Raw genomic sequence first — 72089 nt, 5'->3', positions numbered from 1 at the left:
TATATCATGCATAGTGTCCCGTGTCTTAACTTGCATATCGTCAACTCTGATCTACCATTCTCATTGACAGATTTGTAATCCTTCCCTTTAGTCCTGTGTGAACATACCAAAGTTCCTACGCCCTTTGATTTATGCCAGGTGAGTTTTCTGGTTGGTGGGAACAGCGCTGAAATACGTAGGTCCTGGTCCTACATTTTTAGCGCTATTTCCACCAAACAAGTGTGCTCCTCCATCTAGCCCAGCCAGCTACATGCCTTGTTGAGTTTTCTGGGTCACAAATATTTTTAATGAAGAAAGTAGCAACATATTGAATTTAAAATTAGAGTATTAAGCATGCGCGTATAGTGCATTTTGAGTTCGAAACGAATAGTTGTTTTTACCGAATATGTTCACTCCAAGCCTTTCACTACCGTGCACCATGGTTAAACGAAAATCTAGCTTCACTTTTGAAGGTTTCCTAACCTTCCACTTGTCCACTTATAAGGTATTTTTAGCATACTAGGTAACTATGTTTATGACCTGTGGCATCAAATAGCTGAAACATCAAATTTGTTGCAGCTATCCCAATCAAGGGGATTCATAAATCTGCTCGCTATATGAAAATGTTGTCCCAGTTTCAAATTTTACAAAGAGAAAACGATAATTACGAATGCGGGTTGTCAACACATCGCTGCTTAACATGTTTGCGGCGAGAAGTTGGGGTATCACCGCCTGGTGGAATTTTTCACGACCCAGAATGAGGACACTTCAACGTCCTCTGCTGATGCAAGCGCGTGCATTGCCAAGCTTCTACGCACTATGAAAATTAAAACATAACTGAGTGGGTCGCTCGCACGTGCCCTGTCTATAGTGAGGAGAACAGAATCACCCTTAGCGAACTTCTTACCCCGAATGCGTTTGCATAATCGCCGTCGGTTATCCCCGTTGAGTGCACTTCCCACCAAGCACCTGTACACTGCGGGGAAGCAATGCCGGCGGATTTCGCAAGCTCCGCGGGTACTGCTTTCCCCAATTGCACAGGTGCTCGTTGAAAAGCGCGCTCTGAGAACCTCACACGCTGCGATCGACACTTCGAAAAGTACGAATATCGCAGTTCACCTCGAAGCGAATATTGAATATAATTCTGAACCACTAATATTTGAAAAGAATATTCGCACGATACTATTGAATATATTTATTTATTATTTATTTTAAAATACTGCAGGCCTTTCTCAGGCCTTGGCAGGTTACAGGCAACAATACACAATAGTACCATATACAACGCAAAAAGGTAATACATAAATACATATCGACGGAGAACATAGTACAATGAAAATTCCATCAAGCAATGGCACAAAAATTAAACACTTACAAATTTCATAGATATACATGCTTCATCAGATTACATTCAACGAAGGCTGATACAAAAAAGATGAATTTTTAGGATATCCTACATGTTAAAATCAATGACATTTTGGCTATAAGATTTCCTAAAAGTGCTTAGTCAAGCCATTTACAAATATAAATATAACTGAATTAATATAAATATTAATTCAGTTAATTTTATTTTCTTTAATTATTGCTCTGAGTTAAATGTTTGTATTTGAGTTGTTCATCTAGGCTTATTTAGTATTCAATCATTTATATTTTCTTATTTATTTTCCGGCCCTCAAGACTGACAGATGTGTAATCCGACCCTTTGGCCAAAACGTTTGGAGCCCCGTGCTTTATAGCAATAAGTAACTTCCCCATACATATGTGGTGAGTCGCAATGCATCTTCCGTTCTCGTCAAATTAGATGAGATTGAATATTCCGCTTACCAGCTTCACTCCAACAAGTTCGCCTGACAGCTTTCTGCAGCGGTTACAGGCCAGTTAAACTAACACCCTCTAGAAGTACGGAGCTGCTTTATGTGTGACACTGTATTTCCATGTCGGGCAAGTAAAACATTCAATTAAATGAATCAGTACAAAGACGGCCTGCATTTTCTGGCGATTACTGGGTGTGCGTTTCTCCATGAAGCACGTTAACTCATCGTGGTCTACTGTAGTTACTCGCGGCCAGTCTTGAGGCACTCGTAACGTTGCGGTGCCGTCGTGCTAGAACCTACCCTCTTCCGATTTAGCACGCACGCTGCACGCAAGCTACAACCATGCAATTCCAGTTCACGCGCGGTAAAGCAGTCACGAGAGGGGCGCACGCGTGCCAAAGATGGAGCAACTACAGTACCCCATCTGAGAACGTGCTTCATGCAAGTACGCGTCGTCCCAGACGTTATACACCGGAGGCATTTTGATTGTCACTCTCCACCTTGCTTTAGATGAAACACGCGTGTGTTGTGAAATGTCTGAGGCGCAGTGTCTGTCATGACTCCGCCATTTCGAGCTGTTTTGTGCAGGTATGAGTCTTTCCTCATTTCGTTGGAGATTATAGAAAAAATTCCCTCTGGGACGCAATGCCTGTTGTAAGGTCCGGTTCAACGTAAAACAGCCCGGGACAACGTACGTTATCGATCGCGGCAGACCTCAACGCCTAGATTAGATGTGAACTGATAAATAACGAAATAATAAAACATTAGTCATTGATTTTGAAATAGCAGTCTTTTAGCCGAAAAATTAGAGTCAGGGTTTTGTAGCCTGTCGTTAACGAAAAGATCTCCATCCCTTTCACCGCCGCCTCGGTGGCTCCGAGGCGAGAGCGCTGGCCTACGGATCCCCATGTGGCGGGTTCAAATCCTGGCCGAGGTGCCCGCAATCTGACGGAGGCTTATTGCTGAGGAGGCGCCGTGTAACCGAGCTTTCGGTTGCACGTCAAAAGATCCCCAGGTGGTCCAAATTAATCCTCAGTCCTCCGCTGGGGCGTGCCAGACGCCCGTCGTTGGTTTGGCACGTGAAACCCCCAAATCTGACTTTTGATCCCTTTCACCTTCTACACCTTGATCCGGCGTTCTGCCCTATGGTCCAGGGCTGGCCTGTAATACCTACCTCGCGCTGCTTTATTTACAACCTCGTTTGGACTTAGCCGGAATGGGCACAATAAAGACGTATCTCTCTCTTTCTCTCTCTCTCTCGCTTGGACTCAGAGTTTCATGCACAAGGCTGCAGCTTTAAAAGTCAAACTCGGTATCCTAACTCCGTTTTCAAATCACGTTCACCCCTTCATACCTGGTGTAGCTTTACAATGCACTATTCTTAAAAAAGTAAAAAATAAATAAAGCGGTTCTGTAATTGAAGAAAAAAAAAAAAGCCGTTTACAACTGCCTCCTGTGAACTGAAGTTATGGCGGCGTCACGCATGCGCCCAACGCTTAGTGAGATCGGTCTATTGAAACCCCCGGGTATAACTAACGTCCCTATATTACGCTATGCGAGGTAACGACAAGTCCTCCTCCCCCGCCCTCCTCTCCCTCGCTCCTGTCGTCTGCTAGCGCGCCCCGTCCGCCATTTTCCTCCTAACTCGCCCGAGCACATATGCGCCGTGTTCGGCGGCAGCCTCTCGCGCCTCGCTTTTGCCGTATTCTTGAGCGCTGATGGGATGATCATCGTACCGGCGTGCGGTCGTGTACCACTACTGCGTAGTGCACGTTAAAGATTCCAGGCTAGCGGTCGCACCGCACTGGCTAAATTGCTCATCTACGGCTGAGACAACAGACGCCCACTGAGGCCGACTAACTTCCGGCTGTATAAACATACATACAACAATTTTGCTTGAGCGCTGATGTTTCGTTTATAACCTTATTTAATTTAAATCAAGCGTGCAAGTCGCACAGTGACAAGAATTGTCAATGCTCTTGGCATTAGGTGCTGTTTCAGGTGTTCTGGACGAACTGGTTACCATGCTCCGCGGGCTTCCAAATATCCGAAGCTGATCTTTTACTATTTGTGTATGGGGTTCAATAAACCCATCCTGGGCGCGATTCTCTCCTCGAAACATTACAAATAAAGTGAACGCCTATCCAGCACATTTTTTTAAAAATTATTATTGGTGCGTGCGCCTGTAGAACTTAGACACAGACGAGGGGATGCACAGGGTATCATTTTAACCGCATACTAATCGGAACGCTTTATTTTTTCCTTGATCCCTTCTTACGTAGCAATAATAAACCGATTCTAAGTGAGGTGATATTGTTGGCTAGCATTGTGCTGAAAATAGGTGTAGGCTAAAACGTTGACATTTTAAGTATGGCAGCCCGCCTTATTTTCATTTTCATTTAAGTGCACAAGCCAGTGAAACAGCTAACGACAGGCGTTTTCTTTTTCTTTTTTATAATGGTCCTTAGAGGAGTGGCAGCGTCAGTTTTTATACAGCACGAGTGTGAACTCACCGGCGCTTTTAGCGCTTCTCCCCAGCTCGCGCGCTCGAGCAAAGCCTGAACGCGCGGAGCTTTCGTGCTCGCGCTTCCAGCTTTGCCTTCGCTCGCACGTGGGGTGAAAGGAAGTACAGTTTTATTTATTTTATTTATTTATACATACTGCAGCCCCGCTGGGGCTATGGCAGGAGTGGGAGATAAACACAGACGGTCCGGACATCACTGTGGACCACTGTCAACGGCACACAGAAATTCATCTGGTTGTAGTGATCGGATGTTTCCTGGTAATAAACTCCAGCGTTCAGTTAGGTCGATATAAGTACTCTCATTATTTATTTTGTGCTTGCTGGTGCGCGCTACGGGGTTCTGTCGTGTACAGCATTGTTTGAACATATGTCACAGTTCGTCTTAACGGCCCTAATCATTTTATTTTATTTTTTTTTATTTTTGCCCGCGAAACGTGTTTAGTAATTATTTTGCTAACGCTGCCCTCGTCATCCCCGGACCCCTTCATCACCATATTTTCCCTTCCCTTTCCCCGCATTCACCCTCATCAACCTACAATAGCCCAGGCCCGTGAAACGTGTCCACCGTGAGTGAGGCAAATGTCATGTCTGGCAAACAACACGACCAACCAACCATCAAGTGAATGTGACATGGCCTTTAGAAGGGACCGCATAAAACGCGCTTTTCGTGCTAAAAATTACTACAAAGGGGTCCTGGGTTGTTTATTCATTATTGGAGGTGCAAAACTATGAACTCCCATGAGTCCAAAGGAAAAAAAAAAAGATGCTTTGTACCATGGAAAAAACTTCTTTTGCGTCTTTTTAATTACAACTGCATTTCGGTTGCCCTTGCCAGTTATGTATTTCCCACGTTCACTGAGGCATTACTTGCGTTTATGAAGTCTCATACCAATGAATTCTTCAAGCTTGAGCTATTTATTCATGATACAATCAATAATTATGACAGCGGGTTTGTCGCTACCGAGTTTGAAGCCTAACTGATGTGCTTCTGCACCGCAGCTGTTATCAGTGATTAGCACTATGTCACCAGTATACATCAGTCCTCGTCAAGATTTCGGCCTCCCTTCCGTTATAATGCAATTAAATGCAAAGGTGCAAGCGAGCTGGACAAGAATGACAAAACTAATCCATGGAGAAAAGGAACAAGGTGGGCAAAGGAAAAACAAATCTTTAAACACAGCAGGGTGACTGGGGCGCGACGGAAAAAATCCACCTGGTCCGGGTATCGAACCCGGGACCTCTCCATTTTCAGCTCGCTTGCACCTTTGCATTTAATTGCATTATAATCATAACCTTAGAATGTAAAATTTTCACACTTGTGGGTGTTAGACTGGTTGCAGCTGATAAAACCGGTTTGCTCTACTAACGTCTAACCTTGGGTTAGCTCAGTTGGTAGTGCACCCCACTGGAAACGTAGAGGTCCCTGGTTCGATACCCGGACCAAGCAGATTTTTTCAGTCGCGCACCAGTCACCTAGCTGTGTTTGGAGATTTGTGTTTGTTCTTTGTCCCTATTGATCCCCTTTTCCATAGATTATTTTCGTCGTTTTTCCACCTTCGAGTATGAAAGTTTTAACCCAAAATCATTGTAACTTTTCCCGTATTCCTTGTAGGTAAAACATTAACAAAGTGAAGGTGGATCTTTGTCTAAGACCATGTTTATTTTTGTAAGCTCGGTTGCACTTCCCTTGCATGTTTTAAAGGGATTAGGACTCGCCAAAAATAAAAGGAGATAACAATACTGCTAGGACCCGTTGTATGCTAAATTTGTTTTGAAAATGGCACGATAGTTTCGTGCTTGGCACGTTTTGCGCTAAGCGCGTGCTGACGGTGGTATTCGCTAGGGTGCCTCAATGTCCTTCTGTTTAGGGTGATGCCACCCTTTGTAGTACCCGATGCCGACAGCACGCGCTCGCAGGGAAAATAGAAAGAAATCGCAGGAAACAAAATGTCGCCGTAGCACAGTCAGCGCCACGAGCGCGTGCAGGGACACGCCCTTTCACGAGCTTAAGAACAAAAAATAAAAACAAACGTTAGAAACAAAATGGCCAGATGTCATCACCCCAAGCAAAGCGCACATGAAGCCACCCTAGTATTCGCCAGATTTGTATCTCACCGTCAAAACTGTTGCTTGTGACAGACGATAAGTAGAGCTAAAGACACGTGAACAGCCCCGTATCAGAGCTCCGCTGCATATTGGAACCGGCCTTGAGAGTGTTCGATCGTACCGTGGCGAAGTGAGCTTGGGCGAGCATGGAACGCTTCGATTGAGAAAGCGCTCAACTAAATATGATGCTCACGTGGCTTATGGGCACCATGGTGTGACTAACTTGGGCAGCTTTGCCAGGTCGCCAGACGAAAGTTTTTGACATCCGTAAATTGGTTATTTCAATTACTAGAGCTCTAAAGATCCCGAAACTTGGTGCATTTACTGGGTAACCTATGAGCATTCTGTTTCAAAAATAATCTGTCTAATTTTCGTGTCCTAACCTCATTAACGGGACACTGACAGGGTATTTACGCTCGTCGAGGTTTTTTTACCAATGCGAAAGCACTAACTGTCCCACGGAGCAAAGCCGGTGGTGTTTGTAGCCGTTATCTGTAGCGGTGAAAAACGGCACCTAAATTATCATTGGCTGAGCGAAACGGCATTCCCTTGTCTGCGACGCGTCATATCAGATGCTTCGTCACAGAAGCCAGCGAGGCAGCTCGAGGTCAAAGCGGACGCGCCTCAGAAATAAAACACAAAGAAAAACGCAGCAACGCAGATGCATCGTCACGGAAACCGTGGAGCCGGCGGGGTTCGCCGCGCCTGCGCATTCGGGAAGCGTGATATTTTTATAGTTCCGATCATGCAGTTTAGGGTTAGTGTTTAAAACTGAAACCGATAGCGGATGTTGCCATTATTTAATATTGCGATATTTTTTCAGTGGTTTACTCGCGCTTTATCACAGATACACAGTACTTTAATGCGGTGAGTGAACGCCTTTCCTCTCCAACTTTTTTTTTGTTTGGCCTAAATAACATGACTCAATGTTATTAGTCTGTCCTTCGGTAATTTTTATGTTTATAAAATATGCGTCCGCCTGAAGTGGGTTTTACAAAGCACAAAGGAAAATGTATATCAAAATTTCCTTCCTTTTGAGCACATCTTCTGGACAGAGTGTCAGTGTCACGGACTTCCAAGACGATCTCATAATTGCGATCACTTTCCAGCGACGCGAGGTGTCTCTGTAATGATGATCGCTTATCTTATAAATGCGATAAAAGAAAATACGATAAAAGGATTTTCACCGTATTCTGACACGAAGAGGTCTTTGTACAAAGGTAAGCAGATGCTTTTTAAAATGTTTATTCATGCTTCATTTTATGATGTAAAATGAATGCGCGGATTAAGGGTTGAATGCGGTTCCGAATATCGCGGATGCGGTTCGGATGCGGATGCGGTTCGGATGTGGATGATCAAACTTATCTGCGCAGAGCTCTACTGAGATGACTGTTGCGATTACTTTTTGAAGGATGTAATCAAATGATTACAAAATGACTCCAAAAAGTAACCAATTAAAAGTAATTTGATTGCTTGTAATTGGTACTTGTAATGATTACTAGTGGAGAGAGAAAAAGAGATTGTTTTAGGATAAAAAAAAGAAAAGACACGAAAGCAGTGGATTTTAGTTGCAAAGTAGCTGAATCTATCAGCGGCTCACGTGAGATTTCTTAGGCTGCATTTTCATTAATCCGACCGTAGCGCATCGAATCGAGATTTGACTATTTTGACTTTATGCGACTTTTGACCTTCATGCGACTGTTTTGGGCCCATTCCCGATGTGACAAAGAGATTTAAAATAACGACGCGCCGCTAACATACTTGCACTTTTCAATAGAACAAGAGAGCAAGAACAATGTCGTTGCTACGTCGCTCAATTCTCTCGAAATTAAACTTGTTCAACAAATGTAAAAAAAAAAAAAAAAACTTTTATTCAACAGTTTTAGCTTGCCCGCATTTGCAAGAGGTTACAAGTGTGGCTAGCAGTTTCGAGAAGCGTCACCATTATGAGACCTATATTGTGCAACAATGGAATTTCTTTTACTGCTAGAAACGTCAGTTAATACGTTTATATTTGGAAGTTGCTCCTGTTGAGCAAATGTTCGTGCAACCGGGGTGCACCCTAAAGAGCTTTTGCTGTTAGCGTAGTAGTAGGATTGTCGTGCAGGTAAGTAACACGAGAAAAACCTGAGAAGCAAATGTTAAAATGAAACCATACTACTGAGTTTTCAAACAAAACGGAACAGAGAAAATAGGTGAGCACGCTATAAGAGCAGAGCTACGTTTCGAGTGTATATGAACCAACGACATGCGACCATTATTTTTGACATATAATAATAATAATAATAATAAAAAGTACTTTATTAGTACTTTTTTTTTTTTTTTGGGGGGGGGGGGGGGGTTGATTTATGCGCTACGATCGCATTCATGTAAGCGTAGCCTTAGAAAGAGTCCTCGTGTTCTTAGTTGCTTTTGTAAACTCGTCGTTTTAGCGGCGACATATTTAGCTTTGATTTCTTTATGCGACTGTCTTGGGCCCATTACAGCCCCTTGGTACTTAGGGGACTGCGTCCCAGCGAATAGCGGTGGGGCCGACTCGCGCGTCGCATATGCGACCGCGGGGCCGCATACTTGGTTTGCTTCTACGTGGGAGTTCCACAATCGACGTTGGCGATGACTGTCACTGCAGTGCCATCTCTCGATAGGCGCAGCGAGCAGGCGGCGCGTTCTTTCGTCTGCTTGCTGCGCTTATCGGCAGATGGCGCCACGAGTCGCATGGCTACCGTAGCAATAATGGGGGTTTAATGGGAACAATATTCAAATTCCTCCAAGTGAGCACTCATAGGAGATATCAATGCTCACTTGGGTGAATTTTATAGTGACAGGAAGAATGTTACTAGAGTTACGAGAGACCTTAGATCTGGTTCTGGTAAATGCACAAATCAAATGTAAGGGAAAAGTAACATGCGAGAGGAACAACTCTCATTTTTCAATAAACTACTGTATTATATCCCACAAATTGTACAACAGAATGGGTTGCATAGTCAAATCAAAACACAAAAACTTTTTTTTTTTTTTTTTAGATAGAATTGAGCGACAAGGCAACGACAGTGTTCAGGCTCTCGTATTCTATTGAAAAATGCAAGCAAGTTAGCTTCGCGGTATCATTTTAAGTCTCCTTGTCAGGTCAGGAACGAGATACACGATATATAAAGTCGAGATACAAAAAGTGCCGAACGGCACTTTTTATGGCACTTTTTGTATCTCGACTTCGACCGAATACGTCGGCTGCCGATGTTCAGGCGTTTGTCGAGCCGGTCCAGACGGGAATTCGATTGTCTGTTCCAAAATGGTAACTCGATTTCCCTCGTATTCTTCCTTTCATTTGTCTCGTGACCATGCCGTGTTTGACGCCCTTAACAAACCGGGAGTTTGGCCGGAGGGCACCATTTTCCACCAGTTCTTTGGCCAGCTTGACCATACTCGTACTTATCCCCTCGAAACGACATTAGGTGCAAATGGCGCTAGAGCTTAGCATTTTTTATCAAAATGTTGAACGACTGCGTACAAAGGCTGACTAGCTTACGTCCAATCTTATTACTGCTGAATTTGACGCTATTTGTTTATCGGAAACATGGCTCTGCGATGGCATTCCGAATTAGAATTACTTTCCACTACCCTACAATATCTACCGCCGAGACAGAGACTATATTAGCACGGGGGCAAAAACTGGTAACGGAAAGAATAGAACAAACTCAAGACGAGGGACAACGAACATTTCTTTCGAATAAAAGAAATGTTCGTCGTCCCTTGTCCAGAGTTTGTTTCATTCTCTTTTTTAACCAGCCAATGTTACCAACACGCTCTTCAGTTAATAAGGCAAAAACTAGGTGGTGGCTCATTAATTGCGCTTTACTCTTCGCTTGTGTTAAATCGAAGGTTTGACCTTGAACCGGATTCAGAAGGCTTATGGGTAGAAATCAAGACGGCCGATGGCTTTAATCACCTTATTGGAAACTACTATTTTCTACCTCTATGAAATCATCCAATTTTTACTAAACATCTTGAAACTCTGGAAAAACAAGTAAGCTTCGATAGGTACATAGTTCAAATATACGGGGATTTTGAATAGATTGGTCATTGGACGTTGTAAACGGTGGTGATTTAATCACGTCAAGTAAGGCAGTTGCGTTGTTACTTTTTATACATTTTTGTGGGCTGAATCAGGTTAACAGTTCGGAAACTCCGCGAGTAATATTCTGGACCTAGTGTTATCAAATATTCCAATCGGGTCAATTAGTATTGTTTCGATCGCTCTAGTACAAATGGACCAATATCGTCCTCCCCTCAAAGTTCAAATATGAAAGGCTTCCAAGAAAGTTGCACGTATCGAACAGACTCTCTGCTTACTATAACCCCAAATGAGAATATTTGGGAATGAATGGATACCTTCATAACTATAACTGGATCGATGTTCTTGCATAAGAGGACACCAACCTCTCAACAGAAACGTTTACTTCAGCTATGCAAGACGCGATTAGCATTTTTATTCCACAACGCATTTCTCAACTTTCCATTTACCCGAACTAGTTTTCCAATGATTTAAAAATGAACCTAAGAAAAAATTAAATTTCCCTAGACATAAAAAAAAAAACTCAGGCTCTAGCTTCTGGTAACTTAAATTCAATACATATCGTGCTCTCACAAAAAAAAAAAAAAAAAAAAAAAAAAATATTTGGGCGATAAACAATTACATCTTGATGATGTCGAGCTCAGTCTGAGCCGCTGCCCCAAAGTTTTGTGGAAGTTTATAAAAGCAGCATATTCGTAACAATGAACATGAAATTTCACTGCGGGATTGTTCTATTGGAAACACTAAGTATTTTTCGTCCACACCAGAGGTGGTAGGTTGTTTCACGGACTATTTTAGTCGATGCTACACAAATGGTCAACCAAATATTCAGCCTATTGAAATAAAAATAACTTCCAGGATGTTTCATCGGGCTCTAGAGTTGGCACGGATGCGAGTTTTATAATCAGGTGACTTGTTTGCACTGATTTTGAAACAGATTTTCAACCTGCCACTTCGCTCTGGTCTGTTCCCATCGTTATGGAAGAAAGCAGTTGTCGTGCCAATATTGAAGGGAGGAGATTCATCAGTTGTCAGTAATTATCCGCCTATTTCTTTACTGCGCGGTTTGTCCAAGGTGTTTGAGAAAGTTATTCATAAACGCATACCTTATTACTTTCATAAAAAATTAACGGCTTCGCAGCATGGGTTTATTACGGGACGGTCAGTTGAAACCAACTTGTGCTCCTTTTTTACACCTCGCTGCATTCATTTTTACGAACAGGGGACATGTGGATGTTTTTTTTAAATTTTATTTTGATATGCCCAAAGCGTTCAATAATGTTGATCATGAGCTATTTCTCCACAAATGATCGTTATACGGTTGTTGTTCTTAACTCCTTGTCCAGTTTCAAAGCTTTTTGCCATGTCGTACGAATCATGTTCTAATTTCTAGTGTTCATTCTAAACTAGTTGGCTCAATTTCAAGTGTCCCCCAGGGGTCTATTCTCGGGCCCCTTCTGTTTCTGGCATTTGATAACGATAGCCTCGTATGTCAAAAAAGCCGAGCTCTTACTATTTGCGGACGATATTAAGATTTGTATGCGCGTTGCTACTCCTCTTGATTGCAATGCGAGACAGTATTCTGCGAAATTTCGAGCACATGCAAGCCGATGTCCAAATGTAGTTTTTATTAGAAATATATTTTCTGTCTTTCGCGCTATTTGTGTGTAATTAGGAATATCATTGTATGCATTATCTATGCATTTCTTTTTGCAGTATCGTTGGGTATGGAATTATTTAAAATACCATTTAATTTTGTGTCTTTCTGCACATTTCGTGTATTTGCCTTCAGATCTATTATGCGAGCACACAGTCCTTTTGGGCATACCTCGCGACCCGGTGTTTCACACTGCCAGGCAGCGAACAAAGAAGCAGGTTTCCGCAGACTCAACAGATGGCGTATTTTCGAGTATCGTCCTCCCGTGTCGGTCTCAAACGGTTATGCCTGTCTGTCAAATTGTCAAATTTATTGGTGATAATAAAAGCATATTTAATTACTGCTTGAAAAATTTACAGCATCAATAAAGAGCCGATCATTTTAAAGATATTCGAGTTTATTTTGTTTGGCAACAAACTCAGTGGCGCCATCTATTGGGTAGCTCCGGCACACTCCCGGTTCACGTATATTTTTAAATTTTTTACTCATCATACTTTTATCGTAACATTGAGCGAAGTCTGACAGTGCTATAAGCGGTCATTTCTAGAAGATAGCGTGTATATTTGATTTCGAAAATACTGCGAAACCTGCGGTCTAGTTCAGAACCGGAAGTGGTTGGGGTATATTTGCACACTGGCGCCACCCTGTTTCAACTCACGCGAGAAAGAGCAAATCGTTTGCAGCATTTTTATCTTCGATAACCACATATATGAGTAATTTGGGAGAGCTTTAAACGATTTTTTAAGCTGATTGAAATAATTATGTGTTCCTGACACATATTTAACTTCTCAAACATACAGAAGTCAGTTGTTTCCTCTTTTATGTGATGAACAGCAGTTGTATGTGTCTGTGGACTGGACAAAGGCAAAGTTCGGAGGAAGGCGTGGCGGAACTATGATGATAGCGTACGCAGGCAATCGGAAAGTGACCAATTAAGTAGCTGCAATGTCGAGTAGAGTACGAAATACTACTTTGCTTCATTTAACAAAAAATCACCAATCAACAAGGATGATGCTTATTTGCATATTTAATTGTCAAGAACAAACTTCAAATGCCAATCTACATCGAAAAAGTTCACTTGGGTACGCTTCATTTTAGGTCAGACTCTATCTGAGTACGAATACGCGTATAGATTAGAGTAAACAATTTTGATTACTCTTTTCTGCATGATTATTCGCCTGCATCACGGTGCCGAGTGTAAACGATGTTGACCAGAAAAACAAGCGTTGTGATTGCCGCTAAGTGTTTCTATAAAAGGTAGACTGAAAGGACTTGTCCTTAAATTTTAATGTTATTTTGAAAATATTATTGCTTTTAGTTCAGTTCCGTCGTCATGGTATATATTGTGAAACGTATTTCGTCAACTAGATTCCCGATATATATGGCGAGAACGTGCCCAGTTGTTGTGTACGAGGCGCGGTGGTACGAGGTGACCGGCGCATCGGCACGAGCAGTGAGCGCGCACCAGCCACGAGCGGAGCGTCCGGACATTGCCATCTTGGACACATCCCAGTGAACCCGTTGCCGCACAGGCTCTGTTTTTGGAGATTTTAAATGAATTATGTAACAACTGGCGACAAGTAAAACAACGGACCCTCAGTAGACATGACTACTCACGGCTCCATGGAGGAGTTCTCCGGGAAGGCCTGGTCGTCATGGGCAGAGCGGCTACAATATTACTTCTAAGCCAACAGCACCGGGGACGATGCCAGGAAACGGGCTGTTTTGCTGACGCTATGTGTCCTGACCACGTTCGAAACAGTGAAAGCAGTGGCAGCACCGAAAACGCCAAGTGAGTTTTCTTTCGGCGAAATCGTCGCCATGCTCCAAGCCCATTTCGATCCGCGCACCTCTGAACTCTTCAGCCGGTGCAGATTTCGACGCAGAGATCAGCTACCGGACAAGACTGCCACCGCATACCTCGCAGCTCTCAAGGAGCTTGCGGCGGACTGCAATTTTGGAACGATTAAGCCTGTCGCGACCACCACCGCTGCGACTGGCACGTCCAGCGACTCCGGTTCGGATGGATCAGTTGGAACGTCCAGTGGTTCCGCTTCGGGTGGATCAGTTGGAACCTTTGGCAGCGGTGCAACACCACGTATAGTCAACATGACTATGCTGCCAATGGACATCATGCTCCGAGACCGTTTCGTCTGCGGACTTCAAGACGACCACCTGCAGCAGCGTGTTTTCGCCGAAAGGGACCTGACGTTTTCTAAGGCTTTCGACATAGCCGTGCGAGCGAAAAACGCCAAGGACCATCAGCGTGTCAAATCAAAGAAGACTTGTAAGAAGTGAACAAAGCAGAAATGTCTCGTCTGCCAAATCGACGGCGTGAAGAGACCCCGGTGACAACAGTAACGCCTTGTTACCGTTGCGAGGAGCCGCACAGTCCAAACTCAATCTAAAATTAAAGGTTCGTCGTGCAGATACTGCAAGAGGGTGGGACATATAGCAAAAGCCTGCTTGAAGAAAAAAAAGTCCGCTGGCAGCAGCACGGTTCACGATGTCAATCCAAATCAAACGAGCGATTCGACTGCTCATGAACCAAGTCATGCAAGCTCACTTCATGACCTCAACTCCTTGAACAATTGACGGCAGCCGACAGAAAAACTCATGGTGAACCTACAAGTTGAGGATGCTCCTTTTCGTTTCGAGATGGACTCGGTGGCAGCGTTTTCACTTATCAGTGAAGAAGCGTTTCGATTGGCGTGGCCCACACAACCTCCCCAGTTCACGCAAGAGGACATTGCCCTGCGCACCTGGTCAGGTGAAATCTAGAATCATTGGGCACGATCCAGGTTACGGTGCAGTTCAAGAGCTTCAGAGCGCAGTTACCACTCCTTGTGATGAAGCGTCCCGGCTGAAATCTACTCGGACGGAACTGGTTTGGAACTCTTGGTACTGGATTAAGCGGCGTTCATCAGATTGGGCTCGACAAAAGCTTGCTGGTTGTCATCGGCAAACACGCTCCACTCTTCGAAGGGGACCTGAACCAGTTCAAAGGCGCGGCAGTCAGTCTGAAGCTTCAAGAGAATGTTGCACCAAAGTTCCTGAGAGCACGAACGATGCCATATGCGCTGAAACCAGCAGTTAAAACCGAGTCGCAGCATCTCACGGACCAGGGCATTCTAGAGCAGACACAACACTCGAAGTGGGCCACACCCGTCGTTTTAGTACGGATAAAAGACGGTGGAATATGACATTGCGGAGACATACCGCAGCACCGTCAACGCTGTCACACGCAAGGCGGCGTATCCTCTACTTACCGTTGTAGAGGTGCTGGCCAGCTTCGTGGAGCAAAAGTATTTTCAACGCTGGATCTTGCGCAGGCATATCAGCAATTGAAGGTATCTGAGAGAACAGCTGATATACTCACGATCAATACTATCAAATGGTTCTATCGGGTTAAGCGCCTACCCTTTGGAGTGTCAGCAGCACCAGCCATTTTTCAGCGGTGCATTGAAACGACGTTGGCGGGACTACCCGGAGCCAGTGCCTACCTAGACGATATCATCTTCACGGGCGCCACACCGAAAGAACACGCGCTACGTCTAGACGCCGTCCTGACACGGCTCCAAGAGGTTGGCCTACGTGTTCAGAAGACCAAGTGTCGTTTTGGCGTTGCAGAGGTGACCTACTCGGGACACAGAGTCAACGCAGCAGGGGTTCATGCCACAGACGACAAGCTAGAGGCAATCAAGGATTTGCCAGAGCCAACCTCCAAGGCCACTCTGCAGTCATTCCTTGGAATGCTGACTTCCTACGATCGGTTCATGGAGAACAGGGCAACAGTGGCTTGTAACCTATACAAGCGGCTAGAGAAAAACGTACCAGAGAGATGGGAGAAAGAGCACTCCGATGCCTTTAACAGACTTAAGAAGTTTTTGCTACGCGAGACAACTCTTGCCCACTACGATGAAACGAAGCCGCTTCTTTTGTCATGCGACGCTTCGCCATATGGGGTTGGAGTTGTGCTCGCCGAAGTGGACCCAAACGGCACAGAAGCTCCCATCGCGTTCGCGTCGAGAACACTAGGTGAAGCTGAGAGCAACTACTGCCAGTTGGACCGAGAAGGGCTGGCAGTGGTATTTGGAGCGGTCCATTTCCACCAATACATCGCTGGACGCAAAGTGGTCATCGCCACTGACCACCAACCTTTACTTGGGATCCTAGGTTCTCAGAAACCGGTACCCCAGGTCAGCGGCGTACGCAGGATTTCATTTCGCGGGGGCCGGACCAACGAGAGTAAAGGGGGACAAGATAAAAAGAAAAGAAAGTCCAAGAGAAAATAAAAACATGTTAATTTCTTTCTAATAACTATGCATTCTTATATTAAGTAATTAAAATAAAGTTGTCATATTGGTACTTTGGGATGATTATGATACATAAAAATGATGCCCCGGAAATTCCCCACCAGGAAGGCATTTGCATTTTACTTTTTTTATTTACAAGTCACGTCAAAAGAAGGCACCAGAGTAAGCAGAAAACAAGAATCATAAAAACTAATATTTTATGAAGCACGACTCCAATGCACAAAGCCTCCAGTCATCGGGGCTGATAAAACAATGATGCATAAGTAGAAACGCGGAACATCTTGATGGATAGACGATAAGCACTGGAAAGCTGCTCCAGCATGAAGTACTCCCTATCTTAACCTGATCTAACCAACAAAAATCTCACGGGATTTGTTCGTTGGTGTCGATTTCTAAGGTTTCCGAAGTCCTCTCACAAAAGAAAGTCAAGGAAGTCACACGACGCAACAAAGGAACGATGTAAAATGGTTTACACACTCACATATTGCACTTGGCTCTCGTCCTGAGGCAGCAGGTCGCACACTCGCGCCCCTATCTCGCGCGGTTCTCAAACTGCCGATGACAACTTCCGTACTCGAACCTTGAACTGCAAATCCCAGTCAGAGTTTTGAAAGCAAAGAAATCAAAGGAAGTCTCGCGCCTTTAGGCGCCTGTATTCACTTTTCTAAGGCTAAGGTGGGCTGAAGCGCACACCCAGCTCGACGCGCGTGGAGCGAAAGCTCGCGCTGCAGAACCAAGGGATCCTGGGTTCGAGGTTCGAGCCCCACCCCTGCCCGTTTCGATCTGGATGAGCATCGTACCGGCGTGCGGTCGTGTATCACTACTGCGTGGTGCACGTTAAAGACCCCAGGCTAGCGGTTGTACTGCACTGGCTAAATTGCTCATCTACAGTGTAAACCAGTGTCGCCCCTACTGGCAGACCAACCTTACGCTGTATAAATCACTCAAACGTCCAATTTGATCTGACTTTGAGGAGCCAATCAGATATCGCTCTTTTTAGACCAATGGGAGCCACGCGGTACAAAACAAACACATACAATGCAAAATCCAATTAAGAAAGGACACGTGCATAGACCCCCGAAAACTCCTAAAAACCTTCGCCGTAACTGTCGATCGTCAACCGGACACCGCTTCAAGGAAAAACCCCTCGTCGGGGTGCAAGAGCAGTACCGACGCTTCTTCTCAAAATAAAAAAAAAGGCTACAAAACATCGAGGGGCCCCGCTGCGCTCGAGCGAGGCACAGGCGCAGCGCATGGTACGCGCCCAGAGCGGGGTCCTCGAGGAACAATTTTTCATTTTCATTTTCATTTATTTGTACCTCACAAGCGCCCCAAGGGGGCATACATGAGGGGGGAAATTCAACAGTATACAAGGAAAACAGACCAGTGAAAATATGAACACACATCATGCAAAAATAACAATATAATGAAAACACGTGGAAAACATACATTTCAATTTACGCAGTATTGAGCACACGCATTTTTAAATTCGTCGACATTTGCTAAAGTTACAATGTTGGCTGGAAGTTTGTTCCAGTCGGAAATTGCCAACTGTAGAGGTGACGTCTGGAAAAGTTTAGTATGTGATGTTTGTAGTAATACCTTATGCTGATGGTCAAATCGAGGAAAAATACGGTGTGGCGGCTTTAATAGTTTAAGCTTGAGGAGTGGGTTATTATAATAGATGTTATGGACGAAGGTTAGCCTAGAAAGTTTTCTTCTGATAGAGAGGAGTGGCAAGTCAGCTTTTTCTTTCAGTTGAGATACGCTGGAGTGTCGAGAGTAATCTTTGTAAATAAATCTGCTTGCCCTATTCTGAATTGACTCTATTTGTTGAATAAGGTAGTCTTGACAAGGATTCCATATGATAGAGGCATACTCTAATTGAGACCGAACATATGACTTGTAAGCGAGTAAACGAACGTCCGGAGGTGCCAGATATAAATTTCGTCTTAGAAAACCTAATGACCTACTAGCCTTGCTAGCCACATAATTTACATGGTCCTGCCAGTGTAGGTTCTCGCTCAAAATAACTCCTAGATATTTGTACTTATTTACTTTCTCAATTGATAAATGTCCTATTGAGTAGTTGAAACTTACAGTGGATTTGTTTGTGGAGAAGCTCATAAATTTAGATTTTGAGGTATTGATGTTCATTTGCCAGCGGTCGCACCATAAAGAGAGGGCGTCTAAGTCATGCTGTAGTGAGAGACAGTCGGTCTGGTTTTTACAGTTCTATAAATAACGCAGTCGTCTGCAAAGAGTCTGACTGTAGAGGAAATGCTAGTGGCAATATCATTAATATAGATAAGGAATAACAAGGGGCCCAAAACCGATCCCTGAGGAACTCCAGACTTCACATTAATACTAGAAGAAACATTACAATGAAAAGAAACTGCCTGTGTTCTGTTGGTCATAAATTCCCGAATCCGGTTAATTAAAGAACTATCAATATTAAGACACTCGAGTTTTTTAAGTAGGCGTTTATGTGGCACGCGGTCGAACGCCTTAGAAAAATCAATAAAAATAGTGTCAGTTTGAAAGCGCGAATGTATGTTTGTGTGTAGATCTGTTAATAATTCAAAAAGTTGGGTTTCGCAAGACCGGTTCTTCTGAAAGCCATGCTGATTTATGAAAATGAAACCATTGTCTACAAGAAAGTTCATTATATGAGTGTACAGAACATGCTCAAGAATCTTGCATGGGACACTGGTGAGAGATATCGGTCGATAATTACAAAACAACGATTTACTACCAGATTTGTAAACTGGAGTGACGATTGCATGTTTCCAGTCATGCGGTATAATGCTCTGGTCTAAGGATTGTTGATAAAGCTGTGCAAGAAGAAGCCCGGCATATGGCTGTGTAAGTTTTAGTAGCTTGGAACTGATGCCGTCGGCACCAGGAGAAGACTGGAGGGGCAGGTTTTGTATTATATTGTTAATACCATCCGGGTCAATTTTAATCTTCGATAATAAAGAATGGTTGTGTGCCAAATCACACTGGGGCAGCGGGTAAGACTCTTCGGTAAAAACATCTCCGAAGTACTCATTAAATTTGTTTGCACACTCCGTTGGTGACATTACATTTCCATGCTGGTCTGAGAGTGGAGTGGGTAAACTTTATTTTAGCCTGCAGTAAAACGCGCGCTTGCGCGCGCGCTCCGGACGGGGCCTACATCGTCTTCTGGGCGCTGGGTCCCTGCCGGGCCAGCGCCCCGATGACCTGCTGGACGGCCCAGAGTTGTTGTTCTTGATTATCGCTCCCTGCGGCTGCTTCAAGTCGCAGCGGGATGCTCCCAGACTTCTTCCGGGTACTTGATACAATCCCACAGCATATGTGCGAAGCCGGCCGTCTCCCTTCGGCAGACTCTGCACTTGTCTGTCGCCTCGGGATCCATTCTATGCATCAGCAACGGGGAGTGAGCCCGTCTGCAGCTGTCTAAATAAAACGGCTTGTTCTCGACTGAGCCCCGAGCAAGGTGGTGGGAGAGTTCTGCGAGCTAGGCGGAAAGCCTTGGTTATCTCGTTGTAGTCGGTCATTCGGTCCTTGGTGCTGAACCACAGCGGCCAGTCGGTCGAGGCGCGGTCCGTTAGCGCCTCGGCATGTGCTGTCTCGTTGTGGTTGGCGTTTCGATCCGACGCCTCGCCCGCGTGCGCGGGGAACCATTTGATTCTCACTTGTTTGCTGCCGCCGTCGTTCTTGGTTGACTGCAGTATGCGCACCGCTTCCTTCGATATCATGCTTTTGGCATAATTCCTCACCGCCTGCCTCGAGTCACACAGCACCGTGTGGCAGTCGCGGTCGGCGATGGCCAGGGCGATGGCTACCTCCTCCGCTTGTTCTGCCTTGGTGCATCTCGTGCTGGCGGTCGTGCGAACGGTGCCGGTCGCGTCGACGACAACTGTCGTGAAACCGTGTAGCTTGGCGTATTCAGCCGCGTCCACGTAGCGTGCGTGTCCGTCGGCCGCGTGCTGATCTATCAGGGCCCTGGCTCTCGCCGCTCTCCTCCCTTTGTTATACTCCGGGTGCATGTTCCTCGGTATAGAGTCCACTCTGATGTTGTTCCTGATCTCATCGGGGATGGGGAGCTGCGTCCGCTCCCTGCCTTGGTAGCCAACTCCCAGGTTGTCCAGGATTTTCCGGCCGGCCTTGGTCGTAGATAGTCTTTCGAGTTGAGCGTTGCGTTGGGCTTCCGCTATCTCCTCTAGCGTATTGTGCACCCCCAGCTGCAGGAGGCGGTTGGTGCTCGTTGTTTCGAACAGTCCCATTGCCGTCTTGAAGGCCCTACGGATGAGTATATTTATCTTGTTTCTCTCGCTCTTCTTCCACTTGTGGTAGGCCGCCACGTACGCTACGTGGCATATGACAAACGAGTGGATGAGTCTGATCAGGCTCTCTTCCCTCATTCCACTTTTCTTGGTCGTGACTCGCTTGAGTAGTCTCGTGGCGTTTGCCGCTTTCGCTATGAGCCGGGTGACAGTGTCACCGTTTCTGCCGTGCGTCTCGATCGTCATTCCTAAGATTCTGATCTTGGTGACTCTTGGGATCTCGTTTCCTTCTCTGCTCTTCACTTTGATTGCCTCGTAGTTTCTCGGGCTGCTCTTGGGTTTGCGGTGCTTGACGGGCGGGTATACAAGGAGCTCCGACTTGCTCGGCGAGCACCTGAGCCCCGTTCCGTCAAGGTGGTCTTCGATCGCGTCGACAGCCGCCTGTAGAGTGGATTCGATGTGGGCATCGCTGCCCCCTTCCACCCACAGCGTTATGTCGTCCGCGTATATCGTGTGTCGAACTTCCTTGATGTTTCCGAGCCTTTCGGCCACTCCTATCATCACCAGGTTGAAAAGCATCGGCGAGATGACTGATCCTTGAGGTGTGCCTGTGCTTCCCAGCTTCTTCTCTTGCGCTTGGAGATCCCCCGCTCTGAGCTCGGCAGTTCTGTCCGTGAGAAAATCTTTGATGTATTTGTATGATCTCTCTCCCATGTTGAGTTTCGAGACTTGGCATAGGATCGCCGAGTGCTTCACCTTGTCGAAGGCGCTCTGCAGATCGAGTCCCAATATCGCTTTGTTGTCGCTGGTGTTGCCGTCGATGATCTGGTGCTTGAGTTGAATCATTGCGTCTTGGGTACTGAGGTGCTGCCTGAAGCCGATGATCGTTTCCGGGTAGAGGTCCTCTTTCTCGAGGTATTCCTGCCACCTCTTGAGCAGGACGTGCTCCAGCACCTTGCCCATGCAAGACGTGAGCGATATGGGTCGGAGGTTGTCGGTGTCTGGTGGCTTGCCCGGCTTGGGGATCAGGATAGTCTTGGCCTTCTTCCACTGCGTCGGCAGCGTTCCCGTTTTCCAGCATTTGTTGTAGTAGCTCGTGAGACTTTCGATGGATTTGTCGTCGAGGTTCTTGAGTGCTTTGTTGGTGATGCGGTCCGGTCCGGCCGCCGACTTGCTGTTGAGGTCTTGCAGCGCCGTGCGAACCTCCTCTACGTCTATGTCTCTGTCAAGACGCTCGTTGCGTAGCCCCCCGTACGGCCCGTGGCACTCCGTTGGAGTAGTCGGCAGGTATCTGTCGCTGATGCGCTTCGTCACATGCTCGGCTCCGTGTTTAGTGACCTCTCGATGGATGAGTTTCGCCAGTCGGTCTCTTTGGTGTGACTTAGTCTTAGTTTTGTCGAGCAGATGCCTAAGCAAGTTCCACGTTTTCCCGTTATGCATCTGTCCGTCGGCGGCGTTGCATATCTCGTCCCATTGTTGGGCGCATAGCGTGCGACAGTATTCCTCGATTGTCCTGTTAAGTTCTGCGACTTTTTTCCGTAGCCTACGATTGAGGCGTAGCTTTTTCCATCTGTTGAGTATGGACTGCTTGGCCTCGATGAGGTGTGCCAGTCGGCTGTCCATTGTGTTCGTTTCGAGGTCTGTTTCTATGTTCTTGGTTGAGTTTTGAACGTCTTGAATGATCTTGTTGGTCCATGTTTCGATGTCATCAATTTCGGTCTCTTCTTCCGCCTCCTGATTTCTGTTATCTCTGAATGCGGTCCAATCGATCCACGTATGTTTCCTGACATTAGCACTGCTCTGCTCCGGTATGACGATTTCCACTATCATGTGGTCGCTGCCGAGGTCCATCCCCGTGTTCCTCCACGTGATCGTGATCGGTTCATTGTTCTTGACGAACGTGAGGTCAGGGGTGGTATCTCGGGACACGGAGTTGCCCATTCTCGTTGGGAGAGCCGGGTCGGTTATGAGTGTGTAGTCGAGCTCCGCCGCATCGTGGGATAGGTTTCTGCCTTTCGCATTACTCTTGACGTAGCCCCACGCCGGATCCATAGCATTAAAGTCGCCGCACGCGACCAGCGTGCTCTGGCCGGCCGTCGTGCTTGCCTTGTGAAGAATGGCTTTGAACCTCTGCAGTCTCTGCGATGGGTTACTGTAGATATTCAAAATGAAGATGCTGTTTTTTCTTTGCTTGGTCGGTATGAGTTCGGTGAGCGTGTGTTCGATCCTGACGTTGCTTAGTCGATGTTCGACGAAGGTGAGACCCTTCCTGACCAGGGTGCACAGACCTCTGCCGTCGGACGGGCCCGCGTGCACCCTGTAGCCGGGGAGGGACGGCTTTTCCGTTAGCGTTTCTTGGAGTAGGAGCACGTCGGGCTTGCGCGCAGCGTGCTCAATGTGTTGCTGGACAACTGCCCTTTTCTTGACTAAGCCGCGGCAGTTCCACTGCCACATCGTTATGCCTGTGGAGCTGGAGGCCATGATGGTCCTATTCGAAGTTCTCCGGGTTGCTGCGCTTGGTTGACTTGCTGCTGTAGGGGCCCGAACGTTGGGTTGCTTAGGGTTAGTTGCAAGCTCCTTTCCAGGTTATTGAGTCTGTTGACGTTCTCCGTTTGGAAGGCTTGGATGGCTTCCTTCATCGATTTGATCATATCCTCGAGGCTGCTGAGTTTCGCCTCGACATTGTTGTTGCTGCTGCCGGAGCTGCTGCTGCCGGAGCTGCAGCTGCTTACGTTTTTCGTGGTCTTACGCAATTCGAAGGCCCTTTTCTTCGGTGCCGGTGCTTTATCTCCGTCTGTCGTAGCTTCTTCGACCTTGTTGTTGTCGCTCGGGCAGGATCTTGGCTGTTCGATGGTGCATAAGACGTTGCGAATCTCCGCTATTTCCTTGGTGAGGTTGTTGATGGTGGCTCGCAGGGACGCGTTCTCCTGTTTCAGGGCCTCGTTGATTTCTCGTTCCTTGGTTGAAGCTTTGTCTTCTTTCTTGGCATTGTCGTTCGAATTGGTCTTCTTGATACCTCGTGCGGCGTCGGCCCAACTGACTCTCTCGCGCGACTTTGATCTTTGGCTTTTTGTTTGTCGCGCGTCTCTGCTCTGGCTCCTGCTGCTGCTATTTCTCGACGGCGCGCGGTTTCTCGATGGCGTCCTTGACTTGCGGACAGCTGGCTCGTCGAGTAGCGGGAAGTTGCTCTCCGACGGCAGCCAGTCGCTGACGTTTTGCTTTCGGCGCTCCCACTGCCGCTTGCGGACGACGTAGGGAACCTTGTATTTGGCTTTACATTCTCTATCGGCGGTCAAGTGAGCGCCTCCGCAAAGTTTGCATTTGGGCGTACATTTGTGGTCTTCCTTTGGGTTTGTTTGGCCGCAGCCCCTGCAGATGCGGTTGGTTGGAGTTGGGCACACGTCCTTGCGATGCCCGACCCGGCCACACTGGTGGCAGACGTCTATTTGCTTTCTATACAGGTTGCACGGTATGAGCGTGACACCGTATCGGACAAAGTTCGGTACCTTGGGTCCTCCGAAGGCTACAATGATCGTGGTCGTGTTGCCGATTCTTTTGGCTCCTACGGCGAGTGGGTTTCTGTCGTTTACAATGTTGCTGTCGAGTTCTTCGGCACTCGCGTTGACAGGGATGCCGCGGATGATGCCCTTCACGGTGTCGTGCGGCGCCGTGCGGTACGCGCTGACTTCGAAGGTCTTGTCTTGAATGGATATCGTTTGAATTCTCGCGTAGCGGACGGCGTTTTCCTCCTTAGGCGTGCTGACTACCATGATGTTTTGTAGCGCGTTTGGGCAAATGGTGTCTGATGCGTTCTCTTCAGTCGTAATCTTGGCCGCGGCGAGAATGGCCGTGGCGACGGTCGTGGTGCCAATCTTGGTAATGTCCAATCCCCCACGGGGTCTGATGACGATCTTGTTTTCCTCCAGCGGCATGGCTGGCATTCTCGCTGCCTTGATGGCCGAGGCTCTAACGTTCTTGTTACCCTTCGCATTCTTGCTTACTTGGTTGTCGGTGCCGGCGAGCTTCGCGACAAGGTCTCGTTGACGTAGTCTGGACATGCGTTCCCCCACTTGCGTCCATCCAGTGCCGCTGTGGAATTCCTCTGGTGAAAGATCTTCGCCTTGAACTTGCACGCACATTTGGGAGTCGAAGATCGTTGCCCGAGCGGACGTCCCCTCCATCTCGGGGCTTAGTGGCCGCCGCCGAAACGGCGAGCCGCGGCAGGAGCGACAGCGACTAGGCCTATCGCTCGTGGAGCACACCTAGGCCTAGCGGCCCCGCGCACGACGGTGGTGGAAAATGTCTGTTATTTCGGCAAAAAAGGCGTACCTTTGGGAACTTTGTTATCCGTTGGCGTCTCTCGACTTCACAAACTCACTGGGATACACAAGACCTTGAATCGCGCAAATTAATACTGCGAAATTAACCATAAATGACGGAGCCGATAGGAACTAGTCCGTTCGCTTCGGCGTCCTCTTCTTCCTCCTGCTGGTCTGAGAAACAATTAGGAATTGTGTCTTTAGGTGGGCTAATTATTTTCCAAAATTTCTTGGGATTTTTTTGCATCAAGTTTTTTAGACCATTGCCGTAAAAGTTGGATTTTGCAACCTTGGTTTCACGTTTGCACAGCTTAGCCTGAGTATCGTACTGAGACCATAATTCGTCAGTATCCCGAGATTGTGCCTTTTTGAAGAGACGTCTTTTGGTGTTCAGCATTTTTTTCAGGGATTTCGTGAACCACGGCTTTTCCGATGCATCAGGTATAGTAATTTTTGGAACAAATGTAGCAAGTATGTCTTTAAGCTTATTTTTTATCCTTTGCCAATTCTCTTCTACTGACCTAGAAAAGAAATCGCAGTTAAATTCGCCAATAAAAGTTTCTAAAACACTGTTTATGCCATCAATGTTTGCCTTAGAGAAGTCGTGAATTTCCTTGGACTGTAAGGGAGCATTTCTTATAGATATACTGAAGTTAATCAAGACAGCCACGTGGTCACTGATCTTGTCAAGACACGTGACCTTTTTTAAATATTCTGGCACAGAAGTGAACAATAAATCTAAAATTGCATCGTCCCGAGTGGGTTTAAGTACTACTTGGGTCAGGCAAAATGATTGCGAGATGTTTAGAAAGGCGGATGTAAGCGAATTGTTGCGACATTCGTCAGACACATTAACAGTGGTCCATTCAATCCCGGGAAAGTTAAAGTCACCTCCAAGAAAAACAGGCAAGCTTGGATAACGAGAGGTAACATTTCCAATAGAGGTATACAGGTCATCAACGAAATCAGACAAAGAGTTCGGCGGTCGATAGCATGCACCTACTAAAATGAAAGAGGAAGCAACCTTTACACGCACCCAGATTATTTCAATGTTGTCATCCATTAGAATGGGAACAGCGGGCAAATTTCTTTTGACAGCAATAAGGACTCCACCGCCACGTGACTGTATCCTATCTTTTCTAAAAATCGCAAAGTCATGGTTGAGTACTAACTCATTATTCAGTATATTATCAGAAAGCCAAGACTCCGTTCCTAACACGACGTCGGGGTTGCACATTGCAATTGTATCAGCGAGAGCATCTTGTTTAGATAGTATGCTCCGAAAGTTGGCAAGAAAAAAGGACAAATCATGAGACGTACTCTTTTTCTTTTTTAGTCAGTTTGTAATTCGGCTTGGAATAGACCGTTGCGACTCAACAACGGTGTCTGTTTGGGTAAGACAGGGGACACGGGGGCCGCTCCGTGGCGACGACAAACCAGCCCTGGCGGCTCCGCGAGAGGGACATGGGGCACTCGCGAAGCAATAAAAGTAGAAGTAAAGAAAGATATTCGTTAATTGATTATTTTCCAGTCATATTAGATAAACGACGTTAAAACTACACATTTTTTTATTATTTTTACTATGTGATAAAGGGCATATTGCATTCCCTTCCTCTTTTATTTCCTTTTTTTTTTACAACTTCTCCACGAAATTTGATATTGATAAACCCAAGAGTCAGTAACCTCGCCGACCCCCCCCCCCCCCCCCCAATTTCGGGGGAGGGAGGGGGGCCGCGGTCCCTTCGGCCCCCCCCCCCCCCCCCCCCGTGTACGCCACTGACTCAAGGGAAAGAAGTCTCATACAAATGAAAGCTTCTGTCAAAATGAAATCTCTTAATACCAAACGTAGAAAAATCTCCCTGAAACTTATTTATGCTATTTATAACAATCTAACCGGAGTTAACAAATCCGTATATCTTAAAACGCGAAATCCGTATATCTGAAAACGCGTAAAAATACGTCAGATAAAATGTCGGACAAACTACATGAAGTTCTCTTTTTTCCCGAAAACCATATCCGAATGGAGCGAACTGCCTACTGATATGGTATCAGTTGATAGGGAATCGTTTTTGTTTTTTTACAGCGGAGCTGTTAAGGGCTAGTTTCCCCAGCATCGTGCCCCCGCAAAGAAATGTTGACACAAAAAGCTGGTTACCGCCGTCGCTCATAGATGGCGGTAGCTGTCCAGAGTGTTCTGTTTGCCGGTTGTCCGCTTGCCGCCGTCGCTCATAGATGGCGCAACCTTTCGAGCCTTCCACTCTGGCTTGCCGACTTGCAGCCCGGCTATTACTAAGTTCATTCCCAACACAGTACAGCTTCGCTGGTCTTCCTTTTTTCACCAAAGTGGAAAAGCTAAAAGATTTTTTTTTAAATTATAGATGAAATGTGAATATTTGATCTTTGAAGTGTGTTGTGCTGGCGTGTTTCAACTTGTGATAACGCGTGTTGACGTGTGGGTGATTTTCATTTACGTTATTGAAGCATACTGTGCTGAAGTGTATTCACCTGTGCTGATGTACCGATATGTGACTGATGGTATTGATCCACTGTAAAACTCACTTCCCTGCTTGAATGCTTCGGCGCTGCGGGGTATTTTGTAAATAAATAAAATAAAATAAAAATAGGGCACAATCCCGCATGGTATCCTCTCACATAATTCAGCAAGTACAAATACCGTAGTCTCCATGTTAGCCGTAACCTCCGTAAAAGATTCGCGAATTGACCGTATAACTAATGAAGTGTTAAGTGAACGTAACTTTCTGAAAACAGTTTTAAAATTTTGATCACCGGATACAAAATTACTGGCCTAGAAAACTCTTGCCCGTTCACGCCAACGCCGTTCGTTTTCCGAACACGGTTTAGGTATTATTAAGCTGAAAATTCGATGGTTCACACCAACAAGATTAATATTTAACAACCACAATATACACCATTCGAACTCTTAAATTTGCATGCAAATTAGTTTTTGCCTCAAGAAAAAAAGGGTAAACATCGCGAGGTTTATATTATATACGAACTTGCTACCTGCAAGTAAACGATTGACTAGGTCTAATTGTAAACTTAATTAAGAACTCCCAATTAGGAATAGTTGATATAAATATTTTCCCGAATCTTCAATGACTGGAACACTTTCCGCAAAACACTGTACATTAATGGCCCCACTACCCTAAAACATTTCTCTCTGACTTAAAAACAAACGTGTAAAAAAAAAAAAAAAAAAAACTTTACTGGGACAACACTTTGTTCAGTTCAAACAACCGTGCAACCCTAGCAGAACCTCAAATAGGATTAGTATTTAGTAGTATCGAGAATAGCGATAATAAAAATGGGGCGGAAGGCAATAACCGCAACAGTCAGGGACACGAATACATGGAAAATCCCGGGAAAGTGGGAAGTGTCTGATCAGATATGTCGCTTAATTAATATTCAATGTTTGGCATCGGATAACCATTTGAAACCCAGAAATACTTCGCCCTAAAAACGTCGAGTTGTGAAAGCCCATTTACCCCAACCCAACCGTCCCCTGACAACCCAACGCACACCAACCGAATTTCTCTAACATCACCGCTTAACCTCCAGCGATATGCAGCTGACATTTCTCGCACTTGTGCTGCATAAAGCTCCACGGGCGGTCATCAAATCAACTAGTTGGTCCTGTTTGTTTCTCGTTTAAATATACGCGCGATCATAAACCAAACTGCTTTATGAAAAGAAGAGATTTCAGGATGGCTATCGAATGATTCATAACGAAACTTCAAAGCACTTTAAGAGCAGTTTATTAGCCACCATTACAAGCCTGCTTCAAAGGTATTTTTGCGTATACTTTCTTCATATATTAATATTGCTTTGAAATTTATAAATAATATACCGCGTGCAAGTTCGTCTGCTCCTTCCGCACCTCGGGCGTTGGTTTCCCCCCGACCTCAACCAATGACGGCGCGACCTCGGCCGCCTTGTCATCGCGTGTTCCCTGGGCGTTCTCTATGTTGCCCATTGATTAACGTGCTCTTCTTTGCGTTCCGATGCGCCGAAGACGCATATTGAAACACTTGCTCGCCGTATAGCTTATGTCCGCGTGCGTGGAAATAAAGTAACTATTTTTCGGCTATGTTGGCGTGCCTTTAGTTTCGTATTTTCTGAAAAAAATTCATATAGACATACAAACAAGTTCCCCCTCTTTTTTTTTTTCGTCGTTCGTTGCAATGGTGAGCACCCAGTAAGTAGAGTCTTAGCATCAGTGATCTGAAACTTTTATTAAGACGCCGCTCAATGTCCTCTCTTAAGTAATAATCGTCGTCATCTCCGTGTTCATGCTTTCCCATTGTGCGTGGTCATCATCGGTCCCGAGTGATCTCTCTTTGCTTGCAGGCGTAGATGGTTCCTCCATTGGTGTCGGCGTTGTTGGCGCCTCTGTTGCTTCCGACGTAGATGGGGTTCCAGTTGTTTCCGTCGTGGATGGTGACTTTTTCATTTCTGGCGGAGACGTTGGCACCTGGCGTGTACTACCAGAATCATCTGCCACGCCGTTTTCGTTAGGTTTAGCGCCTTCGGCCTTGTCTTCCTGGCCATAGGTATTTCGGAGTACCGATCCATCATCGCTGAGGCATAATCCAAGTTCGCATTTCCCACCCTAGATTCAAAAATAAACCAAATAAATAAAATAAAACGTGTTAAATTTATAATATGAAGCACAAACAAACGCTTTGATGAATGTTCGTAACGTATTATGTAGTTTCCACACGGCAACATTTAAAGGAGCTGTGCAACGATTTTAACGTTGAAAGAATTGGCATCTTCTACTTTTGACATTGTTTGTCTTGTCACAAAGGAAAGAAAACACACTTCCTTCCTTCGAAACGTTGCGATTCCGCCGCGTAATCGCGAGGCAAAAATTAGAATATTCCCCGACTTGCAGCCGCGAGCGGCGGCCATGAGAACCACGCGGCATGACGTCATGGGGGTCTTGTAGAAAGATAGCAAGTTGTGCAAATACCTGCTCGATAAAAGGTAACTTTTCTATAAATCTTGTCGTTCCAACATAAATATAAACACGTCAAAAACCTGGTATCATCGACAAAACTTTTATTGTACGGAGTTTTAGTGGCGCCATCTATCCTAGGTCCACAAAAACGTCAGCTCTATCTGCTACCGCGAAAAGCCGCCAGAAGCCGGTGGGGGACGGGGATGGCCGGACCCGGATGAGACTTTTTTCCTTTCACCATATTGTTCGCGGTGCACCAGCACGTGGTCACGCGGTTGCGAGCGGATGAGTTCTCGCTGCTCACTGATGGCCCTAGAGAGAGAGCTTCACCGGAACCCCGCGCAACCTACATTGACGTCACAGCACACGTGACTCGGAAGACGGTGAAGGAGTTGAGAGGTACCGAAAACCTCAATCTTTGTCTAATTTTAAAATATGAAAACTAGGACATGCACGCAAAAGCGGTTTTTTGTTCTTTACTTCAGAGGGGTCGAGGCACCAACTCCCAAATTATTTAAGCAAAGCACTGACATTGTTGCACAGATCCTTTAAAGTTCTTTTTGCTTTGAATAAATTATATTAAAGGAGCACTCAAATCGATTCATAAATCATCTATTTATGGCGATAAACCAATCTACGGGATCTAAGCATCCTAAAAAACCTGAAATTATATAGCCATGGACGGCCGATTCACCTATTAAATATCTAATTAAAGATCGTGACACGACCTTATCCCTCCGCCTTGGACAGGCACCAGCTAAGAGGGCCGCCAGACGGCATTTTCAAACAATAATTGCTGTATTACCCTCTCCTACACACAAATATATATATATATATATATATATATATATATATATATATATTTCACGTTGTTGTCAAAACATAACGCACACCGCGCCTAACAACCCAATTAACCCACCCAATTAACCATTTTCATTTGGTCAAATTTAATGGAGTGGGGGCGCGCTGATTAACCGGTCAGATAACGTCATTCGATGGAAATCACACTAAATGCTGCCGTGTTGCATTGGGTATTACAGACGCCGCTTCAGAATAAACGTTGGGTGAAATTACTTCAAATTTACGGGTTAAGAAGCTATCTCCGCCTATAACCTAAAGTCCCTGGAGACTACTTCCTATAAGTAGTGACAACCAATACGAATGACGAAGCACATTCCGCTGGAACAAAATGACGTCATTCAGCTCCGTCTTCTGCTATGCACCGCCATTCGCTTCCCAAAGCCTGCATCGTCACGCAATCGGCCCTTCAAAGAATGTCGCTACTTGTATAGGAAGCTCTTATCTATGGGAACTCTACCAATTCCCACCTTCCGCGCGCTGCCATTTTCGTCTGCCAGGCTGTGGAACGCTTTCTTCAGCGCATGCGCAGTAGCCCTCTTCTGGGGAGTAGCAGACGCCGCGTAGGCGTCCACAGCCCAGCAGTGACTCAGCATTTTTCGACTGGGTGATAAGCGATGGAAAGCTTCCAGCACTTATCACCCAGGTGACGACTGCTGAGTCACTGGGCTGTGTACGCATCCGCTTCGTCTCATATTTTTTTGGAAAATAGCTAGTGCGCATGCTCAGAATGCCTTCCACAGCCCAGGATACAAAAATGGCGGTGCGCAAAAGGCGAACATTGCAAAGGACTATATAGTCCTTTGCAAAAATTGCCTTCTGCGCGCTGCCATCTTTGTCTGCTGGGCTGTGGAACGCCTCCTGAGCATGCGCTGTTGGTCTACTGTGCGGTATATCAAATGCTGCGCATGCGTCCACAGCTCAGTGAATCAGCATTTTCCGCCCGGGCGCTTCGTTCGAGAGTGCCGCTGGAAAGGTCTATACCCTCCAGCGAGCAGATGTTTTTATACCTCAAATTTGGCACCCACTGCTATTTGGTTCGGATTTTGCCCCTAGGCTCCATGTTGTATCCACCTTAAATCTTAACAGTTCTGCATGCCGGAAGCTTGATAACATAACAAGTCAAAATCAGTGCTGTACAGAACGGCGTTCTAAGGAACGACATTCCTGAAACGCGTTCCTCTTGGCAGGAACAGAGGAACGCCGCCGTTTCATCTTGCATCGGTGGACTAGAACCGTTCGAGACTACGGCAGGATGAACGAATTGCATATATATATATATATATATATATATATATATATATATATATATATATATATATATATATATATATATAGGCCGTCGCGCCATCCTTATCTTAATAAAGTGTAACAACAACAACAATATATATATATATATATATATGGCGCGACGGCCTGGAGGGGACGGTTTACAGGAGGGATATATATATATATATATGGATATAGATATAGATATATATGCAATTTTACTTGAATTTAGTAGGCATTCGGGCTTTTTGCTGTTGTCTAATTCAACTTTCGACTGCAAGGAATGAAAAACGTCTAAAAGAGAGTAAAAAATAATAAAAAGGAAAAAAATAATTTGATCAAATGTGATTGCGGCGACCCGACACGTAGTTGGATGTGGATATTTTCACTCGCTCGCTTTATTTTATCTGCGGATTATGCAGCCCAATATTTCACGAAAACACGCAAATGAAACGGTAAGGTAACGACACGTTCCAATCTTGGGATAGTAAGGGTAAGGCATTCCTTCTGAACCACGGGAACGTGTTAAGGGAACTCGTTCTAAGACTGAGAAGAAACGAGGAACGAGCTTTCGTTCCCGTCAGCACGAATGTAAACAATTCTGCGCAGTATTTTGCCACTCACCTTGCAGGACGTGCCCTTTGTGTAGAAACCAAAATACCAGATGTTGTAAGATAGACACGCATAGATGCATTCGTCGGGACGTTCTTTCACCTAAAGTAAGCCATACGCCAGGCAAAGTAAAAAATGTGAGTAAAAAAGAAAATAACTTGTTCAAAATAATACTCGTGCAATGCTCTTTACTGGCAAACGGGTCAGTCTGACAATGCTTTGAGAGGTACACATAAATACCTTCGATGTTTCAAAATATAAACTACTGGGTTATGAATTAGTTATTAACCACAAGGTACATGTACGCAATCCGTTACGAGTAACGAAATTCTTGTAATCAATTACATTCATCAGTAATTTTGTAAGAAAATAATTATAAAGGTTAGAAGCTAATTGTAAAGTAATTTTCTTCCTTTTATGAAAAGGAATTATTGTAGCCCGTTACGTTCTCGTTTTAATTCAGAAAGTAAAAAAAATGAAAATTTTAAACAATACCAAAAATTGTAAAAAAAAAATATCAGAAGTTTTAGCGGATTTACCAGAATCATACTGTCACCTGCACTTACAAAACGCAAGACCTGGCATTCTTCAGATGCTCAAAACCATTCTTCACGTCACCTAATATCTCAAAACTATTTTCTTCTTCTTTTTTTTTTTTTTGTGTGTGTGGTTTGGTTGTCTGCGAGCCATCTTGCTTGCCCACAACAAAGAGGGAAGCACACTGATACAAAGCACCGAACTCTCCGTGCAAACAATATTAGGCAAACTCCCGAGGTCCAAGTGTTCCTTTATAACGAACAAATTAAAACCGGTCGAAGTGAGCGAAGTTTGAGGGAGCCGTTTCTGTAGGTCAGAGCGCCTCAATGGACCAAGAGGATCTAGCTGACGTTTTGGGTGTCTGACGGACCTTGCGAGCGCATTGTTTTCTAGACACTCAATCCCGAACCCAGTCGCGCGTGCAGGTGACAGCCCTATTTGGAAAAAGTTGGATTGAAAAGTTGTTCGGCGTGGCGGACGACATCCTCACATAGAAACGATGTGAGACGTTCGATGAGACTTCTGAGAGCCAGATGTTTCTCAAGGACGCAAAGGTGTGAGTGGCGGCAACAATAAGCGCTTCCCTAACACTTGTGTTTTTTGTCTTACCCGAGGACAGTAAAGTTGAAAGCAACGCCGTGAAAGTACTTCTTGAAGTAATGTCACTTATATTTATGGAAGTGCAATAGTAACTGCAATTAGTTACAATTTAGCCATGGGCAATTGTAAATGTAATTTCCTACTTTTACTTAGTAACGTGTACAAGTCTGCTTCGATAAAAAATAAAATGTCTACATAAAAAAAAAAACAAACAAGCGAAGTAGGAATCGTCTTCGACTTCTTACCAAAGACAAAAAAGGATAAAGAAAGAGCCCGTTATGAAACTATATATGTGATACCGCTTTCGTTTATGAAAACAGGTTTATGCAAACAGGACAATTGCTTTTTATGTCTTAAATTTCCTTTCTTGCGTAATTCAATATAAGGCTTCATTTGTCCATGTAGAAATACATGACAATCCACCTTAAACGAAAAACGTCAATATTGTGACTGTACGCCAAAAAGCTAAAGAGGGTTTGAGCGATGCTCCAAGGACATTTGGGGAAGATTGCACCCAGGGTTTGGCATTTAGAGGAGAAAAGACACCATAGTTTAGTTCGTGCATTTTTACTCCGAACACTGCGCATGACGCGACTATTTCGCGCCCTTGTTTTGTATAAACTTGAGTTCTGCTCAGTCGTATGGAACACCATTGGATCGACTCAATCATGTATTTAAAAAAAAAGTGCAGCGTCGTTTCGTACGTATTGTCTACGATAAATGGGTTGGGAGGCGCCTTTATTTTGATTACGAATACGTCCTTAATCTGCTTGTCCTGGTACCCTTGCACAAAAGAAGATTAACGCGAGACATTACTTTTTTGTATAAGATAGTGAACGCTACAATTGATGCATTTTTGCTTTTGAGTGTGATTTTTGTCAGTGTTCCTCAAAAGCGTATCAGATTTTCTTTTCTTTTCTACCCGGAGAAAGTTGGTGTCCAGTCCCCGATGACACGCCTTCAGCTTCTTTATGATCTCGATTGTTTTTCCCCTTTTTAAATTCTAGAAGAGCATTGGTTGGCCGCTTGACAAACATATGTGATCTGTTGTTGTCCGTAGCTTTATTTATTTCCTTGTATATATATATATATATATATTTTTTTTTTTAATTTCGTATTGCCTGTATGTTCGTTTGTATCTTTTATTTTATTGTTTGTAATATCTGCGCACTAATAAGGCCTCGAGCTCTTTTTGGGCACAATAAACAGAATAAATAAGTAAATAAGTAAATAATCATGAACCACAACATAGAATACGTAAAACGCTATAGTCAATTTATCATATTTATTATCGCGTATCTGATTTCGGTTTCGATTTCTGAGGGGCCGCCGATCTCTGGATGACGTCACAGACCAGTGAGCGCGAAGATGGCGGCGGTCACTCGGGCCAACGTTGCTAGATTAGCTCAGCTTCCCTCCCCCCTCGCGGTCCGCCTCCCGCAGGTCTTAAGGCCCGTTCACACAGTTGCGTTCGGAGCGACCACTACGCTTACGAACGAATGCAACCGGTTGGAGCGACAAGTTACCATAGCAACGAAGCGCCAAACGGTCGTTTCGTTCGTGTTCGTTCGCAACGCAAGGAGTTGAGCCGGGCTGAACTTTTTCGTTAAGGCCCGTTCACACAGTTGCGTTCGGAGCGACCACTACGCTTACGAACGAATGCAACCGGTTGGAGCGACAAGTTACCATAGCAACGAAGCGCCAAACGGTCGTTTCGTTCGTGTTCGTTCGCAACGCAAGGAGTTGAGCCGGGCTGAACTTTTTCGTTACGTTCGGGAACGACGGGAGCGACAGACCAATCACAGGTCAAGGAGCTCGGTCGCGCGCGTTGCATGCCGGTCGTTCCAGGCTCCTTCTATTTGCAAACATGGCGTCGGTGGTGATCGTCGGCAGGACGGTTTGGTGAAGGCTCATCGTTCCCCGTAAAAGGGCTATCCTTGACTATGAATTTTCGTCGTGTGTCGTTAGGATAACCCAGCACGTACTAGAAGGGAAGATCCACCTACTTGTGCGGCGATCTCGTGGCGGCACTCTCAAGCCAGCAGAAACGCCCGTGCCGTCGTGTTTGTTTACTTCGACTACAGTGGTGCTTTCTTAGCATTTGTGTCCTCAAACATCACCCGGATTTCTTTTTTGGCGCATTCCTTGCGTGTGCTCAAGTTCAAGGTATTACTGGTGCGTACCGTACAAAGGATGCGAATTTTTTACTCGTTTTCATCGCCCGAAAAAGGTGATTAGTGTTAGCAATCCTGAACGCTCGCATCGTCTGTCAAATTATATTTCTACGTTGCTATATCGTTGCTAAGATTACATCGTCTTTTATAATCGTAAAAAAGGCGTGTGGCGAGATTTGTACTGTTGGCAAAGTCGTGTATTAAAGTCGTGATCGTCCAAGACGGCGTACTGCATCTTTTTCTTTTTTTAATGCACTACCCTGCAAGCCTATCCTGAAATAAAGAGTAATAAAGCTTGAGGTCATAGAAGACGGTCTGTCTATTTTCTGTTACGCAAGTGAGTGGCAGCGCGTCCCCTTCTTTTTGGAGGCACCGCTGAAACAGCTGACGGCAACGGAGAGGCGGTCGCCGTGCTGCCGACCCGCTGTGCTTGTTGCAGTGGTAGCAGGAGTGCACGCGCGGCGCAGAGCGATCGTTGCGGTCGCTCTGGTCACAACGGACGCAGTCGCGGATAACGGGTTCGTTTTAGATGTCTGAACCAGCCTTTACACAGCTATTGTAGGCCCACAGCAGATCTTCGTGACTGTACGCCGTAGCCGAACCCTCGGGCTGCTCCGGTGAGGACCCCGCTACCCCGCGTCGGGCACGAAACCGTCCGCCATGTTTGTAAGCGTAGCTGGGTCGCTTCCTATTGGCTAGGAGCAAGAGCTGAAGCTCGTTTCTCATTGGCTGTTGCTTCGTATGGTTGCATGCGGTTGCATGTGTGTGTACACGTCGCGCACAGTTGTCGTTGAAGTCGCAGCGGTTGCATTCGTTCGTAAGCATAGTGGTCGCTCCGAACGCAAATGTGTGAACGGGCCTTTAGCCTCTCGTAGCCTCTCGTCTTTCGAAGCGCTACCGTTATGAGGGCGGCTGCTTTGGTAGCTGGGTGATTCCACGTCAGTTCGTACAATGATGATCCGGGTCATAATTTTAATATTTTTGTTAAAAATATATATGAAAGCCATGTTCTTGGGAGGAACATTCAGCTATGTATGAACGCCGTCACTTTTTTTTTTTTTTTCGCTGTGACATAAAATAGAGAAGCTCGGGGTGTGGAAACTGAGAATATTTCAGGATGCTACTTTGCACAGTCGTCATTTTCTCATCCAAGCTTTCACGTCACCATAACCTTTTCAATACATTTTACAAAAGATATACAACACATGCACAAAAAATTTAAAATATTAATAAAATATTTTTATGCAAATAAAAGAATCAGACATGGCATAAAAACGCGTTTTAGGGATATATTCACTTTTTTTTTTTGGCAATTGTCTCCTTGTTATTTACGCGGCAATGCAGCGTTTTTTTTTTTTTTTTTCAAATTGTGGCAAGATTGTGCGTCGATATTTAAAAAGAACTCCATATTTGTTTTTAAACTCCTTTTGACACTTTGCAGTGACTTCAACTAACTTGTGATGGCAAAACATCGAGTAACGCATGACCTCCAAACGAGAAAAGCTACGACAAACCTTCACTCGAAACGAGCCGACGTCTTCGTCATAGCGGCTTTGCCGCACAGCACCAAACATTTTGAGCGTTAGTTAGGGCATGCAATATATATTTTTCAAATTCTCTTTTTTTTAAAAAGGGTGAGTATAACTGACGCGAAAAGGGACTTTGAGCTGGAATACCATTTATTAGCTTACAATTCACAAAAACAAAACGGCCCTACTCTGCAAATTCGCTAACTTTGCATACATTAAAACTCGCAGTTGCGCAAGAGGCCATGTATACATCCGGCCTCTCGGCATATGATGACTTCCACAGATGAGAGGCTGGATTCCTCTCTCCCAGGTTTTACGGTGGTCCACTCTGCTTGCTTCACCGCACAAAACTCTCGAACCCGTTCCGCAGACAGGTGGAACATGCAGCCATTTGTTACTTTTTCACGCAGCACTTCTACAAAGCAGGGCCGTACCCAGAAAAAAATTTCGGGGGGGGGGGGGGGGGAGGTTTCGGGGACAACGGCGGCCATTTTGAAAGTGTCTATTGTCTTATTTTCGCCTATGAATCATGTGCATCGGTGGCATATAATGGAGAGTTACAGCAAACCGGAGAAGCGGTCCCGGTTTGGTACCCGGTAGCCGACCGGCGCCCCTGCGCGTGCGCAGAGGTGGAGATTAAAATCGGCTGGCTGCCAGTGCACCGACCAGGGCCGTACCCAGAAAAAAATTTCGGAGAAAATCAGAGCCCCCTAAGCCCCCCCCCCCCCCCCCCCCCCTTGGTTACGGCCCTGCTACAAAGTCTTTAGTGGTGACAATCGTTGAGTTGAGCGAAGATCTCAAGTTGATGAACGTGCGTGGTGTTTAAGAACCAAAACGTGCTCCATCACAAGCACTTTTTCTGTGTCCAGTGGCTGAAAAGATCCATCTTGCCGAAGAGTACGGCTTCCGAGACAATTCGTGCAATGGGAAACAATTCTTAAAATGCGCTGCCGCTCCGTCTGATACAAAAATTATTTCAGAGAAGACTGGGTAATGTTCATCAACATACTCTTTTATGGCCTGTGTGGCTAGAGGAGCGTGAGCTGTGTCATGTGTCGTGTCATCGCTGGCAAAGGCAAAGTTTTGCGTGCCTTACGTGGACGTAACCACACACGTGAAGAGAGACACTTGAGTTTTATTCCAATGAAAACTCTGCACTTCGGTTGGGAAGATTACTGTCCAATTTTAAGGAAAATCGAAGTAGAACATCACCACCTTGAGGGGTAAGGCGCTTATCAGGCTTCGTTGAAGGTCACGGATGTAAGAATGTTTCATATACTTTTCGCTCCATGACTCCTGTTCCCGCGGGAGGGCGAAAGTGTTCATAACCTTTTTGACGAGTTCGCCGGCGTCCCTTAACGCGAAACAGATCTCTTCGTCTTCGTCGAGATGGAGCGACTGCAGCGAGATGCTCTGCATTTTGGGGCACACAAGGGTAAAGCAATGCTCGGAACAGCAGGACTTTCCGCTATCTACGATCGAGTCCCGCTTTCTAGCTTTTGACGCTTCCATGAAGGCGACGTTATGCAGTAAAGCCGCTATTCGCAACTCCAGCGCGCCGCTCGCCCTCCCGCGGGCGAACGGAGAACCAGAGGAGCGGGGACGGCAGCGGCGGCGGCGGCGCGGAAACGGTGGCAGGGACTGTCGGCTTTGATGCCTGAAGCCGTTTTTACGAAACAAGTGAGCGCGTTAAAAAAGGAATTCTTGTGCTCCGCCTTGCAATAGCCTTGCACAAAGGACCGGGAGGTCTAATTTCATTAGGGACTTTTCGTGTATCGCATACGCTGCGGATTTCTGGTCTTGTGCATGGCCGCCAGCTCAATCTGTGCGCAACGTGACGGCAAACACTCCCGCTAATAATAAAGAACTGTATAGTACGGTCTACGGAAAGTCTATTTCTTGCCATAACTAGGAGAAAACTTGTCGCGCAACGGTACGCGAGCAATACAAATCGGGAATGGGTTCGCGTTGAAGGCCGTTCCAAGGAACATGACCATTTATTCCAAGCACTTTTAAAAGACAGAATACCCGTACTTGCTTTCAGGTAATTACAAAGCAGAAAAAGAAATGGTCGAAGCATTTTAAGCGCGCTAGCCAACCGTTTGTGACGAGAGCTTAGAACGCGCAGTTTTCGCCACGGGGACCGCAATGTTGCAAATAACACGCTATAACAAATGTACGGTATATTAAAATAATTTTTTTTTTGACAGAGCAATAAATAAAACCCCTAAACATGCCGATTATGTTAATAGGCAGTTTTAGCATAGCGTACGACACCCCTAAACTTAAGTTGGACGTACAGCGCACTGACGTTCAACCGGCGCTACCAACTTTCACGAGCGGCTTGATCGCGAGTTGTGCAACTTATTAAAATAGCTTAAGTAGGTGTAAATGACTGTAAAAAAACAAAGAAAGTAATCGGGGTTTTCTTGGCCCTACTGCAAAACCGCGGTGTTTTTTTGTTTTGTTTTTCCGGACTCTTTGATGCGTCATCAAGCTTCTTGTAAAAGTTGGGGCCGTCTGTTTGACGTCAGTGAGCTGCACGGCGAACTGAAGTTTTGGAGTGTCGTATATGTGACAAAGGGTGTAAGGACTAGAACATTTTCTTTTTTTTTAGAGTGATGAGCACGGCGACGCTTCTGGCGCGCACTGAAAATTGTGCTTCAAAGGCGCAGCGCGAGCTTGCGGTTGTAATGCTACACCGCATGTTAGACTGCGGTAATAAACTTTTTATCAATAACCATAGAGCAGTGTGACTATGTGTTGCAATACACTAAAACCGAGACCGCAAGCAGCGATTTGAGAGGCTGTGACGCGAAGACATCAATACTGTGTATTGCTGCACTTCCGAAGCTTGACGGTCACCGTTCGCGGCTCTCTTTTTAGAGCACTAATGGCCAGGCAAAGCGCCAAGCATATCTTCATCACCTTCGAAAATACTCTGCCACAAACAGTAAAGGGCCGCCCACACTAGCGAGAAAACGCGCCCGGCGCGCCGATAAATCGGTTAAGCGAGAAGATAAAGGGCGCGTCTCTGCACGCGCTCCTGGCGCTGACTGTGCTTCGGCGACATTTTGTTACTTGCCGCGATCGGCGTGCCACGCGCGTTTTCTCGCTAGTGTGGGTGGCCCTTAACGTGGCCGGTGCCTAAAACGCGCTCGCTCACCATAAAGCTTCGCACTTTGAGGCTTCTGCAACTTTTAAATAACAGCATGCTCGTTTTCTTAACGTGCATCAGCATCTCCGTCACCTGTAATATGATCACTCCCTAACCGCTTCGCATTTGTAGACAAATAAATCATTCTTAGCGCGCTGAACAGCGTCAGCGAGCAGGCGCATGAGATATCCCGGAGAATCTATCCCCGTCTCTTCCGCCATCTTGGAACTACCGACCCGCCACCTATAGGGCGTTGGAGTTGCGAATACCGAAAACGTCGGTTCGTTTCGAGTGAAGGTTTGTCGTTGCTTTTCCCGTTCGGAAGTCACGTGTTATTCGATGTTTGGCCATCACAAGTTAGTTGAAGTCACTGCAAAGTGCCGAAAGGAGTTTTAATAAAAGGGGAAATAAAGATGGTGTTTTTTTTAAATATCGACGCCCAGTCTTACCACATTTTGAGAAGTCAGCTGCATTTCCACGTTAATAACAAGAATACAATTAAGGGTGGGCCCATATTATATGTATACATTCGTAAAAATAATCTAAAGACGCGCATTTCGATATGTTTTGGGAAATATTATAAAATACAATTTATTTGCAAAACAAAACAAAAAAATTAATATTTCTCTAAAACGCGTTTTTATGCAATGTTTGATTTTTTTTTTGTTTGCATAGAAATATTTCATTGATAGTTTTATTGTTTGTGTATGTGTTGTACATCTTTTGTTAAGTGTATTGAAAAAGTTATGGTGACGCGAAAGCTTTGACGAGAGAATGACGGCTGTGCAAATTAGCAACGTGAAATCTTCTCAATTTCCGCGCCTCGAGATTCTCTATTTTATATCTCACTTAAAAAAAATTGGTACGGTGTGCATATATAGATGAATGTTCCTCCCCCAAAACATGGCTTTCATATGTATTTTTAACAAAAGTATCAAAACTATTACCCGAACTATCATTGCATGAACTCACGTGGAATCACCCAGCTGCAGTGTATTATATGGTATATATACATGTTTTGATGCACAGCGTCTAGATGGCGTTTCACCGTACTCTAAAGAACACTGAGATCTGAACCGAAACTCTGTATGTCGTTCCAAACGGCGGAAGGCACACCGAAGTGTGTGGGGGGAGGGAGCGCAGAACACTTTGCGAGAATTCCACAACTGAGCGAAGTGGTGTTGGACGAAGGTGAAACTTTTACACCGGATGTTCTACTTTACGTCATCCTCGATCGAGCGCGAAGCGCAGGTGGGACACGTCAGAGTTCGGCTGGGAAATCGGGTTCAATCAGTGGCTCACTGGGTCAACACGAGTTCCAGCCGAACGCCACAACTGTTTTCTAACCTGCACCCCAAGCTCAATCGACGCAGTGTAGACCCCTTTCGAAATTCGCGTGCCGATTATTAAAAGGGCGGAACCACCGCACCATGGCGGAACAACTGACATCGCGGGACTTGCAAGTCATTCCATAAGATAGCGAACGTCGGAGTGCGGCCAACGCCAGGAGCCGACGAGCCAGTTAAACAGCGTCGAAAGTACAACGTCATTCCGCTCATCCCCGTTCTCTGTGGGTGTTGTGTTTTTCTTTTACTCCAACATAACGCGTAAAGTGTGACGCGACGTAGCGATTTTAGTCCGCCATTGGGCAGGGATTTCACAGCTGCTAACAGAGGGCAGTATTTCGAAACGGGTCTATAGACGTGGAATAATCCGTGGCATAGCTACGCTGTTGGCTACGCGGAGAGCAAGTCGTCTGCTTCTTGAGCAGGAGTGGCAGTGACGTCACAAAGACACCCAGCGCTAATGGGATTGAATTGGAAAGATACTGGGGAGTCCTTCATGCAAAACGCCACAAAGTCTACCCACTATTTTTTTTTTTTTTTTTAAATCAACCAAAATCAGTGCTCGGCGTTCCGACATGGCAACCCCTGAGGAAGAAGCAGACGAACTTGCGCTCCACATAGTGAGCGACGAAGCCTTCATCGCGTCATAGTATTTTGGGCCCACGTGATAGCCTCATTTTTTGCGCTGCCAAACCCGTGGGTCAATGACGTCAATATTAGGTCCCGACTCCCAGCAATCAAAACCCGCTGTAGCCGCTGTCAGCTCAAGAAGCGCGTGACGAGTCCAAAGCATATTACTAGCGCTCCGCAGACCGACGACGGTATTAACTGGAAGTCAAAGAACAAATCACAAAACAATTTGTCCTGCTTTTTTTTTTCTTTTGTAGGAAGAACGGAAATTATTTCCCGAGTATTCTACGTTGCATTACACGAGAGTGCTCTCATAAACCTGAGAATAAAAAGAACACGAGAAACTTAATACAACTACACTTTCAATGCACCGAGAAACCGAAGGGGGGAGGAGACGAGGGCGCGCGGCGAAGGCCGAGCTCTGATTGGAAGGATTAGTGGGTACACCTAAAACTGCCTTTGGCTCCCTATTGCACTCACTAATCATTCAAAACAGAACTCGGCGTTGTGATGTTTCCGCGCACCCTCGCCTCCTCCTCTCCCTCGATTTCTCGGCACACTGTAGTGAACAACAACACAAACAACAACAATAATAATAATAATAATAATAAATTGTTAATAATAACCCGACCAAGAAGGTATTTTGATTGATGCGGCCTGAAGATAGAAATTCTGAATACGCGAAACTTTTTTTTGAGAAATCAAGACTACTTTAAGATATATCTTCATCAATAAATATCAAAATCCTATTGCTTTCCGTGTAAAAAAAAGACAACCAAGCAGATTACCTGTTCTAAAAATAAGTCTAGCGTATGTTTTTGCAAATTTAAAAAATAGTTTTATCGACAAATATTTGCGTTTATGCATTGCGTTTTATAAAGCAGGTCTTTGATTATACACAGAAATTATGTATCGCGGAGTCTCTCGTTATTTTTGTTTTGTTTTGTTTAAAGAGCGTACAACAGCTAAATAAAAAGAAATCTTAACTGAGCCACAGTCGCTGCCAACCTGAGATACGCCGGGGGGCAAGTTATTATTCTCATCTTTCTTAATTTGTGGCTTGTGATTCGTTGTTTTGGCGTTCACATCCGCAAAATCCAAAATTTCATTGGCTACGAATCAATAACGAGAAGCTCGGGGACGCCCTGATTCTTAAGTTGCACGTCCCATTGCAAGCAGACTTCGTCCCAACGTACTTAAAATATATTCTCATTCAAAACAAAATGCGAACTTATGTATGGTTAACTTTAAACACATACCAAAAAAAAAAGTGTTTGTCACCACTCCTACGTTATAAGAAAACGTACCTCTTCGTAACCGACGTCGGCATCCCTTGGCTTGTCCACGCACCTCCGTAGGGGATCCCTCAATAACGGATTGTAATTGGCGTTCCTAGGATTAATACCTCTGCCAACGAACGCTGAAAACAGCAATATATTAAATGAGCGCCATTTTAGAGCGCTGCTCTTAGGGGCCCGTTCCCGGCTTAAGCGGCGTCGGCGCAACCAAGGTCACCCCAAGGTCACGCGACCCCCAAGGTCATCCTAAGGTCACGTGACCCCAAGGTCACCCCAAGGTTACGTGACCCCTCCCCCAGGGTCACGTGACCCCAAGGTCACGTGACACCCAAAGTCACGTGACCCCCGAGGTCACGTGACACCCCCAGGGTCACGTGACCCATCACTGAGGTCACGTGACCTCCCCGATGACGTCACCGGCATCCGCATCGTCATTGTCACTGATGACGTCATCAGTGACGTCACTGATGACCTCACCGGCATCCGCATCGTCATCATCATCATCACTGATGACGTCATCAGTGACGTCACTGATGACGTCACCGGCATCCGCATCGTCATCATCACTGATGACGTCACTGACATCCGCATCGTCATCGTCATCATCGCTGATGACGTCATCGGAGTCCGCATCGTCATCGTCACTGATGATGTCATCAGTGACGTCACTGATGACATCATCGGCATCGTCACGTGACCCTCAAGGTCACGTGACCCCTTAAGGTCACGTGACCCCCCCCCCCCAGGTCACTTCACCCCCCCCCCAGTACCCTTCCCTCCTCCTCCTCAAGAGCTGCCCTCTAATTCGGTGTTACAGGGAGTTGTAAACGGCTTTCACTTTTTTCTGACAACATTTATTAAATTAAAACATACAAAAAAAACATCTGCAAAAAAAAAAGGCATTCCTTTTCATTGAATGTTGCCATGCCTGGAAACAAAGTTAATCTATAGGCTACGCTTTAGAGTAGCGACACTTCAAATACCCTGGGACTTAAAATGATTGTTGCCAGTTATTCTGAGGTTCTACGTGAAACTGCGCATGAAACGCAATTCCGGCCAATAGAAATGGTAAAACTGTCGGCGATAGAGCAGTACAATATCGTCCGAGTTTTCTGAGGCTGTATTTAAAGCTCAAGAAGTCGCATTTTCAAACCGTAAAGGCGCATTCCCACCGGCAATGTAAGCAGTCGCGCGATGCGACTAGATCGCATCGCAAAAAATGTTAGATGGTCACACCGGCGTGCGCGATGAGCGAGTCCAACGCCCTCGTTGGCGAGTCGTTTCTCGTAAACTCTCGCTCCGAACGCTGTTGATTGGCTCAGCCGCTCCGCGACTAGATCGCACCGCAAAAAAGTCGGGTCGAGAAGCGACTGCTCAAATCGCGTCGCTTTTTGCCCGCGATGGTCGCTTTTGCGATGAAAGTTATCGCGCGACTAGATCGCATCGCCGGTGGGAACGCGCCTTAACGATCGCCAGTTGCAGCCGCTCTGCACGAAGTCCCAATATGGCGGCGCCCACAAGAAAATCGGGGCATGAAGTGTCGATACTCTGCGTGTATGCCTTCTTTAATAACTCCAGTAGAACCTTCTCACGTTTAGTTACAAGTTCGACAAAAAATAATATTAAAAAATAAAAAAAAGCTTCGGTGGCACGCACAAGATGGAGCTTTGAGTCTTGTGTCAGAAGCGCTTAATTATTTGAAGGAATAAGTCCGAGATCAGTGTGAAAATATTGAGAGAATAAAACAAAAAGGAAACAGAAGGAAACACTCACCATGCAAGGCATTCCATAATACAAAAAGCAGCAAGCTTAAACGCGACATTTTTTTCCCCACTTTACCTGAAGATACCCGGATCAAGTCTTATGTGTACACGTGGGCCACTGATCTCACTACCGGAACTAAGGAAGTGCTGCGCCTTTTTATACCCATTGTCGTCTTAGATAATGCGGTGAATTCGATTCATTCCACAAGTCTCTTCCTCCTCTCCGAAGAATAGACTGACAGGCGAAGATGCCTCGCCTGTCAGTTAAATAGAAACTATGGAAATGTAAAACAAATTTCCCGCTGTCATTTTTTTTTAATAAACAATTCCGAAGTTTCGTTAAAATTATTCTTCTGCGTGAAAAAAGTGCTACTTTTTTTTAAAGTTTTTGCCTTTGTTTTGCTTCTTTCTGTGGTAGCTTTAAGGTTTAGGTTGTTTCTGCGTTGTTGTTTTTTTTTCTCCGAAACCACGGAACGTGGTGAGATACTTGCCTTGAGACGTTAGTCTAAATGGTGACAAACCGATCGAGTGATCTGATCAATTCGTGATGAGATCACCTAATGTAATACCAACCCAGGAAAAAAAAAACGTAGGCATTAGTGGTTCTAATACCAAGCGCCTTACGGTATATTAGTCGTGGTTAAGTTTCCAAAATTTCCGCCACTGTGTTGTAGAGAACGGTGCGATTCATGTGCTTTTTTTTTCTACTAGGGCATGAAATGGATATTAACGAAGCCCCATTTCCAAATATTTGTCCGTTCGTCCTTCCATTTTTTCTTAAATCTAGCAGGGAAATTGACGTCACGTGACCTAGCGTGACGTGACATCAATGTTATGACGTCATGACTTGTACACGTTGGAGAAATTGATGGCACGTGACCTATACGTGGAATTCCGTATTTACAGATAAATCCGAAAATATTCGAAAAACACTCACCGGTAAATTTTCCGTCAATTCGGATTTATCCGAAAAACTCCAAATTTCGAGGTCACAGCGACAAAATAAACAGCAAAAAAGACGGGAGTTTTACAACTAAACTTTATAAGAGCACAATGTCAGTGGTCCCGAGGAGATTCCACTTGAGTTTCCTTCAAAATCTAGAACTACTGACCAAATGGGTTTGCCTTTCAGCACGTCGAGGTTCCTTCGGGACAACAGTGATGGTACCCAAACCTTATTTATTTTGTTTTTGAAATTTTTTTAAATTTAACGCAGTAAATTAAACTGAATTTCAAAGATTTTTGGAATCTAACAAAAATAAACTGAGATAAAACCTGATTTTCCAGCGAAAAATAAATTCCGAAAAACACCCTCCGAATTTCACGAGAAATAAACTCCGAAAACACGGAATCCTACATGCAGGAGTCCGGGTTTAGCGGGAAAATTGACGTCAAGTGACCTATACACTCTTTCAGTTTCCCCGCTAAATCTAGAAAAAACACTATACGTCGGGTGACACACCGAAGTCCTCTCCTCTCATCCTCCTCTCTTTCTCTCTCCATCCTAAAACACCTCCCAGATAACCCTAGGTGTTGTTGCTTCTAGGCTAACGTTCCCATCCCTCCTCACTTACCGTCAATTCCCTCCCCTTGCTTCCCTCTCCCTCTCCCCATTCTCCTACAGTGCCTCCTTCCCTCTCCCTTCCTTCCTTGGTCACGTGACGCAGCAATTCAGCTTCCCCGCTAAAATATACGTCATATGCAGGGTTCCGCGTTTTCGGTTTTTATTTTTTCAAAATTCGGCGTACTTCTTTCGGTGTTTATTTTAAAATTAAATTTTCGTTTTTTTTCGGTGTATATTTATTCCCAAAAAAGTTTACTTTTTTTTTTGGTGAATATGAAAGAAACACCATCGGACGGGCGGCGGAGAAAAGCTCACCGGAGAAAAGCTCACCGGAGAAAAGCTCACCGGAGATAAGCTCACCGGAGAAAAGCTCACCGCAAAACCGGCAGATGCGGAGAAAAGCTCACCGATATTTTCTTAGCTGAGCGTGATTCTGCGTAAAACGTGGCAATTTAACACAATTCGCATTCGTCACCTCATTAAAAATATGTCCTCATTTTTGTAATATTCTTGAGATTCATCGGGCATATTTACTATTTCCTCAGAAATTAGTAATCACCCATTCTGTAAATTAATGAAGCCGCAAGTATAAAATCAGAACATCGTACACCGGTAAAAAAGGCAACAATTTATTGACAGCTGAGGGTGCGCCGTCGGTAGCTCTGTCAGATAAAGAGGTTTGTTTTTTGCGAGCTAATATGAATAGCGGTGTGTGAATCGCTTGAGGTCCAAATGTTGTGTACTGCCTAATAGATAAGTAGATGTTTGTTAATGTAATCAGTGTAGGCTACGCTGTTTTCTTTCTGTTAATTTTACTAACAAAACTTTAGTTACGAGAACAGCTTCGTCGTGTCGTGTTTGTTGTCTTCACTCCGTCGACGTCGTTTGAGCGGTTTTCATCATGTATAACGTTTACCAACTCTCTCAATTCGCTACCTACCTTACAAATGGCTAGTTGTTATATAGCTCACGAATAACAACGGAGACGGTGTGCACCTCTGAAGGTCATAGCTGGCGCACCGTAGAAGGACACTATCACACAAAGGGAACGTGTTGAAACACCAGCACGGACAATTAGAAAGCGTGCATGTCCGTGGAAGAAAGAAGCCTCGATATCCTATCGACTGTTTTATCCTGTTTTCAAATGTTAACAAAAGCTTCAAAGAGAATTTCAGGCACCGCGGTGTTACGCGTGCACTTTTGAATTTTCGGCATTTACACCTTTGATATTTAGGTTTTAGGCAGTCATCATTACGTTTTTTTTAACTTTTCCTGTTCTTCAAGTTCATAAAGATTTTAGTTAGGCTTTCGTTGCCTAGAGAGTAAGCCACAAAAAACACTGGCCCGCAATTATTAATTTGGGAGAAATATACCCATTAAGCTTAACAAATATTACAAAAGAGGACATTTTATTTTTTACAAAGCTGACGAATTTTAATGATAATAAATTGATATGCATTACGGACGATCCAACAGCCTCCGTATAAAAAGAAGAAAAAATATCGGTGAGCTTTTCTCCGCATCCGCCGGTTTTGCGGTGAGCTTTTCTCCGGTGAGCTTATCTCCGGTGAGCTTTTCTCCGGTGAGCTTTTCTCCGGTGAGCTTTTCTCCGGGATTCCCATCGGACATAGGATCAGATGATCCTTGTTGCTGTGATATTTGTGATCACTCCAAGAATAACGTGGTCTTCGCTGCAACTTCCGTCAGGACACACCTCAAGATCGCGGAATTCGCTGGCATAATCTTCAGCGCGCTTCTTTTTCCTCCCCATTCTGACGACGTGACCGTCTGAGGTGATGACCGTACAGGAACCAGCGGAGTGGCCAAAAAAAAATCCATCGTATTTATGTTCTCAACCGCAGAGAAGTTTGAGTGAGGGTATTGACGGCTTTTCTCGATGTCCTCTGAAGAAAAAAAAATTCGGATGTGGGTTAGTATATGGTTTTTCGCTTCAGGCACTGAAGCGAAAAACCATATACTAACCCATATCCGAATTTTTTTTTCTTTTTTTAGGATCGGGAATTTGACACACAAGCCCGATTACAGAAGGACACAGATGTCCCGCGAAGGCCAATCCAAGACCTCTTTTGTTGCACGTTGAACCTTGAAAGAGGGCAATCACGAAGACGTCACACAGTATCGAACCTTGCAAAGCCTTCTCCCCCCCCCCCTCCCCCACCCACCTCGACGCGGCCCTAAAAAAACTGACCTGTTTCGGTTAAAACCGAATTTTAGAAAACGTATTAGACGTACTTTTATCGGTTTTTATCGGTTTAAACAGAAAACTCCGAACCCTGGTCATATGTGGCACGCCAATTCCCTCTCCCCATTCCTCTCTTTCCTTCCCTCTTCCCCTTGTTGTTTACTAATCGTTTTTCTAACCCAGATTTGTTTTATTTATTCATTTATTGCGCACTCCAGGTCTTTTGATAGGCCCATGCAGGTGTGGGGTGCAGAAGACATTCAAAACCATCATCACACACGGCTATCATAATTATTAGTAATGAACACTTTCATAACTAACAACCAACGGCAAAAAAAAAAGAAGTTTGTACAACATATGTTCAAAGAGGTTTGCAACACGAGAATACAAAGGCAATCCATAAAAATGATTCTTTATTAAAATTACGGGCTGTGAATATATTGTAAAGGAAGGCGTTTCCATCTGATACGGTGCGTGGAAAATATGAAAACTTGAAAATGTTAGTTCGAGCAAATATTGGTTGAAGAAGAGAAAACGGATAATGGTCCCTAGTAAATCTTCTGGTGGCTCCTATTCTTCGGACACGAGGAAGAGATTTCTGGAATAATCGAATTTAGGGCGTTATCTGAAACGACAAGGGGCATAAAAAGACGCACAACTTCCCTAGTTCCAGTAGCGAGATCAGAGGCACACATGTACACATAAGACTTGATCCGGGTATCTTTATGTAGACGGGTGGGGGGGGGGGGGGGGGGGGGGGGGGGAGAACAGAAAAATGTCGCGTTTCCTATAAATAAGTGCTTTTGACACAGGACTCGAAGCTCCATCTTGTGCCGCTGGGGCTTTTTTTTTTTAATTTCTTTTTATTGGTCAAACCTGTAGCTTTTTTTTTTAATCCCGCCAAGCAACACTGGCGGTCGCCATTTTTTGGGCACGAGGCGTGGGATCCATTCCGAGCCCTCACCGAATGCCGACGTGAAAATCGGATCTATTGGCGACCGTTATCTCTAAAAATGTACAAACTAACTTTCTTTTTTCTCCGTATAGAAGCAAGACGACTCAGCGAGCCGACAGACCCGCTCCCGCCGGAAACATCTACCTTCGGAGCTCCGTTCCTTTCCTTTGCATTCTATACGCATTCTGAGTTTCGCAGTGTATAACATCTGGCTGTCTTGCATCTGCTAAGAGCAGGTGCGCCGCAGCCAAGGCTAAGATTCGATAGGGCCAATCAAGCAGCGTTAAAAGTGTACCGTCACTGCGCTCATTATCCCTCTCTGTTAGCTATGACTAGGGCTCCGTGTTTTCGGAGTTTATTTTTCGTGAAATTCAAAGGGTGTTTTTCGGTGTTTATTTTTTAGCAAACATTCGGTGTTTATCGGAGTTAATTTTTCGTAAATCCCCAATTCTCCGAAATTTTGAGATTAATTTCGCAGTGTTTCATATTAAAAAATAATAAACAATAACCGGATGAAAACGTATGCCAGATCAAACATAAAACGCGCTTGTATCAATTAAGATTTCTTCAATTGAATTTGGCGTTGGTATCATTGGCAATACTAATTTGTTCCACGACAAACGTCGCACACATGTGTGGCTTCGATAAACGTCGATACCTTAAAATCAATACACTGCCGGAGGCAGCCGCAAGGAAGCTCGTAGTCACCCCATCAATCTATCCCACGGCCACGCGAGGGGGAGTGGTTGAGGACAAAATAGAGAAGTTTCAACTGCCCTCTTCCCTAATTTATACAATCTCTAAGGTCCATAGCTTTCACTGTTACCCCCAGAAACATACCCTCTGCTTTCTCTAAATCCCAAATCCCATGGCCCAAACTGGAAAAGAGTGGCTTTGGTCGGGGCACGAATGGTACGATGACCGGTTTCCCTGAACCAACATCGACGAGACAAGCCGTAAGACCCCCTTTTGACAACGGTTCGAGGCTTGAAAGATAATTATTTCGTCATTTTTCCCAGGACCATTGATCCTGCGCTGCACAAACTGTAAAAAAAATATTTTTTTCTTTTTTTTGTTGTTTGGGGGGGGGGGGGGGGGGGGGGGGGGGGGGGCGTGGCATGGGCACATATGCCACATACAAATTGGAATTTATCGGATAAATCCGAATTGACAAAAATTTTTACCGGTGGGTGTTTTTCGGAGTTTTTTTTGGATTTATCCGAAAACACGGAACCCTAGCTATCACCTACTAAAACAATCACGCAAAGTGAAGGTGCCATGATCCTTTTGTGTGCGTGATTCCTTTAGCCAGTCATAGTCAAACCCCCACAGAAAAAAAATAGGTGAAACGTAGTAAATGCAGAGCGCAAGTTCGTCTGCTTCTTGCACAGGGGTTGCGATGATCTCAGAACGCCGAGCTCTTATTGGCTGATTGAAAGAATATAGTGAGTAGACCTTAAGGCATCTAGCATTGAGGTCTACCCACTATCCTTTCGATCAAAGCCAATCATAGCTCGGTGTCGTTCTGACGTCACTGCAACTCCTGCGCAAAAAGAAGACGACTTGCATTCCGCATAGGGCCGAACTCGGAAGGCCTCACAGCATCTGCGTGCCGTGCCCTCTTTGGAGCTCGCTACACAAAGCTCTAACAACGAACCTTGTCCTGTCTACTGTTGAGGCCGCGCTGTCATATATCAACAATGTTTCTCGCGAAAAAGTTTTGAGGTGTGAATATAATATATGAATTGCGTCTTCACTTCGCATATATATTGATGATCTGACACTCGCGTTGCGATGGGCTAGCGTTGGACTAGGAACAGCCATTGTCCTGTCTTCTGCTGAGAACGCACTCGCAGCCTCAAGGTTTCTTGCGTCAATTTTTAAACAATAAAAAAATAAAAACGTTTCTGAAAACAAAAACAAAATCGAGTTAGAGGTGCATTTTAGCGTGTTTTTGACCCGTGAGTTTGGATATCACGAGCACTTGACCCCGAGCATATGAATAAACGCGAGAGAAAACCGATAAACCAACCTCTGGGTGTGACGTCATACCCAGAAGTTTCAGCTCCCTTGCACTGGCCGCTTGTGAGGGAACGCGTGCATCACTTTTGACTGCACGAGTAAGGCTTGCGGAATGCGCGGGAATGTTCATATATCAGTATATAACTTCACGATTCTCTTCTCGCACCGAACACGACGGGAAGGAGGGGCTTCGGCGCTACTTGGCGCATCAATCTGAAAAAAAAAAAGATAAAATTTGTAATCCTAAGGAACAAAATAAATTTTTTTGATTGTTTTTTTTTTTCTAAATACAGAACTACTTTAGTTTCCCTTTAATATGGTTTCTAAATTGTGTCTTAAATCCGCACATTTGTCACTGTTCTTAAACTGCATTGTACTAAGGCTATTTTGGGCACTTAAAGGGATACTGGTTCGCGCTTAAGATGCAAAGCGTCAATGTCAGCACGATGCTTTGCATCGCGTGATGCCACAGCCCAGTCTTCCTTTTTAGGTCTAAACGGATGTTCTGCCTCATCACTCGCTGAGCTTATTTCGTAGATCGCAGAGAATGGCTCCTTAACAGTTTTGTGGCTAAGTTGACGCGCAAGCATTTCTTAGAGTATAAATTGGATATAAATCAAGCCTGCATTGAAAGGTCTTGGCTGACAAACCATTTCGATGAAAAGAGGTTTGTTTCGCGTATTCCTTGAACGATGTAGTCTCGCTCGAAGTCCTCCCAGGTAGCACAGGCTTTCGAACCGAAATGTGATTTTTGTGTAAAACGTTAGGGCCCTGAAAGCCCGAATTAACGCACTGATAAAATTGTATCATATTGACGATTAAAAACGTACAACGCACAAAGGCAGGACAGAAAAAAAAAGGCGCACACCTTGTTGACATTTACGCTATGTAATCTTCTCTTTCGATCTCGCTTTCTATTTTAATAAAGAAAAACTGTTTAATCCGCATTTTTGTGCAGCCAGGCTGTAGCGGTGAACAACGAAAGCTTATATTTGCTACCATGTTCTCGCTCCTCTCCCATCCAGTGTTGCCATTTTAGCGATTTTGTCGCTAGATTTAGCGATTTTTGATACATTTAACGACGGATTTTTTTTTTTTTTTTTTAATTTAGCGGCTAGCGACTTTTTTAGCGACTTCGGTGTTTAACCGTAATCTTGTTATTTTGAACAATTTTCGAGATGCTCGCGGGCTTCTCTGCTTCTCTAGCCGAGTTTGCTGTGGATATACGCTCAATTTAGCAGCGCGCTTAAAAAAAATGTCAACACTGTTAACACTAGAGACCACTGATCTTTATGTCTATTTGCTGGATCGCGTTTGACCAGCTCCGCCTATGGACCGGAATGCGGTCACTGGCGGCCATCTTTAGGTAGAGTTATATCATCTCTAGCCATCATAGTAATATGGCGGACAGCGCAATGGCGGCAGGGTGCCATAAAATAGCCGTAGATCTAGTACACTGTATACCGTGGGTGATATTTCGTGCTTGATTGAAGTTGTTCGACGACGCAGATTCTTGAAACCCGGCGTGAACGGTAGCCTCATCTTTGAGGGCACGGAGAAAGTTCTACGAAAGCGCAGCACCGGGGGAAAGCAGCGCAGCTCGCATCGAAAGCAGACTCCGTACCGGCGTCTGCTTTCGATGCTAAATTTGATGCGACTTTCGATGCGAGCTGTACTGCTTTTCCCCCTGTGCTGCAATTTAGTGAAACTTTCACCGGGTCCTCAAAGATCGGGCTACCGTTCACGCTGGGTTTCAAAAACATGTTTCGTCAAACAATTTCAATCAAGCACGAAATATCATCCACCCTATTTTGACGGCAGCCTGCCACCCAGTGCTGCCACCACACCGGCCAAAACGCTGTCTGCCATGGATGGATGACAGTGGCTGCAGGAGTTGTACCTTGGCTAGAGGTAATATAACTCTACTTAAAGATGGCCGCCAGTGACCGCATTCGCAGAGCGGGCAAACGCGATCCAGCAATTGTCATTGAGATCAGTGCTGCAGACCATCTCTCCCGCGCCCACGTACCCACGTGCTCTCCGCCAAACGTCACCCTGACTATAGGGAGCACTGATAGGGAGTATTCACTGGCGGCCATATCCGTGTGCGCTGCTGCTGAGCGCGTGCTGACGGCGAGCTTCCGCAGTCCTTTTGGAGCGTGCATTTAACACCATCAAGGTTGCCGGTCTTGGCAGGCTATTAATGTGAGCTCGGTCTGACCATGCGCTCTAAACATCGCCCTCAAATATGGCGTCCAGTGAATACCTCCTATAAGAGCTGGCCTCAAAAGGCAGGCAAAGACATGTTTCAACTACGAACTTCCAGAAGAAGTTGTTCGGCGAAATGCAAAGCTCATGCCTACAAAGCTGGCAACAAACCGTCGACATCGGCAGATTTAGGTGACTTGAGTGCAGCCACCATCGAGGAAGAACTCTCCTTCTTCTAGACTGTTCCGTTGAACTGTTCTTGAAGACAAAGCAGTCATTATTTCCGTGTCAAAATTGACAAGTACCCGTTTCTTATTCGTACTTTCGCACTTACCGCCTAGACGTTTCCCAAATGAAACATTGCAAATAAAAACCGTCCTAGTTGTTTTTCAGTGTAAGTTTAAACTCTCAAAATACCTGAGATATGATTATTTGAGGTTCACTTACTTACTAAACAGTCGCTCGATTCGCCAGGAAGTCGCTAAAATATTCGCTGAATTCCAAAAGCTTATCAAAGTAAGCTTTTGGAATTCAGAGAATATTTTAGCGACTTCCTGGCGAATCGAGCGGCTGTTTAGTGACTTCCTAATCTCAATTTAGCGGCGCGCGCAAAAATAGATGGCAACACTGCTCCCATCTGCCTTCACAGCAGATTGGAAAAGGAAAGCCACAATCTTGGTAGACTACTCAATCGTCGTGAAACGTTACAGAAAAAAAGAAAACAGTGCTCCCAGAAATTACACCTCCAAATAACAACAAAAGATATTTTGCAGGGTGATGTATGACCGCCTACATAATTCGTCTTCTACGCTGAACCGATGTTTCAGCTAAACTGTAAACGCTCAAAAAGACAAAACTCAACCCGATAAGGCGGGTGTAAAGGAAGAGAGAAAACTCAACCCGATAAGGCGGGTGTAAACAAGGAAGAGAGAAAAAGAAAAGTGCGGTAGGGGAGAGTGGGGAGGGATGGGACGGTGGGAGGCGTGGGACAGTCAATATGTTTCTTCAGCGAATAGTTTCAAAACGTTTATTCACTGCAAGATTGATGACGTCGATGTAGCGGTATATACTTCCAACTATAATGACGTGCCTGCTTGGCGTGGTGTACACGGTGTGAGGCAGTGGTTGCCACTTCGGCCCTCAAAAGTAAGTAGCACACATTTGTTTTTCTCGATTCTTAAACCAAAGCGGTTTTCGCCGATGGCTGTAGTAAACTAACCGTGAAAAGATGTGTTTCTATGCTGCTTTTAATTAACCAACGAAATTTAAGCTTAACATCTCACCTGCTGCCACAATTGGCAAGTTACCCCGTGCAAGGCAGTTTGGGAGGTTGGGACAGTGTCTCCGTTCTCCTTTTATAAAGACGGTGAATAATTTCATTTTAGTTCATATCGCATTTAGGCCACCAATTATTTGTTTTGTTTAAAATGTTGCCGCAGTCTTAATCCCCAGTCCAAAACCACAGACTATCGGAGGAAAAAAGATGACTGCAATCGGGACTCATATCTGATGAAGACCCGTCTGCCTATAATATTCACATGTACAATTTTTAGCGCAATCTCGCACGTGTCCCATTCCTCTGAGCGAACACAATTTTGTTCTTGCAAATCCTTTTTTTACATTTCTAGAAGTGTTTGGAAAAAGCTAATGTGAAGGGTCTTTCCCCCTATATATGGGACCATTAAACTAGTTTCTATGTGCCCATTAAAAGTATCGTGCGAAAACTGCTCCATTCCTCCCCACTTTCCCCTTCAAGGCAGAGTCTTCTCTACAAGTTTCACAATGCCTGTTAATGCAGACCGCGCGCAATACGAAGACAGCCGGCAAAATGTGCACGTGGCTCCCGTCATGGTGGCGCTAAGGAGCGCGTATCTCCGGTGAAAACAACCTTTCGCTTCGCAAGGAGTAGGCACACCAGGGAACGGGCTATCGCGTAGGTAAAGCGAGTCATCCTTAGCGACTCCTCGCATTAATTTTGCGGACTGTGACTGATGTACGAGGCATCAGAGATTATCGCTCTGTACAGATCAATCATAGAAATGAGCCTCGGGCAGCAAAATGGTTTTAGATGGATTAAAACGCGAGTGAAAAATCACCTGAGCCTAGACGTGTCATGTGAACTTTTGTATCAGAAGGCTCAATAATGGAAACTATTTATCTGTGTTGAATGGCGTTCGCGGGGGCAATGGGCAAGATATCGACCTCTCGTAGTGTCTGTCGTATGGTTGTCATATACCACGAAAAGGAATAATGCCTCCTACGCAATTATCCTAGCTGCGAATCTGTAAGTACAACGGAGCGTACATTGATTGTGTCTCAACGCTTATTAGAGACTACACCGTAGAAGGTATCCACCTCAACATTTGAAACTAACGAGGAAAAAAAACTAAAACTTGTCCACTTCATTATATATATATATATATATATATATATATATATATATATATATATATATATATATATATATATATATATATATATATATATATATATCAGGGTGTCGAACCGGAACCGAACCGAACCGAAAACCGGAACCGAACCGGTATTTTTTCCGGAACTGAACCCGAACCCGAACCCGAACCGTTATATTGTTATCGCGATGAACCCGAACCGGAACTGAACCGGAAAAAAAATAACGGTTACCGGCTCATGTCAAAACGGTTCGGGAACGCGCTGTTGACAATGAATGTGCTATCAATGCCATTTGTTTTTTAAGTGCCGTCAACTGACGCACACCTCGCTTACATATTTTTCTTCTCCACTCAGTCTTAGGAATATAAACGCTGCATCCATAAATCTTGACAAACGCTGCATCCATGAATCTTGACATAGGAACCAGTATTGCGCTGGTCGCGGCTTGCACGGAAGAAAGAGAATTGGAAGGCTGTGCAAAAAAAAAAAAGAAAAATCGCGTCACGGGATTTCATTTTCCTACAATCTCGTAAATCCTAAATGCTGCTGTGTGCTCATTTCATAACACGTTTCTAGAACGCGCGAGTTTTTTAAGCTTGCTTCCATCGGAATGAGAAAAGAAAAGGCTGTGGAGTTTGATAATAATGCATCCGGTTTCGTATAGGCACTTAGAAGCTAACATATTTGTGAGGCAGCGAACTCTTCTATTTTAATATTTATCCTATTACGTCCTTCTGGCGTTGCGTTCGGTGAAGTGTTGTTCATATTCCGTATCTTGTTTAATGAATACTTCTTTAATGGTCTAATTTGAGTTACCGAAGGCTAGTTCAAATAAAGAAAGCTGTATTTTCTCCCCACTGTTCCTTCAATTGCTTACACGCCGAGGTGGCGGGATAGTTAGCCAGTTCTACTTGTAAGTGGGTTTGTAAGGAGGTCGCGGATTTTACAGCTACTGCGTCGGACCCAATTAGACGAAGTCCGAATGCGTAAACGTCGGTGAGGTAACCTTTGAGTGCACATAAAAAAACCATTCCTGGTAGAAATCCCTGAGCCTTACACTACGATGTATCCCGTTTCGTATGTGCTGATTTCAGATGTTTTATTTGTAATTTATTTTGATGTTGCAATTTGTCATTTATAATTTCCGAACCGGTTCGCGAACCGGTTCAGCGCCCCGAACCGGTTCGCGGAGCAAATTAATCGAACCGGAACTGAACCGGAACAAAATAAATTTACCTGAACCTGAACCGTAACCGAACCCGTATTTTTTTCGGTTCGACACACTGATATATCCATATATATATATATATATATATATATATATATATATATATATATATATATCCTGGCTCCGTCATTTTTTGGCTTTCGGCGGGTTCCTGAAAAACTTGGATTCTTTAATTCATTGGATTAAGTACGGTTCATTCATCTGCACATATTCGTTTATATATATATATATATATATATATATATATATATATATATACATATTTTTTTATTTTTTTTTTTGCTGGGAGCACAGGATATTAGAGGGGGCCTGAAGAAGTTTCTGCAAATGAGATGAACAAGTTCACGGCGATGAACCTGGTTGTTGGTTGGGCAGACCAGCAGAGGAGAGTCGTTGACTGCTGACTCTGCGAACCTGAAAAGTGTCTCGAGGGGGTTGCCACTTCCTTACGTCGCATGATAACACATCTGCCGCAAAACATTTCGAAAATGTCGAGCGGATTAATTAGTTTGTCTGAGCGGTATAGGAGTCCCCCCTCGATACAAGTGTTTTGTAAGACCCTGCAAATGGCTATTGGTCTTCGGTTTCGTCATATTATATGAGCAGGAGAGGCATGCTATGTGGTCGTTTACGACAAGGGTGATGTAGCCTTCAATGTGTGCCGTTTCAAAAAACTTGAGGCTGAAGACCGTGGAGTAGTCTGATGGCATCCAGTTGTATCTATTGATTGCTTGTAGCCGCTCGCTCGTTGGTCTGGGTCTGATGGTATTTGATGGTGTGTCACTCTTTCATTCTCAGCTGGCTTGCCTATGCTTGAGGCGCAAAGTGGTACGTATATTAAGACATGCCGGAAACTGGACCTCAAATCAGTACCGCACAATGATTCGCCATTTACTGTCTGCATGGAATAACGATTCATTGTTTATCTTAAATTAAATGGATTGAGATCTTTCGCGTTCCGCGTGCCTCACCTGTGAACCATCTCAAACTGGCAGATAGGATAGGCGTGAATGTTGTTTATCTGGGTAAAAGTGCTCGTTGATTAGTTATGGCCAGGGATGGGCAGTATTTCAAATACAAGTGTTTGAAATGCGTATTTCAAATACTTTGTGTATTTTGCATTTGTATTTAATTACAAATTGGGTAATGTATTTGATGTGTGTATTTAAATACTAAAACGTGGGTATTTGAAATACAATTGTAATTAAATACAATTTTGTGGGCGAAAATACATCCCTCAAATTTGTTGTCACTGTCCAGAGCAGGAAGAAAACTACGTTCTGCATTGAATGCAGTGTTTCTCAATCAAGCACAAGCGTTTAGTGACTGTGATTACGGTGCTAGTCCAGAAAAAGAATAGTGACGAAATCGACGTTCACAGGCAGACTGGCAAAATAAGTGCCTGTGACAAGTTGTGATGCTTTCCAGTCTGATTTCCATCCATATTTTTGCCTGGAACATTCTAAATGCGCGGGTCGTCCAGATTTTCGTAACTGGCGCGAGTTGCGACAATAAAAAATTCTCTAGCTAGTGCTGCGCGTCTTGGTTGTCTCGGTTCTTTGTTGGTCTGTACCAAAATGTAATCGACAAAAATAAAATAAAAAACTGCTTGAAGCTTTGTGCTTTTTTCACCTATTACGTCCAAGCTTATTAAATTTTTTTTGTGATTATTTCTTTTACGTTACTAGAGCCTCGCACACTAACTCCCGAGTGTGCAACGCAAAATTAAAATGAGATACCCAGAAACCCGTTGCAGGTGCCCTGAAGTCGCTGACGCAAATTTTGAGGAATGTATTTAAAAGAGTATTTGGAGGAGACCAAATACATTTGGTTGTATTTGTATCTTGTACTTAAATGTTTTTTTGGAAATGTAGTTAGATTTGTAATTAAATACATTTTTGACGAAGTATTTTGTATTTGTATTTCGATACATATTTGCATGTATTTCGCCCATCCCTGGTTATGGCACATAACTAATCAACGCCCCTTTTATGTTTCTTTTTGTTCAATGTTTTTTTAGTTATGGGTAAATATGCTAATAAGGGGAAACATGACTCATTCCTTGACTTGTTGTTGTTTTGTTTTTGCATCAAATCTTACATTTATAGCGAATACTTCACAGAAACCAGCCTAGCCGGATCTGACCATAGGGCCATTGCGACAGAGACCTATCTGAACTTTCCAAAATCGGGCGCCCACAGTAGACAGCTGAAACGTTTCACGAAACTCGATTTTCAGCACCTACATTCGCTTCTTTACTTCGTTCCTTGAAGTATGGTGTTTCAGGGGACAACACTGAAAACGCCTTCAACCTTTGGCTTTACTTTAGGCACGCCATCGAAACGGAGTGCGTTCCGACACCTAGAGGCAGGAACAAAAGCCGTACCCTTTAGATCACGAAAGAAATCTTACACATAGCTCGTCAAAAAGTCAACTGTTTGTGAGAGCCAAAAAGAACAACTGTGCGCGCTCAGTTCTGCCCACACTGCACAAAAAGATCTCAAGAAGATAATACGGCAAGTCCCACCAGGATTATGCCGTCAGCGTCGCAATACGTGCCATCGAAAAACCGTAGGTGTTATGGGCTTACATAAGACGACACAAAAGAAAAGCAAGTGTAACGTGTAATAGACATATACCAAAATGTCAAAACTCTCAACGACAATGAGGCTGCAGAACTCTTCAGTAACCATTTTGCGTCACTATAGACATCACCTCATTCAGATCACCAGCTCACACTTTGTAAAACCTCAGACAATTCAGCCCAGGCAGTCGCATCATCTTTATGCAACATCAATATCAGCGTAACGGACGTCAAGGAAGCCCTATACTTCGTTTCATACTTAAAGAAGTCACGAAACGATTTTTCCATTCTCCGCTAAGTACTACTTAGAATCAATCTCTAACGTTAATAACGGACTGAACTTGCCTTAGTTTTTCTTTCTAGGCAATGGCAGTCGCCAAAAAATTCGATAAATATGGGCATCGTCCATCCCCTCAACTCGGATCCAGAACAAGCGGCCCCGGGGGGATCGGTTGCCGAGTGGGCAAGCGCACACCAGCTCGGAGCACGTGGAGCGAAAGCTCGCGCTGCAGAACCCAGGATGCTGGGTTCAATCACCACCCCTGCCCGTTTTGATCTGAATGAGCATCGTACCGGCATGCGGTCGTGTATCACTACTGCGTGATGCGCGTTAAAGACCCCAGGCCAGCGGTTGTACTCCAGTCGCTAAATTTCTCCTCTACAGCTGGGAGACTCGTCGCCCGTTGAGGCAGACCAAGTTCTAGGCTGTATAACATGCACACAACCATAGCCTCCTCTATACTCACAAAGCCTGGCAGCGTACGTGGTTTGCAGCTCAGTGTGGAGACCGACCATATGCCCCTGGTATCTCTCTTCGGCAAGATGGAGTTAGACATGCTGCCTCCTCGCATCCAACGCCTTCGTTTAAAGCTGATGCAGTACCAATTTCGCATGCTGTATGTGCTGGGAAAACTACTGGCAACAGCGGACACACTCTCCAGAGCTCCCCAGAGAATGGGGTCTGAAGACAAGGGCAAGGACTCCCTTGACACATTTGCAATTGCAGCACTGGAAGACACGTCTGTTGACCTTCCACTCCTCCCCGAGGAAGTCCAAGCTGCGCAACAGTCTGACGGAGAGTGCTGTGCACTCAAACGGTATTGCGAGGTTGGATGGCCGATGAAGCACAAGCTGCCCGTCAATTTGTCCAAGTATTGGTCTGTCCGAGGAGAGCTGTCGCTGTGCAAAGGAATTCTCCTCAAGGGCCCGAGGATCCTCATACCGGCCGACTTAAGACAGGCAATACTGAGGCTCATACATGAAGGTCACCAAGGAGTTGTCAAGTGCAAGGCTCGTGCTCGTGACTCTGTCTGGTGGCCAGGCATCAATGCACAGATTACTTCCCTGGTGAGCGGCTGTGAGCAATGTGCCAAGACAAGAGTGCAGCCGGCAGAACCTTTCATATCGTCCAGCTTTCCTACTCGCCCATGGGACGTCGTCGGTGCCGACCTGTTTCATTGGAAGAAGCAGGACTTCATCGTTATTGTGGACTATCACTCGAGGTACCCGGAAGTCTTGACGTTAAGCAGCACTTCGAGTGGAGCTACGATCGCGGCAATGAAGTCAGCCTTCGCTCGGCATGGTATCCCGCGATCTGTAAGAACGGATAACGGCCCGCATTTTGCATCGGGGGATTTTGCGAAGTTTGCAAAAGATTACGGCTTCCAGCACCAAACAAGTAGCCCCAGATTCCCGCAATCTAACGGCGAAGCGGAGCGAGCTGTCCGCACCATCAAGGAACTCTTAACCAAAGCTGAGGATTCATACTTGGCACTGTCGAGCTACCGAGACACCCCCGGTGTTTCTGGAGACAGCCCCGCACAACTTCTGTTCGGGCGTCGGTTGAGGACACGGCTTCCTAAACCTCAAGATGAAAGTTTTCCGCGGCCACCATCGCCCGCTCGCGTGGCAAGGAGGAATGAGTTGTATAAACGGAAACAAGCTCAGGCCTTCAACCAGCGGCATGCTGCCCGCGAGCTGCCTCCTCTTCGTCCTGGAGAAAGAGTGTGGGTACAGTCGGAACAGTGTCCGGCCACGGCGCTCAGCCCAGGACAGCGTCCCCGCAGCTATCTGGTGGAAGCTGACCACAGCGGAGCGGTCCTTCAGCGCAACCGCAGGGGACTGGTTCCTTTTGCAACCCCAAGGCCGCCGGTTGAACCACCCGCAGCTGACGGTGTGCCGCCAAGCCCAATAGCGGCTCAGCAGAACATTAGTAGTGACCCAAGAGGGCCGCCTGTGTCGACAAGTCCCTATCGGACTCGCAGCGGACGAGCCGTGACCCGCCCCAGGCGTTTAGACTTGTAACGGCGGACAGTTTGAAAACGTTGCAGTTGATGGGGTTATTGTGAACAATAAGTGAGTGCGTTTCGCCGCAAGAACTATTTAGCGAAAACGCAGCCTCTAAGAAGGGGAGATGTAGTGGTCGCTATTTGTCCAGCTAGTGGCGCCCTCTTAGTGTAGAGGGGCGTGCGTGTTCTTTAGAAGAAGTAAAGGGGAGTTCTTCACGAGCAGCCGTCGGTGTCGGATGTCTTTTACTGAGCTCCGCCTCACAGGGTTTGAGAGGTAGGCTCTGAATCCTACACGATGACGGAGCCATAGAGTGTCCGGTAGTAGATTTGGCACGCGAGGATCTGGTAGCACACAGCATCTCTCGGGGAGTCTGGTACTCAGCGCACAGCTTTCGCAGTGGCAAGGACCCGGAACATGGTTTTCAAATCCGTCGAGAAAAGAAGCGGTAGCCCGAGGAGCGCCAGGAGCACGAGCGGACATTCCATCGCTCGGGACAAGTGTGTTTCGGCGTCTCGCCGCTGCGGGGCGCCCGTCACGTCCCTCTCCTATCATTCGTTGTCTGCCGCTCTACCTTTTCAATTTCGGCGGCCGCTTCTCGTGGCGATCTGCCAGGCTTTGTCAGTATAGAGGAGGCTATGGTTGTATATTATAGGAGTCATGAAACGATATCGGGTTGGAATGTTCATAACTTTGTAGAAGCGTACTGGTTTTAGTCTGGCCTAGGCATTCTCGCACAGACTGCCACTGATCCAGAATCTCCCGTGTCGCGGGGAAATTGCGAGGATAAAAGGGGACTCTCTTTTTTTTTAAATTTTGGCCGTGACTTCGCAGAGTTTGATGACGTAGTTGTGGGATTGAAACCACCCACCTGACGACAGTCGAGCACGGCTCATGGATTGGACACAATAACTGCGTGCGCCCTGGACTTCAGCTCGTAACAATGAATGCCTCGGCGGACACTCTGGTAATGGGTCGTGTCCAACCACTGCGGTGATGAGAATAGCCGAACTCTAACAATGCGACAGTTCGTCCGCCGCGCGAAACTATCGGGGACGTCGGACGCACGCCGGATCGCCGATCCGACGTCTGAGCGACCAAACTTTTCGGATCAGGCAGTCATGTTGCCGGATCGGACGTCGGAGCGGATGGATTTTTTTGCGTACGTGTCTCGCGCTGAGGTATCTGATATGACGCGTTGCAGCCAGTGGAAATGTATAGCTTGTTTCGCTGCTGCAGACAACGCCGGCTTCGCTCCATGGGACAGTTAATGTTTCGCATTAATAATGGTCCCCAAATGCCGTTAGTAACTGAGTGGAACTTTAAACAGAATGCTGGGTTTGCGCCCACACGCGCTGCATGTACGTGGTACGTTAAAGATGCAATTTGTTTTAGATAAAGAATTACTCGTGAAGATGCCAGCACGTGCAGCGCGTGTAACAACAAATGTAGCATGCTCACTGGTGTACGTATGTTGTATATCCATGGTGGTTCTTTGGTGCTCCCGCAGAAGGTGAAGACCAAACAATAAACTGTCACCGTCGACCCCCTCCCCCCCACCCCTCATTACCCAAATAGATCTGACGCCTATGCCCGTGGACAAGATTCTGTGGCATTTTTTGACGAGGGGAGAAGTGCTGAGAAGCAAGTCGCACATTGAGGCTAAGTAACTAACTAACTAACTAATGCAACATCAAACGCAACCTTTTCTGCTCATCTCGGACAAATAAACTAACCGCCTACAAAGCATTTGTGCGATCGAAACTCGAATATGCCAACATCATCTAATGGCCTCATCAAGCATACCTTCTTAACAAGGTCGAATCTATTCAAAACAAGGCATCACGCTACAACATGCGTGACTATTCACGAACCTCGGGTGTCACAATTATTAAAACCAACCTGGAGTTGAAACCTCCAGCCGTTAGAACCAAACTAGCCCGTCTCGCTTTCCTTCATAGCATCTACTACTCATCATCGGAATGTCGTAGCCTCTATCTCCAAGGTCCATCTTACATTTGAAAGCGCCGCGATCATCCACTAAAATTCAGCCTCTCTTCTCCAGAACTAACACATTTCGAAATTACCCCCTTTTGCTCGCTATTGCCGACTGGAATTCCTTATCCGCCCACATCGTCCATGAAACTGATACCAATAAATCTCGGGACATTTGTAATTCCCATTTGTAAAATGTGATCACTGAATTTTTTTTTTTGCTGTTTACCTTTTATTTTTGTGCATTGAATGTTGTGTTTACCTCCCCCCCCCCCCCCCCCCCCTTCATGTAATGTATCCTGATTGGGATACCTTTGAGGAAATTAAATCTGGTCTGATCTGATCTGATCTTATCGGGTCTGAGCATACATACAACACTATGAGTGAAAAGCCACGGAAAGTTGTCCGCGAGTATGGACGCTTTACAGACGCGCCAGATTCCAGCCGCCATTGCTGACCTTCTCTTGTCTTACCGAGATACCAAGCCTCTGAAGCGGGCGCGTTGACGAGCCTCCATAACAGCTCGATACTGAAGGGAAGGACACAGTCGAATCGTCGAATCTAAAATGGCAATAACCGTGTAATGCTGTCGCAGTGACAGAGCAAAGTGGACAAAATAAGAAGAAACACAAACTGAAGGTCGATTATAGCGGCGCCTATGCATGGTTGCTGCAAAAGCGTCTATAGAAAAGACAATCAGAGCCTTCCACGTAAAGCGCCTTGATGATTATGTTGGTAGCGACTATAGAGCCACTAAATAAGCTACGCTTGAGGGTAACGGCACTTCAGTCATTTTCGTGCTCTAAATTATGGTTGCCAATTATCTGAAACTTTATCTGAAATTGCAGGAAACGTTTTACCGTCCTCCAAAAGCGTTAAAACAATTCGCGACAGAGCCAACCAAGGTCACCTGAGCTTCCCAACACCGTGTCTAAAGCTAAGGAAGTTGAATTTTTCAACTGTGACGATCGACAGTTGCGTCTGCTCTGTACTAAGCACCAAGATGGAGGCGCCCACTAGCAGATCGGGGAACGGCCCGACTGCCGATACTCTAAGCGCAGCTTGTCTAGTGGCTCTAGTTAGCGACCAATCACGGTGGAAGAAACATTTAGGTGATGACTCTGTCCGACGCGGCGACCACATTATGTTCGGCGCACCAAGCGCTTCACTCGCATGGGCATAAATGGCGCCAAAGTATCGGGTCCCTCCCAAACCGACCGCTTCGGCTGTTTCTCCCAGCGGTGGTCCCGCATTCCCTCACTCACCGCTTCTTGTTGTACCTCACCACCGCCACATCACCACCAAGTCGTTAGAGTCCGTAAATCTGTGTTCTCTTCCTTCTTCTTTTTCTTCTTCGGGTTAAGGCTCACCTTAGTGCACGATGGTGGCACCTGTGATCGACACAGCATCCAAGCAAAACACCAGGCCAGCCACTGGCCGCACACCACCACCACACCACCACACTGCGAAAAAGGCGAGCACGCTACGCCGCCGACACCGTGGCCGCCGAAGAAGGACCTCACACCCACGATGTTCATAGCGCAGCGCCCTCCGAGGCGGCGAGGAACTAACTATACTCCTGGTTTGAGGCTCGCTCCGAACACGATCTGGTCGCTCGCTCCCCGCAGGAAGAGCGGCCAGAGTCATCACCTAAATGTATTTCTTCCACCGTGCGACCAATGCACCATGCGCTTGCCTTGTGCGACCCTGGAAAGCAAACGGCGTCAAAGCACTCGCTCGCAGCACCACGTGCCTCGCGCGTATACACCCAACAATGGCTGTCGGTAGTTGTAAGAAACGCCAATCGTGCGTTTTGTACAAGCGTTTACTTCTGTGATTTCAATCTCACGCTCTCTGCACCAAGTAAGTCCAACACGAAAGGCAGTGCCACCCTCCGTTGCAGCACCCGTGACGGTCGGATTTCGCCGCTGTTTCCCTCCACGTACAAAATGGGGCCTTACGGGAAAAAAAAACACCACCAAAATTAAACTTTTTTTTTTGTGTGTGTGTTTAGAAGTTTTTTTTTTTTAATTCTTCCGCCTCTTTCTTGAACCCAACATAGATGAATGATAGCAATAAACCACCGAAGTACCCATTCATGAATCCGCATTCATTGAAGAGCACCAACTAAGCGGGTGAGTTGGCATGGCTCGTCATTGAAAACATCACCTCAACTTGCATTGTGATATTTCACGTCTTGTACTGTACTTCATCCCTGGCATTTCATAGCTTGGAATATATTTCACCACTTGCATGCATTTCACCTCATTCATTTACAGCTTCAACTTCCATTTTTGCTCTCTTATTTGAAAAAAAAAAAAACTTTTATTTTTTGTTTTTGTTTTTACACGTCGAGAATCTGGGGCCACGCGGCCGAATTAACTGAGAACCCAATTACATCGACAACGCGATGCGACTGAACTTATTAAAAAAAACAATAAGGACATATAATCCTTAAACGTATTGATAAAGAAAAAGAACAAGATTTTCAGTAAGCACGTTGTTTGTCCCTACTTTCCAGCCTCCCAAAATTATAATACGAGTAAAAACTGGGCAGAAGGAGGAGACGAGAGCTAGCCGGGACGTCAGAACACCGAGCACTGACCTTGGATGATTAGTGGGCAAAGCCTTTGTCTCTATACATTCATTCTTCAAGCGCGTCAAACGGCGAGTAGAAAAAGACGGGCTTTTAGCAAACCGTTACCGCGTTCCGCGTACCACACAACCGGACCTTTTGAAGCACGCTTTCAAGCGCGTGCACCGTGGTCACGGTATCAACCGAGCAGGCGCTTAAAAGCACGCTTCAAAGGCTCCGATAATGCGGTACGTGGAACGCGGTAACGGTTTGCTAAAAGTCCCTAAAGTTAGGTAGCTTCGCGTCTACCCCGGGTGTTTTCGTATCCTCCTCTGCCTCAGTTTCTAGCTGTGTACCTTTTAACTTACAGTGGGTGGCAGCAAAGACTATAAGTGCGAGCGGGTGCCTAATACTTCGTGCAACCGGGTCCCGTTCTAAATCAAGGGGCTCACGTCTGTAGCATGTGCCTCAGTGCACGTCAAAACGGAATATTATAGAAATCGTCGCATATCACAATAGACCTTTCGCTAAATTACCTAAGCATCAAAGAGAATGTTGGGAACGTAGGTACACACACGCTGCACGTGCTCGCCTACCCTATAGAAAAGACTCGAAGTAAATAACTAAAATAAAGCGTCCGTGGAACGCGCGTGTGAAGTGCCATTTGTTTTAGAGTTTTGCTTTCGAAAAGTTAGAGCTGAAGACGCCAGCACGGGCAGCGCGTGTACCTACGTTCCCGGTATCCTTTTTGATGCTTGGGTAATTCGGCAAAACGTCTATTCTCGAAGTGACCTTGCGCCTGAAAAGGGTGCTTTCCTGCAAATATAGTCTCTCGGCGGGGAAGCACACAGATATTCTCAAGTCTCCTTCGTACACCAGACCATAGGGGCGACACCGTAAATATTTGGGAGTATGCGCAGAATTCAACACTGACCAACGAACTAACATCACGTCTGTTTAAAGTTATATTGAAGTAGAAATAAAATATAAAATCATAAAACACATAGAGAAAAAAGAGAGATTAAATATTTGCCTTCAAAAAGTTGTTCTCTGTCCTCCTGTGGTAAAAGTTACGAACGACCACAAAAAGTGTGCTGCGTTTGAGAGCGGCAGCTGTTGCATTGTTGAAAGCATACCTCGGCCCCCCAAACTCACTCTCTGACTAACTAACACTTAGCGCGTGATTTTGAGTGACTTCGTGAAATGACCCTGAGTACGTGAGATGACATTAAGTGACTCCATCATATGATCCCGAGTTCGTGAGATGGTATTGAGTGACTCCGGGATATCAGCTCGTGATGTGACGTCGAGTAAATCCGTGTTGACATTGTGAGGTTATCTGCTTGCCATCAAATGTGTTGGAACTTGAAAACGAGATGCGCATGATTATTGGTTTCTTGCTCAAACGAATGTGTTGACCTTGCGCGCAGGACACGTGTATGCGCAGTGGAGGTTTGCATGGCGCGGGTGCAAAGGCGCCTCCTCGAAGGAAAGCTCTCGCGTGGAGAGATTCGGCTGCCGTCGCGGTCGGGGGGGCGCTCACGGGGGCTCACGTGGCACTGAAGTAGACTTGATGGCGGCCCGTGCAAAAGGAGAGCGAGGTGTTGGCGTGTTGGCCTTCGCTCCTTCCCGCATATTGCGCGCGCGCGTTTTTGACCGCCGAGTGACAGAGCGCTGCGCCAGAGAGTTTGGCCTTCTTAAAGGGACACTGACAGGGTATTTATGCTCGCCGAGGTTTTTAGTTGTACGTGACATATGAGAGCTCAACTACCCAGAACAGAATTTGCGGCTCCAAATTCGGTTTCTTTCCGCCCGAAAACCGCCGATCAAGAACTGGCCGGTTCGAGTCTCGCTCACTCTCTTTTCCGCGGTCACGGGCCGTTTTCTAAGGTATCGATGCGACCACCAAATTTAATCAAAGTCGTGGGTCACTGAAGGCACACACTCAATATTAAAAATAGAAAAAAATATGAAACCCATTTTTTGTGGCTTCTAAAAAGCTGCAAATACGTTGATTGAAAAAAAAGTTTCACAGACAACCGGAAGCATTCTGTGCGTGCGTCGTTTCGCGTATCGTGGGACTCGCAGGGACGGCGATGGCAGCGGACGACGGGCGTGGGACCTCTATTTCAGAACTGTCGTTCGCGGTACTGGCGAATTCTGTCTACCTTTAAAAGAGAAATTTGGGACTGATTAAAAGAATTGGTATTCATCCCGTACGACACGCCCGGCCACCAAGCCGATTTGCACGAAGACGTCGCCGAGCCGTCGCTCCCTTCTCGTGGCTGAAGACATCGCTCGCGCAAACGTCAAGCACGACGAGTCTACTTCGAGTTGGATATGCACGCGTACGATTTCTTTACAAGGTGAGAATGTCGCCAATGCGTGGTGCATCCCGACTTCGACCCGGGAGTGCTTTAGCTAGAGGAAAATCAGCAGCAAACTTTCCAACTTACAGTTTATCGGCTGAATTATTACTAAGGAAAGAGATCCATCAGAAAAGAGATGCGCCAGTAGCTCAGTGGGAAAGACGTCCGATTTACGCGCGGTAGGACCGGGTTCGATCCTCCGTGGAAATGCTTTTTTTTTTTTTTTTCTCAAACATTTTCCGATGTTTACATATCTTTTTCTTTTTTTTTTTTACAATCATCACTGAAGAAACAAAAAAAAAAAAATAACAAACAAATGTTGTGGACGATACTTCGCTGAATTAAATGGTATGGGATTTCCGTTTGGACACCTGCGAACTCAATGTAATCACTTTCCACAAAATGCAAGGAGCATATAAATCAGGTAGCGTCCGCTTTCCGAGGAGCCCGTATATGTTCTACAGGAATTGCAGCCAGCCATTGGTCCCGATCCCGTTGATCTTTCGGAAACTCTGTCGCACAATGCCCCTTTTTTTCGGACGCAGGACATGTGAGCCAGCTCTTCACGCAACATCTTGGGTGTATTCTTTTCGAAGCCGATCAAAATTCACCACGGGCACTCACTACTCATCTCCAACTCCTCAATGTACAAAACAACTCATCTTGGAGTACAGAACAACGAGCGGAACATACATAACTGCAAAAGAATCCCACGGCGAACAGTTACCGTACGCCGCATGTCGTCTGCTACGGGAAGGAGAAAAAAAAAAAACAAAAAAAAAAAAACAACACGGTCGGGTGTAGCCACGTGACTTCCGCCACTCGCTCTCTTCTCTCCACTTCTCCGACCTCCGTCGGGTTTCGGTTTCGGTTTCGAGCAGTTGCGTCTTTTGGCTTTATTAAAAAAATACGCTACTCTGTTGCAAAATATTAATTGGGTAGTCTTCCGACATCATAATGAAGCACCTGGCAAAAAATAAAAAAAAAAAAATTTTGGGGGGGTGTCAGTGTCCTTTTAAGGAGATTTTGACGGTCTGGCAACCACAGCAGCGTAGTCTGACAACCGGGGGATGACTACTCCCTTCCGCCATTTTGTGGCTCTTACTCATAGAAACTGTATGCGATTTCTCAGGAATAAACAAGGAGTAAGTCATTTTGTGTTATCGCGAAATCCGCTGGTTCTAGCGGACAACAAGCTCCGCTCATTGGCCCAACTCTCTCAGTATAAACGGCTCTGGCTGTGCGTTCGCTTTTAACGTCACCCCTCTTCGCGCTTTTCGAACTGTCAGACGTAGGGGGTGCTCGCTTGCTCCCTTCAGCAGCGCGTGGTCGTTTTACGCTGTCGCGTGTAAGAGGGCTGTGAGATCGCCTTTTAGGGTAGCGCACATAGGTGTTATACTGTGGTGCGTGTCAACGCTTTAAGTTATTGTATTTAGCGCCTGTTGGATAAATTGTTCGGGTTTTGATTAATGTCGTCATACTTGGAAAAACCAATGCCGAAAAAAAATGCTGTGGCATTTAAAATGATTCTTTTTTTATTTGTTGGTGGGAAAGGGGGGGGGGGGGGGGGGGGGGGGAGTCTAGGCGAAATTGGTACTTGTAGCTTTCTTATCAGAAGCTTCCCTCTATTCGCAGATGTGAAAATATCTAACAATGAAAGCACATGATGTTCAAAAGACTATTGCAGTGCTTTCGATCACAGCGCCCATAGTGTCATTTTTACAGCCCCGCACGAGAGCGTTCACGTTTTTGAATGCAAGCGAAGAACTACACGTACGGGCCGCTTAAAACGGCATTGGTCAGACCACCCTTTATCGGAAACCGCGTCCTCAACGTTCACACAATCATAGCCCACACGCCCATGTTTGCCGCTTCGGAA

At 45.5% G+C, this 72089-nt stretch overlaps 1 protein-coding gene and 1 pseudogene across 1 annotated transcript; both read right to left on the bottom strand.

The window, feature by feature from the left end:
- Positions 1-19579: 19579 nt before the first annotated feature.
- On the bottom strand, positions 19580-21480 carry LOC121836136 (annotated as a pseudogene).
- Positions 21481-23192: 1712 nt separating this feature from the next.
- LOC8040509 lies at positions 23193-25208 on the bottom strand. Its single transcript, XM_042290296.1, has one exon. It carries the CDS (start codon positions 24915-24917, stop codon positions 23193-23195), a length of 1725 nt encoding a protein of 574 aa, XP_042146230.1. The 5' UTR covers positions 24918-25208.
- Positions 25209-72089: the final 46881 nt, after the last annotated feature.

This window comes from Ixodes scapularis, unplaced genomic scaffold, assembly GCF_016920785.2.
Source record: "Ixodes scapularis isolate PalLabHiFi unplaced genomic scaffold, ASM1692078v2 PGA_scaffold1__304_contigs__length_218370807, whole genome shotgun sequence".
Classification (NCBI taxonomy): Eukaryota; Metazoa; Arthropoda; class Arachnida; order Ixodida; family Ixodidae; genus Ixodes; species Ixodes scapularis.
Note: the sequence above shows the minus strand (reverse complement) of the source record. Positions and strands in the feature narration are given on the sequence as shown.

Coding starts and splice junctions, on each gene's coding strand:
- LOC8040509 (XM_042290296.1), bottom strand. CDS start 24,917: ATGGAGGGGACGTCCGCTCGGGCAACGATCTTCGACTCCCAAATGTGC.